Below are 72089 nucleotides of genomic sequence, written 5' to 3' on the forward strand. Positions count from 1 at the left end.
TCTGCTAGAAAATTGTTATAATAAATTTATAAATTGTATAAGAAATATGAAAATTGTCCATCTTTGGATTTAATAAAATTATAAAACAACAACAATTAGCTTTAAAGTAATAAAGAAGTTCATTCTATGCCTAGTGCATCTTGCAATGTTACACTCATATGCAGGGCACAAGGAGAAGAGCCTTTCATGAGTTCTCCTACTCTGAGACTGGTTAAAACACAGCTTCTATGACAAATCCATGCACGCTGTTTCAGGAAATTAGATAATTGCTGTTTCAATTTTTCAGAAAAATCTCCAGGGTTGTTTTGCATTATTAACTGGATAGGAGATTAGCCACTCTCTCCAATATGTAAAGCTCAAACACGCTCTCTTAATTTAAAAAAAAAAAAAAAGTAGTCTTCCATATGGTTTTTGAGTCACAGAATTGTGGCACTTTGAAAACAGATGATCCCAAGTTCTCAAAAGCTCAGAACCATGTAGCATCATGTAGCTCATCAATTAAATGCCATAGCTTTATATGACTATTCATTTACTAAACAGATAGCTGTTAATGTAGATGTGTTTATAGATGCCATAGCATGCATTGCTACACAGAGAGCAAAGATTTCAGTATCCTCCCTGTTTTCCAAGGTTAAGGTTAACATTTTTATTTATTTATTTAAATTTTGGACATAGAGGAAAATGTATTTGGTCAAGTGACCCCAGTCAATCTTGATGAGTAAGAACCTGAAGATACCATGGAAAGGAAATCAGATTGTCAATGCAAGTAAGAGTGTGGAATAAAATTGCTGGTGCAGGGTCAGGGAATATATTTAATAACTTTTTCCTCTTTCATTGTCTATTTTTTTATAACATGTTCTCTATAATCAAGATTGTGACACTCAACTTTGAGTTTGTCACATAAGACATGAATTTTATTTTCACTAATTAGAAGAAAAAGAGTCTAATAGGAAGAAACAGCAGTCACAACAAAAGATGTCAAAAGATAAATCAACTGTGTACTATAAGAAAGAAAGCTGGTATAACCATGCAAATTTCAAATAGAAAACCATTATGCAAGATTAAAAATTTCAAATTAGCAAGAAGTCATAATAAATACATATTTAAATTAACCTGTTAAATAAATGCAAACATACAAAATTCAGAATGTAGAAATAAGCAAATCTGCCATTATGTGAGATAATTATTAATATGCAGATTTTTATTGATAATGTGTAAGACAAAAGATTACACATTTAATAAGAATACAGAACATTTGACAAATAAATTAGAATCTCGATTTGGTGGATATATGTATATTCATGCTCCCAACAAGAGAGTTTCTATATTCTTCTAGATTATACATGCAATATTTGTGACAATTAGGTCACAAATCTTCAGTAAATTTAAAAGAATTAGAATCATTCAGAGTTGTTTGCTTCATGATACTGCCATTAAATTAGAAATCAATAACAAAACTGTGTAAAACTACATGTTTAGAAAATATATAAACATTGTTCTGAATAGTTCGTGTATCAGAAGAGGTCACAATAATTTAAAATAAGTATAACTATAAAACTATGAAAACACTTTCTATAAAACTGTGTGACACACACGGTTCAAATGGCACTTAGAGGAAAATTTATGGCTTTTACATCCTTAGATTAGTAAAGAAGTGAATTCATTTGCTAGGGCTACCATAGCAAAATACCACAGAATTGGTGGCTTAAACAACAGAATTTTATCTTCTCACAGTTATAGAGGCTGGAAGTCCAAGCTCAAGGTGCCTGCAGAAGTGTGTTTTCCTGAGGCCTGTCTCCTTGACTTAAATACAGCTTTCTTTTCCTTATATCTTCACATGATCTTCCTTCTCTGTGTGTGCATCTCTTGTGTGTCTTTTGTATGTCTACATTTTCTCTTCTTATTAGGACACCATTCATATTGAATTAGGACCCTTTTTGATCAACTTATTTTAACTAACTACCACTTTAAATGCCCTATCTCCAAATACAGTGACATTCTGAGTTACTGGTGATTAAGGCTTTAAAACATACATTTAGTGGTGGTGGGGGCACACAATTTAGCCCAGAACAAAAAGAAAGGCTATAAATTAATAAGCAATGTGTCATACTTAAGAAATTACAAAACAATCAATAATGCTAGCTATACAAGAAGTAGAGAAAGTAATAAAGTACAGAAAATCAATGAAATATAAATAAAAGATAAATGGGAGAATTTTTTTTAAAGACATATCTTTGAAAAGACTAAAAATAGTAAATATAAGTAAACATTTAACACAATTGTTTGAAGAACACAGATGGCATAAATAAATAACATTAAGAATAAAAAAAGGAACACAAACTATAAGGAACTTCTTTCATCTACACACCTCTGTGTTGTCCATTAATTATTATTGGTGAATTGCATCTTTGCACTTCAGTGAAATTCTGCCTTTTATTTGATAACTAGGTTAGATGTTCCTACTAGCTTATTCACTAATCACATTATTATATTACTTTGTAATTTTCTACTTAGCCATATTTTAAACTACACTATAAGAGATAAAATCAAACTGTTGGGTGTTTTTATTTTTTTGAGACTGAGTTTCGCTTTTGTTGCCCAGGCAGAAGTGCAGTGGCATAATCTCGGATCACTGCAACTTCCGCCTCTTAGGTTCCAGTGATTTTCCTGCCTCAGCCTCCCGAATAGCTGGAATTACAGGCAAGCACCACCACGCCCGGCTAATCTTGTATTTTTAGTAGAGACAGGGTTTATTGTGTGTGCATATGTGTGTGTGTGTGTGTGTATATGTTATGGCTATCAGTGCAGTATGTTTTCTGTCTTTTATAGGGTCCTCTGAAATGTCCTATTATCTTTAGCCTTGCCTCTCACTATTTGCTTGACATTTATGGATGAGTAGAAATCTCTGTTCCTTGGTAAATACATGCCCTGCCCCTTCATGGCGTGGGTCATTTGTTTCTCCTGTTGCCCACATAAATCCCAGACATGGGAAAGATGTTCTTCCATATTCTTTTTACCAGTTCAATATCACATTCTCTTTTCCTCCTTTAAAACCTGATAATAGCAACCCCGTACTTCATTGTTGATGTCAATTTATTATCGTTCTTGATGCAGCTTGTTATATGTTGAGGATTTTACCACTGAGCACATTTATGACTGTCCCCATTTTTGGTGACTTCAATTATTGAATGCTCTGAATAACCCACATAACATCCAGGGCCTAAATATTCTAAACTTCATCATGTCCAATGTTCTATTACTCCACCTTAATTTGACCATTCTCGGGGTCATAACATTGATCTTGTCATTATCATATTACTTCTGAAATATAAGTTCTAAATATTGAAATTTCTGACACCACTCTCTCTTCCCCTTTTTTATCTGCTCCAACAATCTTCCTCTCTCATTGGGAAGTTATCTCCATTGGCCTGTGCTAGTTTTTCCATCAAATATCATCTTAAAGTCATTAATTTTTTCTGTACTCATTTCAGCTTCTGTAGTGTGTTATTATGATAATGACTTTAATAGTATTATTCAATTCCTCAGCTTTTTCTTTTTCCACAGACAGTGTGTTTCATTTTGTCATCCAGGCTGGAGTTCAGTGGATGGAATGCAATTGTTGGATGGAATGCAATTGTAGCTCGCTGTAGCCTTGAGCTCTTGGGCTCAAGAGATCCTCCTGCCTCAGTCTTCTGAGTAGCTAGGACTAGAGGCTCATTCCACTGTGCTTAGCTAATTTTTTTTTTAATTTTTGTATAAACACAATCTTAACTTTTTGCCGAGGCTAGTCTCAAACTCCTGGAGTCAAGTAATCCTCCATCTTTTGCCTCCCAAAGTTCTGGGGTTATAGGCATGAGCCACTGTGTTTTTCTACCTCTGTTGCATTTACCCAGAAACACTAAATCTACTTAAAGTTCAGTACCTCCTTCTCTGTACCTGTACACAAGCAACTACCCATGACTAAAGAGACCATCAAATGGAGCTTACCAATCACAGTTTAAACCCACCGCCTCAAATATCAAATGAGCAATCAACATTGTTGGGCAATCTCATTCCACTCCTTTCTCATGTTCATTCCGAATAATTATTTCTACCTTCAAATCTCTCCTAAAATCTGAAACATCCCATCTCTTCCCACAATTAGAAGCAATTGGAAGAAATCACTTCTACCTTTTTTCTACTCTACAATCTTAACCTGCATTTCCTCTCCCATTCAGAGAATGGGAGAATGGGCCAGAGATGATTTCTTTCTATTACAAGAAATGACATTTCAACAAGTTGATCAATGTACAAACTTTTCATCTGGATTCCATTACTTCTAGCTTTCTCAAGGTGTTATTAGTTATTTCCCCTCTCACCTAAATAACGATTTTCTTCATTTTCCTTAGTTCATTCCCAGTGGTACATAAACATGCTTAAAATTTACCATTTTAAAAATAAACAATAACAAAAACTCTACGTATATGCCCATCAACTCCATTAACTCTCTCATCCCATTCCTAGTTAAACCTTTCAGAACATTGTTTATTATTATTACTCTGCTTTTCTTTCTTGTTTCTCTTCTTCTTGATCCAGCAAGTTTCCATTTAAAACGTTCTTCTTCCTGGAGATTCTCAGCAACCTTCAGGCTGCCGCATCTAAAAGCCAATTTTTATCATCACGTTTCCTCTATTCGCAGCATTTGATATACAGACCTACTGCCTACTTCTTTGGCCACATTCTCTCTTACATTTAAAGACAGTGTATACTTTAATTTTCCCCTTAATTTACTTTTTTTTCTTTGTAACTCTCTTTTGCTAGTGTTTTCTTTTCTGTTTTAATTCTGAATATGGAACTAACAATATCATATTAAAATTAGAATAGTTTATAATGATTGATCTTTAATCTTTCTTTCTTTCTTTCCATATTTTACATATTATCAATAGCAGCAATCATAACAGCAGAGCAACTTCCACAATTAGATAACATGTCCTATGTGTTAGACATTTCCAGTCCTTTATAAATATTAACACACTCATTCAATCTATATTTCAGTGATTCCCATCTTACCTCTAGCCACGGTCCACTGAAGTCAAGTATCATAAATCTCACTTACACTGCCATCTATATAGAATATTTAATTGCTTTCTCAAAATTTTGACATTGCTAAGACCCTAACCAAAATCAGACCCTCTACCATTCTTGTTCATATACCCAGATACCTAATCTGAAGAACTACGATTCAAATTTGATTCCTCTCTCTCTCTCTCTTTTTTGGATGTAAGTCTATAAAGAGTTTCATTGGATTGATTTCAAAAAATGTATTCTGAATTTCTGCATATCATTCCTTTTCCTTTTAGTCTCCCTGTTCTAAAACCCTTATCATCTCTACCCTGAACTACCTAAATTATCTCAAAACTTCCCGATTTATTTCTAACTCCTGCATAATCTATTCCATGTAGAGTATCCAGAATAAGCTTGCTCACTCTCTCTCTCTCTCTCTCTCAGAACATAAGTTATGTCACATGGTTGCACTACTAAAAAGCCACGATTGCTTCCAATCTCCCCTAGAATAACATTTAAGCCTCTTGCATGAACTATAAGGACTTTATGTGAATAGTCTCTGGATTGACTCCTTATCCTCCCCTAATAATTCTAATCATCATCTTGGAAAGCTGCAGCCACACAGGTCTTTTTCTTTTAGCTGAACACATGAAGTTTGTTCCTGCCTTAGGTCCTTTGCAATTTCTTGATAACTTTCTCCTAGAATGTTCTTTCCCATATCTTTGCTCGTCTGTCTCCTTTTCCAATTTAAGTTTAAAATGTAATGTTACTGCCTCATAGAGATTTTCCCTGACATTTCAAAGTAAATCAGCCTCTTTCCTTGTCCTGGCCATCATATTCCTCTGCTTTTTCAATCTAGTACTCACTACTACCTGATGCCATCACATTGAAAACTCTCAAAATCGCCATTAGATAAAGATTATTATGACTGTCTTTATATAGAAGTTGAAATTATATGTCCGGTTTGCTGAATAAATTATCTAAGACTAACATTTAATCAGCATGCTCTTTGTTTTCCAAAATTGTTATTGTTGCAATTTGCCACTTTGACTTCCCAAATTAGATATCTCTCTGCCTCTCTCTCTGTCTGTCTTCTATTTCCCCATCTCTCTCTCTTTATCTCTCTCTTACACACACACACACACACACGCCCAAAAATAGTTATTTTACTTTACTCAACCAGATTTAGGCAAGCCTACTTTATTTTGAGAAGTACAGTGCTCCATGTAATGCGTCATTACATCTTTGTAAACAAAAGAACCATTCAACCTTTGTTCAAGGTATAATAAATAATTCTGATTTCCAGTTACTAGTCTTTCAGTCTTCAGTTACGTATCTCTCAAATACTTAGGTTAAATCACTAAACCCACCTAATAGTACTGGGGCTAGAGTTATAAAGTTGAAATTTAGACCAAATTCCACAAATGTATGTTTACATACTTTTAAACTGCTTTGAGTGTGATCACATAGCGGACTGAGTAATCTTTTAGCTGAAAAATGCATGTTTGCGTTTATTTGTAATATTAAGAGGTGGGGATGAGAAGATAAAGGGGTGTGAAGAATTTGAAAGGCCACAGCAATTTAGCAAACAATAAGTCCTTAATCAGAAACACATGGTTTCCCATAACATGTGTAAAACATTAAAAAGAGAAAGGACGGAAAAGCATGATACTGGGTATTGTGTTACAGTATTGGAAAAAAATAATATGTATGTTTTGCTTCAATAATACTTTTAGTAAAAATAAAGGCTGTTTTTGGAATAAATAGTTTAATTATTAATTGTATTTATTTCTGGATATAGTTTGCTTTGTGTGCATTAAATACCTTGTAAAACATTCACATTTGAGTGCACAGATCACTTCTCAGTTTAGCTCATAGATTCCTCAAGTTACAAAAACGCTTTGATGCATCAGGTAGTTTAACAAAGAAGCTCGCTAATTTTTTTTTTTTTTTTTTTTTTTTTTTTTTTTTGAGACTGAGTCTTGTTCTATCACCCAGGCTGGAGTGCAGTGGCGCAAACTTGGCTCCCTGCAACCTCTGCCTCCTGGGTTCAAGCGGTTCTCATGCCTCAGCCTCCCGAGTAGCTGTGATTACAGGCGCCCACCACAACACCCGGCTAATTTTTGTATTTTTAATACAGACAGAGTTTCACCATGTTGGCCAGGCTGATCTCGAACTCCTGACCCCAAGTCATCCCCCAACCTCGGCTTCCCAAAGTGCTGGGATTACAGGTGTGAGCCACTGTGCCCGGCCCCTAATAATCTTTAGATATTTTTTAAAAACAGGAAATAATGTTTCATATACTTTAAAGATAGAGAGGTTTTTTTGTTGGGGTGGGGGTTCTTATTTGTCATTATTTTTAATTAACAGTCTTTCCTAAGAGATAAGCTCCAGAAATTTATTTTAATACCTACCATTAGATAATACAGCAGTCTTCTAAAATGGCCTGTAACAATTTACATCTACTATAATTTGTACCCTTGTTGTAATTCTTTTGGCTTTTCAATTTTTTAAATTTTTAATTAAAAAGTTAAATTTGTTTTTTAAATTTACAACTACTAATTGTTTGTATTTAAGGCATTTAACATGATGTTTTGATGTATGTAGACATTGTGGAAGGGCTAAATAAAGATACTTAAAATATGCATCACCTGACATACATATCATTTTTGTGTGTCAAGAACACTTAAGATGTACTGTTTCACACATTGTCAAGTATACAATATATTGTTATTAATGCTTGTCATTGTGATGTTCAGTAGATCTCCTAAATTTCTTCCTCCTGTCTAATTGTAATTTTGCATTCCTCTTCATCAGTGTGGGCTGGACCTAGTGACTTGCTTTTAGCAAATTGAATATAATAAATGTGATTGGATATCACTTCCAAAATTAATACAAGATGGTGACTTCTGTCTTGTTAGCAATCTTTCTTTTGCTTGTTCTCTCTGCTTGATCGTTCTGATAAAGCAAATTGTCCTATGGAGAACCCAATGGGATAAAAGAACTGAGAGTGGCCTCTGTAGCATAAGCCAGGCAGTAACTTAGGCCTTTACTCCAGCAGCCTACAAAGAACTGAATTCCAAAAATAAAGATGTAGGTCAGCTTGAAAGCAGATCTTTCTTGTTGACCCTTCAGATGACCTTGCAGCTTCAGCTGATACTTTGATGGCAGGTTTGAGAAAACCTCAAACCAGTGGACCCACCTACATTGTTCATTGATTTTATTTTACAGAAGATGGGAGATAACAAATGCATGTTGTTTCAAGTCGATAAACTTAATAGTAGATTGTTACACAATGATAAATGATACAGATAAACAACATAGCTACAAATCAAGAGATAATTTTGCTCTGCCATTTCCCTGACTAATAATATCCAATATCAAGTTTTGTCTACTTTACCCTTCTGGATATATCTCAGCCTATCCAACCACACTATTATTGCCTTTTATAAGCTCTAACAACATTGCTTTAAATACTTCAATGTTTTCTAAAAGTTATGCCTATCTCCAGACTGGTGTATTTCATTCCATCCTCTACAACAACATTGCCCAAGATAATGTTCACAGATATTTTGAGACAAAATGTTTCTTCATCAAATGAATCCAGAAAAAATTGAGTACTATGCTCCTTTATGCTCCTAGGTGAAGTTGTGATATAGTCATATATATGTTTTTTCAACAAAGAGTTCCTCAAATTCATTTGACCATAGGATCACCCTCTCACTCTTATACATACACAGTTTTTAAAAGATAAATAATAATATTCCATGGTATCAATGGTGTCCGGAAACCTCTCTTTGGCTAATACTGCTTTAAATTTCTGATTTTTTTTTTCAATGCCCATCTGATATGGTTTGGGTCTGTGTCCCCATCCAAATATCATCTTGAATTGTAATCTCCACATGTCAAGGGAGGGACTTGGTGGGAGGTGATTGGCTCATGAGGGCAGCTCCCCTACGCTGTTCTCAAATAGAGAGAGTGATTTCTCAGGAAATCTGGTTGTTTCATAAGTGTCTGGTGCTTCCTCCCTCTCTCTCTTCTTTCTGTCACCATGTGAAGAAAGTTCTTGCTTTCCCTTCACCTTCCATCATGATTGTAAGTTTCCTGAGGCCTCCCTAGCCATGCAGAACTGTAAGTCAATTAAACCTCTTTCTTTTATAAATTACCCAATCTCAGAGGTTTTTTTTAATAATAGTGTGAGAGTGGACTAAAACAACATCAAATTACATTTAAGCAACCTTATCTTGCTTACAGAATAGTACAGAGAGGAAGCAAATGAACACATAAATTAACCTGGCTCTACCTCTCTGGCCTTTCTTCCCAATCTCTTATCTGATTTACTCCTCTGCCCTGCTGCCTCTATCTTCCATTCCAGCTTTACCGAACTTTAGGTAGTATGCAAAGGGTTTTATCTGTTTCCAAACTGCTAGCCTCCATTCATGTTTTTGCGTGAGCGTAGACTGACACTCTTATTTGTATGTCTGCCTCCATTTCTTTCAATGGCCTGATGAGCTATAACCAGTTTATTTATTCACTTCAAGAGTCATTGAATCTATGAAGCGGTTATATAGTTTGAGAGCTGTGGGAAATGAAACTTGTTTAATCTCTGAGCACATTCATCAAAAGTAATACTGACTTTTATTACAAATATTTACAGAAGTTAAAGTATATTATCTTTATATATCTTTGTAGCTCTCATGATGCTACATTATGAGATTCCAAAACCAGGAATCATTCTCATTACACTAATACAATTTATTTCTCTCTGCTTCTTTCCTTTCTGTTTTCCTCCCATTTCTTTTCCCTTTCTTCTCTTTTCTTCCTCTTCCTCTCACTTCCTCTATACCCTGTCTATAGGAATAACTCTATTATTTTATTATACATAAGTGTTTGTATCTTTCTACTTATAATAAACAATGCTTTCTCAATGTCAAATCACAAGACATTTATTTCTATACCCTGACCATGTTTAAAAAATAATTGATGCTCAAATAATAACTTTCATTCATTTACTCACTTATTTGTTCAGCCAATTTTGAATTCTAAATTGAAAATATTCCTGGTTTTCTCTTCCTTCCATATACTTTGATCAATTATTTTATAACTTTATTTCTAACTACCTCAATCTACTTTCATATTTTACAGGCAGATGCAAGGATTGGTCCTTTTTAAAAGTTTTTAGTTTCCTACTATCTTTTTGTTCTTCTACATTATGATTCTCAGAATTTTCTGAAAATAACTGAGCTCTACCATGTACTCTCTTTTTAATGAAAAATTAAAAAATCAAAATCTCTGCAATCTCTTTAAGTACATTTACAAAAGTGTTAAATTTCCAATGCTTGAGTTTTACTAGTAAGGCACAACGAATAAATGCCAATTAAAGCAATTTATCTCAATTATAATTTGCTAATCATTGACCTCTATGTATAGTTGTCACAAGTAAATTATTGTTTTTGAGGAAAGATCTTGCCCCATTCCCCAGGCAGTAGTGCAGTGACATGATCACAGCTCACTGCAGCCACAAACTCCAGGTCTCAGGCAATCTCCCTCCTCAGCCTCCCAACTAATTGGGACCACATGCCATCATGCCCAGGTAATTTTTCTACTTTTTGCAGAGACAGGATCTCATCATGCTTCCAAGGCTAGTCTCAAACTCCCAAGCTCAAGTGATCCATTTGCCTCAGCCTTGCAAAGTGCTGGGATTGTAATATGAGCCACCTAACCCAGCCTTCACAAGTACATTCTTTAGCCAATATATAGGCCCAAATTTTTTAAAGAAATAATATTTCCTAGATTATAAATGTTAAAGTATATATTCAAATGGAATTTTGATGAAAAAGTCTTCATCTAGTGGAATAAATAACCATAATTATAAATATTCTTTATAGCTTTGATGGCATCAATATTCTTTTAACTATGAAATTGGTTTAATTTTTATTGTCTTGTAATATGTCCAAGATCTAGAAATAGAAATGATAACAATCATGTTATTTATAAAGTTGATTTTATATCATATTACCTGACACAATACCATATACTTTTATTAAGTTAGTTTCATTGTTCATACCTAATGCTTCACCAAAATTTTGCTTTAATAATTAAACTTACATAATAATAAATAAATTTATAAAATTATGCAAATAAAAAAATCATTGTTATGCTACTTCCATTTTAATTACATCATAGTAACCGATGCTAGAATATGTTTATAGGACAAGATTTAATATATTTTCTTCTATTTTCTGAATAAATTTTTGATTTTTTATACTTTTGTAAAAATGTTATTATTTAATTCATAACACTAACATTCCCAGACTATTGCAACAAATGCATTATACCTGAACAACTTTTATGATAACAATTCAGAAAATGTTACTGGTGTAGCCACATCAAAGGCATATCAACAAGTGAGACTCAATCAACATCTGTCCTTCACGTCTTAAGAACACATAGACTTCTTCTTTCAGTAATGGCATTTCATACTTTCATCAAGCTTTCTTCTTTTTCACCATCACAGTTGCCCATCACACTATCCCATGTCTTGACACAGGCTTGGACAGATGACCTAAGCTAATTATAAAACTTCATCCCATAAACCTCAAGAAATGAAACAGGCAGAGTCACGTAGTACAAGCAGACCAATCTAAATCCTGCCTTGGAATTTTTCTTATTGAAATTATATATTCAAAGCATTGAAGAAAACATCCTAGAAATTGTCCCGAAAAAGAATATATTTACTAACTGGTTCAAATTTAACATGAGTCAAGGTGCTACCCCAAATTGTTTATACCTTAGAGACTTTAACAGCATTCCCAGTGTGTCTTCATGTGTTCTAAAACAGTGAGTCTCTCAGTGCAGTTACAATGAGGTGTGTCTGCAGTGTATTATAAGTCAACTCATATAAACTGGCCAGGGTGGTGGCTCATGCCTGTAATCTCAACACTTTGGGAGGCCGAGGTGTGTGGATCACCTGAGGTCAGGAGTTCTTGACCAGCCTGGCCAACATGGCGAAACCTGTCTTTACTAAAAATACAAAACAATTAGCCAGACATGGAGGCAGGCGCCTATAATCCCAGCTACTAGGGAGGCTGAAGCATGAGAATCTCTTGAACCCAGAAGGTGGAGGTTGCAGTGAGCTGAGATTGCACCACTGAACTCCAGCCTGAGAGACAGAGGAATACTGAGTAACAATAACAACAACAACAAATTCATATAAACTTCATACATGGAAGAATTACAAAGTCATTCTGTTTCCAGGATAATCCAATCTATATTAGCCCTAGTTGTTGGATAAATGAAGTCAGGGTACTATGAATAGATCTAATTAAGTATAAAATAAAAACACTAAATTTTATTCTAGGTTCAGTTTATTTCTAATATATCACATTTCATCTATAAGGTCTTCAGTCACTGATTATTATAATGCTGAGAACCAACAGCCACAAGTCTCAGTGACTTAAAACAATGCAAATTTAATTGATTTCAAGTCTGCAGAGTAGCTGAGTGGTTATTCTTCTCTCAGTTGTGCTAATTCATACCTCTGTCGATGACTGTCGGTAGCTTGGGTAGTTTTGCTGATCTTGGCAAGGTTCTATCACAAGTCAAAGGCTTTGGCCGGGTGCAGTGGCTTACGTCTGTAATCCCAGCACTTTGGCACTTTGGGAGGCAGAGGCAGATGGATCACCTGAAGCCAGGTGTTCAAGAGCAGACTGGCCAACATGGTGAAACCTCGTCTCTGCCAAAAATACAAAAATTAGCCGGGCATGGTGGTGGACATTTGTAATTCCAACTACCTGGGAGGCTGAATCAAAAGAATCGCTTGAATGGGAGACGGAGGTTTCAGTGAGCCGAGATGGTGTCACTGCACTCCACTCCAGACTGGGCAACAAGAGCGAAGCTCTGTCTCAAAATAAATAAACAAACAAACAAATAAATAAATAAATGAATAAATAAGAAAGTCAGGGGCTTTGTATAGGATAACTTGGGTTTGTTTTGAATCATCTCTCAGCCTCCGGTGGACTAATCTGCATTGACTGTCATAGTGGCCAGCTTCTAAAAAAAAGAGTGAGAAAGAGAGCAGAAGTACCCACATTCTCTTCTGGACTCAGAATTGTCACAGTATCACTTATTGTGAATTTGATATACCTAAACAGATAACAAACCTTAGCTTTAAGGGGAAAACAATTGACTTCACCTTCAAAAAAATAAGTTGCAATGTGTCATTAGAAAAGGCATATATACATATATATACACACACACAAACACACACAGAGAGAGAGAGAGAGAGACAGAGAGAGAGAGAGAGAGAGAGAGAGAAAACTGGAGCCAGGTTTGCAATTGATGTACACAGATGACCTAGGTGTATGCGTGTGGTGTATATGTGCATGCGTCTTTTAATTTCCGATGTTTGCTAAATCTATTATCACATGTACTTCTCCAATAACAGAAACAGAAAGTCATTCTTACCCAGTGGTCCTGCTTTCACTTCATATTCAATCCTGGCTTCCACTCAGAAATATTATTGGAAATAAATCTTGGTCACATTACAATTTTGAATTATTTCAAATATCAATGAATTGTCATTGTAAACAAAGTTGGATACAGTTTATTCTGCTTCCAGAATAGAATTCTCATCCACTTCCAAACGAGAAAAGACAAAACTCATGGTAAAAAACCTAAATTTTATGGATAAAGTGATTATTTTTTTACAACTTTTCAGGCTGAAAGAAAAAGTTTATTACGAAGGGAAAACAAACACATCACACTATCCATCTGAATTATTATATGTTATAAAATGGCAATATAACATCAACACACATGACTGAGACAAAATTACTAAACCCAATAATTTTCTACCAGCAAATAAATATTATTTAACTGTTCAGGATGAGAAAAAGTTAATAAAGGAATTGCTAAATCAGCCTTTAACTTATCTGATGAAAATACTAGAAATATATAATAAACAAACAGTAAATTATTTACAACAGAAACTTCTAGGGAAAAGTAGAAGGAGAGAGCACAGTGTAAATCATAAAACATAAAACATATAATTAAAAACACATAAGTAATTATATTGTCTGGAAATGTCTAAATGTGCATGAAATAGAAGAAAAATGCAAACAGCTTATTATGTTAATAATAATAAATTATCATTATTTCTAATAATAATAAAATATTATTTCTAACAATGTGAAATAAGTGGCACTAAAGTATCTCAGGTTTGGAAGGAGATAGAGAGAGAATGGAGATGTGTCTGCTCAAGGTATTATTGGTGGTTAATTGAAAAGCAACTTCTCTCATCTTGAAGAGGAAGAAATAATTAAAATGTATTCTAAAGATCACTTCATATGATAGAGGGCAGTGGGACAACACCAGGAGAAAAAGGAGGCATAGTTAATATTGTGTTTCCTTAAAATAACAAATAAGCATATATTGAACTGTAAGAAATAAGGAATTTAAGCACAAATAAAATTTTAAAACAAGAGAGTCTAGACTGAATAATATCACAAAATAGAAAGCAAATTAATTACTTCAGGCCGGGTGTGGTGGCTCACGCCTGTAATCCCAGCACTTTGGGAGGCCGAGACGGGCAGATCACGAGATCAGGAGATCGAGATCATCCTGGCTAACACGGTGAAACCCCGTCTCTACTAAAAATACAAAAAATTAGCCAGGCGTGGTGGCAGACACCTGTAGTCCCAGCTACTCAGGAGGTTGAGGCAGGAGAATGGTGTGAACCTGGGAGGCGGAGTTTGCAGTGAGCTGAGATCGCGCCACTGCACTCCAGCCTGGGAGACAGAGTGAGACCGCTTCAGGAAAAAATTTAAAAAAAAAAAAAAAAAAAAAAAACAGTCTAGACTGAATAATATCACAAAATAGAAAGTAAATTAATTACTTCAGTCAAAATGACAGAGACCGAGAGAGGAAAAAGGGCACAACAAATAAGTATAAATGGGCCAAATTCTCCCACTAAAATCAATAAACTATTAGATTGAAAAACTAAAACCAAAGTGTAAACAAGGGAAAGCAGGGGAAATATAAAGTCTTAGATGACCTTGTTATTATTTAAAAAAAGAAATAATTTAGCAACTCTCTAAAGAAACTTAAAAAGAATTTTTTAAAAAAAGTGGAAAAAATATTTACAAATAGAAAAAAGTTAAAAAGCAGAAAAAAAAGGCCAGGCACAGTGGCTTATATGACTGTAATCCAGCACTTTGAGAGGTGAGGTGGGCAGATCATGAGGTCAGGAGTTCGAGACCAGTCTGACCAACGTGGTGAAACCCTGTCTGTACTAAAAATACAAAAATTAGCCAGCTATGGTGGCACACGCCTGTAGTCCCAGCTACTGGGGAGGATGAGGCAGGAGAATCACTTGAACCTGGGAGGCAGAGGTTGCAGTGAGCCGAGACTGTGCCACTGCACTCCAGCCTGGACAACAGAGCGAGACTCCATTTCAAAAAAAAAAAAAAAAAAGTAGCGGAAAAAAAAAAAAGACAAAAGGACACATGAATCCAAAAGCTCTGCCTATGAAAATGCCAACTTCAAAAAAAGTTGTTTTTTTTGTAATTTCTACCAGATAAATAAATAAATAAATAGAACACATAAACTGGAAAATGAGGAAATGAACTATAACCACAGATATATGATAACATCATATTTAACCGAATGCTACGTATTGAAAATAAAAATGAATGCTTTATTTCAATGGCATAACTAATCGTACTTGACCAATAATGTTGTAAAGAACATAAATATTTGATCCATCACATTTTATCAAATATATTTAATTCAAAGTGGTGAAAGTTTTGGTATAGAATATATAGAATTTGGCAGAGCATGATGGCTCCTGTGTAACCACATCATTTAGGGAGGCCAAGACAAGAGGATTGCTTGAGGGTTTGAGGCCAGGAGTTTAAGACCAACCTGGGCAACATAGTGAGACCCCACTTTTGCAGAAAAGTAAAAACATTAGCCATAAGGGTGCATGCTTTTATTCCTGGCTACTCAGGTGGCTGGTTGAAGATCACTTGAGCCCAGGATTTTGAGGCTGCAGTGAGTGATGACTATGCCACTGCACTCCAGCCTGGGTGCCAGAGTGAGACCTTGCTTCAAATCTATATCTATATCTATATCATAAATATATATGCAGCTTTTTAAAAATTTAATTAAAGAGTAGGAATGCATATAATAAACAAACCCAAAATGATTCTGTTAAAATTTGAGAAATAAATACATTTGAATATGAAAATATTATCAGCTAGCCAGATGTGAAAATGAAAAAATATTTCACACATAATCAATAATATAAATTATTTTAGAATGCAATAAAATGAAGATATAGACTCTATATGAAGAAAATAAGAAAATATTTCAGGACAAGGATAAAAATTTTTTTTAAAGTGAAAATACATACCATATTCATCAATAGGAAGATGTTGTATTTAAAAGTATAGAAAAGTATAAAAAGTATTAATTTAATGTAATTCCAAGTCAAAACTTCAAGTATTGTTTTGAATTGGTGTCTTGAAGTTTTTATAAAAGTATAAGGACTTTAGAAAAGTTTTTTTAAACATGTGAAAAAAAGTGCAGTGGAAATAATTTTAAAATTTTACCATAAACAACAATAATATAAATTTCCTATAATTCAAATATTATGACTACTACAGAGTTCACTATGACAGAATAAAGAACTTATAATTTATAACATTTAAAAGAAATTATGACAAAGTAGTACTTCAATATAAAAAAAGAAAGATGGTTTCTTATACTATGCTGATATCATTTACTATCTATCAAGAAGAAAATAAAATTTGGCCTATTTTACCTGCATTAAAAACTTTAATGCAATGAAATAAACATGCTGGAAACAAAATAGGCATAAATTTAAGGCACATTATTTATAAGTGAAATTGAACTGAAAGAAGACATGGAGAAACAATATTTCCATAAAAATTATAGACATGTTTGACAATATTAAATTTTAAACATATGCCAAAATACACCGTTTATCAATTCATATATTTTCAATGTATATAACATAAAACATATTTTTATCTGAGGTGATGCTTGAGTTGAAATGATAAATGAGCAAGACTTCAAGAGGCTTTTATTCACTAATTTGTTCATCTATCCATTAATTTAAAAACTTATTCATTTTAATTAAATGAAGTGAAATCACTGGATCATCTGATAGTTCTATCTTTAATTTTGAGGAGAAGCTCCATACTGTATCATTTTGTATTTCCTCCCACATTGTACAAGGATTCCAATTTTTCTACATCTTTACCAGCATGTGTCTTTTTTTTTCTTAATAATGGCCACAGTAAAGGTGTGAGGTGATATCTTATTGTGGTTTTGATTAACATTTCTCTGATAATTAATTATCTTGATCATTTCATATACTTGTTGGCCATTTGTATGTCTTCTTTGAGGAAATATCTATTTAAGTCCTTTGCCCATTTAAAATATCTGCTTATTTGTTGTTGTTGTTATTGTTAATGAGTTGAGGGAGTTCCTTATGTATTTTGGATATTAATCCCTTATAAAGTATATGATTTGCAAATACTTTCTCCCATTGTGTAGGCTGCCATTTTACTCTGCTGTTTCCTTTGCTGTCTGTACATCACAAACTACAAAATATTGGTGAAATAAATTGCTAATAACATAAATAAATGGAAAGCAATCACATGCTCATGCAATGGAAAACTTAATATTGCTAAAATGTCTATATTACCCATATCAATCTACAAAGTCAATGTAATTCTCCATAAAAATCCCAATAGCATTTTTTGCAGAAATAGAAAAAGCAATTTTAAAATTCCTCTGTAACCCCACAGAACCCTGAAGAGCCAAAACAATCATAAGAAAGAATAACAAAGCTGGAGGTGTTGTATTTCCTGTCTTCAAAACATATTACAAAGTTACAGTAATGAAAACATTATGGTACTGGAATAAAGACAGACACAGCCAATAGAACAGAATAGAGAGCCCAGAAATAAAATTACTCATGTATATGGCCAGATGATCTTTGAATGCCATGACAACACAAGGGGAAAAAGACAGTCTTTTCAACAAATACTGTTGAGGAAACTGGGTAGCCACATGCAACAGTATAAAATTAGACCCTTATCTTACACCATACACAGAAATAAACTCAAAATATATTAAATATTTAACTATATGACCAGAAACTACAAAACTCTTATAAGAAAATAGAGAGGAAAAACCTCAAAACATTGATGTTGGCAAGGATTTATTGGATTTGACACACAAAGCTCAGGCAACAAAAATATTTTAGCATTTTAAAGATATTTCCTTTCTGTCTGACTTACATGATTTATTTTTCCTCTAAAAGTTTTATTTAGTTCTTTTATTACATATTTACTTTTATTTCTATTCTGTTCCTATCTTTCTTTAAATCCTTGAGCATAATTATCATATTTATAACAGATTTTTAAAAGCTCCCTTTTCTGTTAATTCCATCACCTCTGTCATGTATTGGTCTATTTTAATTGACGGATTTTTCCTCTGGTTATAGTTATTATTTTCTGGTTCTTTATTTGCCAGGCGGCAGTTTCTTTTGGATGAAGGGCACTATAAATGTTACATTGCTCAGTGTTTGAATTCTGATGTTTGCTTTGATTTTACAAATAATTTAAATTTTTAAAAGACTGTTATGCTTTTTGTGTGTTACTATGATTCTTTCAAGATTTTTCTTTTAAGCCCATTATAGTAGCATTGATTAGTATTTACTCTAGAACTGAATAGTCCTTTTAAAGAGTCACCATTTGGGGGTCTCTACTGATAACTCTAAAGGATTATCAAGGTCCCACAGTTCTGGGTGGAAATCAAACATGTTCTTAGCTCTTTGCGAGCTCTGGGTATGTTTAATGTTTTTTTTTGTTTTGTTTTGTTTTGTTTTTTCACTTCTATACATATTTATATAGCCAAATTCTCAAGGAAAGCCCTGTGTAGATTTTTGAAGCTGCTTTTTCTATGTAGCTCCTTCTTTTACAGTACTCACGTCTACAAATTCTATCCATTTTCACCTTCTTGACCTCCAATCTTTATCAGCATGACTAATATATTTTACTTGGGATTTCCTTCCCTCTGGTGTGGTCTGGAAAGGGCTTCTAGGCAGAAAACAAGAATGATTGTAGAGATTACCATCTTTGTTTTCCTTCGTCTAAGTATCACATTTCTGTGCTACTTGATGTTCAAATGTCTGAAAATCTTGTCTGGTTTTATCGTTATTCATGGTGCATGGGTTTGTTCAATCCTGACAACTCTGTCATGGTTGGAAGGGGAATTCTCAGCATATACTTTAATATGGGGCATAATAAGAATATCATGGTCTTAATAAACAACATGAAGTTTGTAAAAGTGTTTCTCATTTTCTTTTGACTCTTACCACCTAACATGATGCCTGGCATAGAGTTGGCCCTCATTATATATTTGTCGAATGAATAAATTAAAAGTAATAAAACCCTGCTAGACTATTTAGAGAAAAAAAATCCAAAGCTTCTTATCAGAAGGACAACTTCTGCTTCAATGAACCAGTGAAGACAAAGGTACATAATGCAAGTTTGTATAGTGTTTTTTCAATGGTTGAGGGAGTTATGTGAGAATTATGTGCATTCAAATATGTAAAGATATTGGGGCTCAGATCATACCCCAAAGTATAGAGCTTGATCCGTTCAACAATTTGATCCAAAGGAAATTAAAAGGCCTTAGAAGCAATATTAGAAACAAGGACTTTCTGACCTTCATTTGTTTCTCCCTCTCCTACCCAGAAAACACAGGATTGCACTCTCTCTCTGAAGTTTCCTTCTCTGAAGCTCCTCCAGAAGCAATTACCTTTGTTCCCCACCCTGAAATTTCATTAACCAGAGAGGATTAAATTCATATCTCAGGAAGGAAAGCTGAGAAGTATCATTAAACATGGACAGACTTTGTCACTAGCTATTGTCTATTCTTCAAGTCTCATTCAGTTTTATAAATAATCCCTTACAAACTATTGTTCAGGCCCGATCAACTCTCCTAAAAATAATTTACTACCCTCAAAATTGCCTGCCTTTCCCCATCTTCCTCTCCCCTATGAAGAGGATGCTATTTAAGCTTCAGCCATCTGGCACTTTTTTGAGCCTCATATTTGATGTGTCTCCCATGCACATGTGCATGTTAATAAATTTGTATGTCTCCTCTTCTGTTAATCTATTTATTGTCAGTTTATTTCAGCAAATTCCATTAATCACACCTTCAGAGGGAAGTTTAAACTTCTTCCCTCCACAAAGATGATGTGCTTTTTGTCACTGACCCAACAGACAACATAGGCAGGTGGAAAATTTTCTCTCTGTTTTAACATGCAAAGGAATTTCAGGAAGTATTTACAATAAAATGAATACTTTTTGATAAGGAATATCAAAGATCCCATGAAATTTAAGCTGTTGCTCTAAAAGTGTACGAGTCTGTAGTCTTGGAGAAATCCTGTAATGTTCTCATCCATCATTAACAATTTTAACTTACACATTTCACCTAAAGTAAGTGGAAATGACTCAAAAGCTCTTATTGCAATATACCAAAATCATTATTGGTCCAGAGTGGCCTTCAATGAACTTTCCATGTTCTTATGCTTTAATCTGCAGGTCACTGACAATGATCTTCCTCGGTAGATGAATCCAGTCCTGTACATGAATACTATTTTGCTAAGTCTGACAATTTAACCTCAAGGAACCTGAAAACCTGCATAAGAATTGGCTTCTCTGACTGCTGGGAACGATTAGACATTTGACCATCATTATAGGAACCATTGCTAATTTGTGCTCTAATTAACTTTCCAAACCCATAATGACGGCTTGTTTTGTTCTTCTGAATCGCCATTCATTTTTTATTCTTAAAGAGTATTTGGCTATACGGTGGGGAGCTAAAACTTAATTTTACTTTGGATTAATTGGTAATAAATATGTCCTATTAAGAAAATGTTCTAAGAAAAGCAAAGGAAAGTCATGAACCTCAACTAGTAAATGACCAATAGAGGAAATTCCTATAATCACAAATGTAAATCAGTCACCAATTAGAAATTTAGTTCCCACAGTGGGCACACTATTTAAGACACTAAAGCCTTTCAGCTTTAAGACATATGGTTTCAAGTTTTGATGCAAATCTGAAGGTGAGGCATTCAATTTGAATAAAAGAAGAACAAAAGTTGTTTAAATTAGACCAATTCAAACTTGTTCTATGAAATGAATGTACCATCTTTATTGTTTCTTTTCCTATATGTTGTCCATTGCTTTTTGCATATTCTTATAGAATCACAGAACTTTGAACGTTAGAGGATCTATGCAAATTATGCATTTGACTCTTCTCACAAAGGGGGCTTCTTAAAACTATAGACTTCTGAACCTCTTTTGCAACAATTATAATTCAGTTGATGAGGAATGGTCCCAGTAATCTGAATTTAAAAAAACGACTCAGGGCCAGGTGCGGTGGCTCACGCCTATAATCCCAGCACTTTGGGAGGCTGAGGTGGGAGAATCATGAGGTCAGGAGTTCGAGACCAGCCTGACCAAAATAGTGAAACCTCATCTCTACTAAAAATACAAAAATTACCTGGGCGTGGTGGTGCACCTGTAATCCCAGCTACTCGGGAGGCTGAGGTAGGAGAATCGCTTGAACCCGGGAAGCAGAGGTGGCAGTGAGCTGAGATCACACCACTGCACTCTAGACTGGGCGACAGAGTGAAACTCTGTCTCAAAAAAAAGACTCAGATCAAAAGCACTGATAGTTTTATTGTTCATTTTATAAATAATTAAACCAAGAAAGGTAAAATAATGTGCCCAAGTTTCTACAAAAGTTGGTGCCGAAAGAAAGAAAGAAAGAAAGAAAGAAAGAAAGAAAGAAAGAAAGAAAGAAAGAAACTACCCTAGAATGCTGTTTTCTACTCCAGAAATTTTTTTAGATTTATTTTTATAACCATTTCTTCCTAAAGTGAGAACACAGTTTATACAGTATTAAATGGTAGAGGGTATCACTCAGATTATTTCTTCTTCTGTAGTGTTCTTAATGTGCCTTTCAAAAAAGTGATCCATTTCATCTAGTAGTCAATATTTTGGCCATGAAATTGTCCATAATATATGCTTATTGTCCATATAATGTCTGTTTGTAGCATAGGTAGTTTGCCCATTATTTAATATAGGCTCAGTCTTCATAATTAGTGTTGTCTCTAGAAAATAATCAGGCTCTGGTTTCATTAATTTTCTTCACGATTTGCCCAATTGCATTTATTTAAATTTCTGCTCTTCTGTTTTCATTTTCTCCCTTCAACATACTGCAGGTTTGATTTCCTCTTCTTTTCATAGCTTCTTAAAGTAGAGCTTAGATTATTATTTTGTAAGGCTTTCTGCTTTTCTAATATAAACATATAAAATACATTTCTCTCTAAAAAAAATGCTTTGAGTTGTATCCTGCAAATTTTACTCTTTGGAGTTGTTATTTTAAAATATTTCAACATACTTTGTAATTTTTTTGTGCGATTTCTTTTCTATCCCAGAAGTTATAAAGAACAGTGCTGTTTACCTTATGAATCTTTATGGACTATCCAGGTGTTCCATTATTGTTTTTAGTTTAATTTTCTATTGTTTCCCTTTTTTGAAATTTATTGAGACTTGATTTATGGTGGATAATATTATCTATGTGTGTGACTATTTTATGAGCACACAAACAATTTATGTATTTCAGTTGTTCAGTGTAGGGCTCTATAAATATATTTGATGTCAAAATCACATATTTATGAGCTTTGTGTGCCTATATTTTGTTTAGTTTCAGGTTATTTTCATAGCTCTTATAAGTCTAATGAAAAAATCTTAATATTTATTAGACTGAATATATGTTTTTCATATTTGTAGTGAATTTTGTTGAGCTAACCTGAAAATTTGCTGCTCCATTGCATTCTGTCTTACACTGCTTCTTTTCAAAAGTCATCAGTAATTTTTAGCTTTACTTCATGAGGATGATATATATTTTTTTCTCTGATTTTTTTTGAGATTTTTAAAAATTTCAGTTTCTATCAATTTGATTTTTATGAGCTTTTGTGGTGTTTTCTTTCTGTTTTTATTTAATTAGCATGCATGATAATTATTTTATCTATATATTCATAGCTTTTACTGCATTTAGAAAAAATACATTTTATTTAAGTGTTTTTTTCCATATCTCTTTTTCTTTCTTTTTTGAATTACAGTTATGCATATGTTAGACTACTTGATATCATCCTTCAAGTAACTGAGGACCTTTTCATTTTTTTTAACATTTTTTTCTCTTTTTCAATTTGGAAACATTTTATTTTCTTATCTTTGATTTACTTATCTTTTCTTTGACAATGTTTAATAAGTTGTTAAGCCCAAAATGGTAATTTAAAAATTTTAGATATTGTAGTATTCACTCTAAAATTTTTACTTGTCAATTATGTTGACAATTTTTATTGTAAATTGACAATTATAATTGTATACATTTCCTTTTATTGATCACATCTACATCCTATGCTTTCTGTTTTTCATGATCAATAAATTGATATTCTCCAAGGAGTCTGCCTCTATTTTCCTTTTTTCCCTCTTAAGGAATCATTTTCCAAAACAGCTAGTGAGGTACTCAGATTAACATTTATCTGCCAAGCATTACTATTGCTATAAGGTACCTCTTTCTTCTCTCCTGAATTGATATTCTGTTTTTTTAATTCATTTCCAAAATAAATTGTTTGTGATTTTTGTTTTCTAATTTCTAGCCAAAATGTGTGTGTAATGCAGGAAAACCCTGTTCAAATAGATGTCATGATAAAGAGACCCCGCAGGAGGAAACACTCCAAGTCACTATTTGAATGCCACCAGAGCCTCCACATAGGAGCAGGGGATGTCGCCCTGGGACATGCATCTGTATCTCATCTTTAATCTGTGGAAGTGCTTCACACCTCTCTGTGTAAACACTCCACACCAATTAAACTGTCGTGTATTTACTGTAGACTTTGCAAAACTGAGGGAAAAAGAAGAATTCTGAAAACAGGGGCAGAGAATATGATCTATCAAAGACTAGGCAGTATTTATTAGGTCCATTCAGATTGTGAGAATACAACTATACAATATGTGAACTTGCTAAATTAGCTCAATGATTTGCTCAGCCTGGTTAAAGGAATGGCTGGTCTGCAATAAGGAAACTCCTCTGGTGTGGTTTTTAACAGGCCCCACCCATCTAGTGAGACCTCAGGAAGAAAGTTTCATACGAGGGGAGCGAAGGAGGGAATTGTTCTCAGTTTTGAGCTTCACTGGGTGGGGCACAACTTAACGAAAGCAACTGTCTGTCAGCTTCTGGAAAAAAAACCAAGATTATTCTAATTATGGATTTTCCTACCTGGTGATTTGGCTGCCAGAGTGAGAGCCTAGTAAACATGTTGAACGCTCAAACACAAACCCTAGCATCCTGGAAAATCTAGGCCATGAGTCAAGGAGCTCACAAAAGTCCTAGGTCTGCTCTATATTTGGAAAAAAAGGGGTATTTTTTAGTAACAACACAAAATAACTGGTAATTGACTGCAACATGGCTGTGTAGCACCTTTTTATGGGTGTCATACCAGTCACTGCTGTGTTCAATGTGCCAACTCTGCCCATGGCTGGCTCTATATTGCTGGCACTGGATGGCAGTTAAATTGCCATATTTTGTACAGCGATTTTACATTTTGATATACAAACAAACAGGTTTTTGCTGAAAATGGGAAAAAGAAATTTTTTTTGTATTACTTTGTTTTGGGGGAAAGAATAATCATGACTTGCAATACTTCACACAATAACTACATTTCACTACTGTAATTGACATGTTGGATGCCATCTAGCTGTCTACATCTGTCTTCTGGCTTTCATCTTCTTATTGTTTATTTGTAATTCTATCATACCTATGACCTAATAGATTTGAGGTCACTTAATCATTATTTACAATGTGAAATGAAACAGCTTAGTGAAAGTTTGTTATATTCATAGGTACATACGTGTAAATGTATAAACGTGTTTGTGTGTGTATCTTTGTATGCAAACATTAATATCCTTAAAAATTGGTTTCCTCTGACTTTACAGAGAAGATATTTAAATAGAAATATAAATGTGGTAAAAATAATTTAAATAATTAAATGCAATAAGATTGAGGGGAAATTTTTAAGCTACCATCAATAACCACCACTCAATAATTAAGTCAATATTATATTAATCACATCATAAGCATATATTGAGGTACTACCATGTATTTGGTGTAATAGGGGCATACAGAGATTAAGATCCAAGCCTATAGCTCTTGTCAGTCATGAAAATTCCTATCATTTTAATTAATACCTGGATATCACTATATTTTTGACATGATTACATTCCTCTTTAGAAAGTAAGCTTGAAGACCAGGTTATTAAAAACAAAAGAAATTAGAAATGAAAAAAACTGAAGTTAAACCATGTTAGGTAACTTGCCCAGGGTCAGTCAATTCATTGTGGAGGAGACTTACCATGTGTTGTCAATAGTCAACAACATAAATAATTCACCAAGCATACAAAACGGCCTGCATTTCTTGTACAGTGTCATTGAAACTCTAATCAATTACTTCCTCTTATATTTACCCAAGAAATCATGACCTCTTTCAATGCTGGAAAAAAAACTGGACAAATTAGATTTATTAATGCATGCTGTACATTCTGGATGACTGAAAAGGGTTTTCTAGGCTAATTTTGATATTACTTAATTTAACTCTTACATACTGAACTTAGGACGTCAATCCTGGAAATAATAAACACACCAAAGCCCTTGCATCTTTACTGTTTGGTCAAGACCTGAACTCAGTCATACCTGTTGACTCTTAGACCTTCTGTGGCTTCATGGCAAACAGGGCCAATGAGACATTGACCAGTGTTGCCGATGAATTGTTGCGTGGCTAAAGGTCTATTACCAACCCACTCTACAGATCTGTTTCTTAGAGCATGAAGAGGCTAGACTAGATTATACTTAAAACTCATCAAACTTGGAATTATATAACATTGAATTTGGGTGCTCAGATGCAGACTTTATTCCTGAATTAGAATGCATCTTTTCTATCTCAAAGACATTCCGGACTGTCTTGGTTCAGTCCCATAAAGTTCACTCCCATCATTCTTAGATTTTCTGATGTAGCCATGTGCAAAAGATACTCATAAGCTCTGGTCTTCTAAACCTCAAATATCAGAAAAAAAAGGCAAGAGTGGTGAAAATTATACTTGTTGCCTGTTTTTCAAGCCACACCAAACAGGATGACTCAAACTCTGAAATCCATGAATGTAGCCGAGTACTCTTCAATGCTGATTACTAAATTCTTTCATAAAATCTTTATTCGGAGAGTTTCACTCAAGAAATGCCCCCTCAGTTTCATATAATTACAATTATTAAAGCATTTTCAAAAGTTCTTGTGAGCCAAGTGTGGTAGCTTATGCCTCTAAACCCAGCAGTTTGGGAGGCTAAGGTGGGAGGATTCCTTGAGCTAAGGAGTTGAGACCAGCCCAGGTAACATGACGAAACCCCATCTTTACAAAAAAATTATCTGGGAGTGGTGGCACACACCTGTGATCCCAGCTACCCAGGAGGCTGAGGTGGGAGGATCACTTGAGCCCAGGAGGTCAGGCTGCTGTGCACCATGATTATGCCACTGTACTCTAGCCTGGGCAACAGAGCGAGACCCTATCACACACACAAAAAGAGTGCTTGACACTACTGGTGAAATGCAGATAACACATTTTTTTTAACATGATTATATATATATGATATAAATATCTTATGTATATGTAAAGATATATATATTTTTTACATGATCTCTATATATATAGTGTGTATGTATATACTGATGTGTGTGTGTGTGTGTGTGTGTGTGTGTGTAGGTATGCATTTTATCTTTGTAAACGACTCTGACAAAGTCAAAACTGATTAAAACGTTTGGTTATTCTTGAGTTTCCTAATACAAACATCTGGCAAGATCTGAGTAAATAGGACTGTTTAACTGAACTCAAAGACATATTTCAAAAAAGTATTTGAAAGTTTATTGCTGAAAAATTTCAATGCAAAATCTCTTGTCATTTATCCTTGTTTTTCAATATATTAAAATTGTGTATAATAAAGAAAACAGTTGAGTAAATGTAATTATTCATTTAGCTGAGTTAAAACTGATTTCTAGATATTATATAATTATTAAGTGTACTGTTGGTCCACATGAACATGTGGGCTATTGAAAAATTATATGGTGCTCCTTGGTTTTGAATCTCTCTCTGCCAACTGAAATATATATAGATGCTAGATAAATTCTAACAATTAATGTTTTAATGCCTCGCTACTGTATGAGTAATTAAAAGAATTCCTATTGAATTAATCACTCACAACCCATTGACAAAGGGAAAAGAATTCTCACGTTTATTGTGTTTGATCTTAGATCATCAATAATTAAGTAGCTCATTTATGCATTCAGGAAACGTTCATATACATGTAACCATGAATATTATTACCTAGGCTCAGAATATTAACCATGCTCAGAATTTTCAATGTGACCTTATCTTTGAGTCTGTAGGCCTGGCCTTAAAATTCAACTAGTAATGTACAAGTGTATCTAGTTTGTGCTGGAGACTGGTTGCCTTCAAGTCTATTATCTTCCCCAATTTTGCACTTAGGAGCTTTTGAAAGGATAAAATTTTGTCCTATTTCTCAGTAAAAATGACATAATTTTCCACTTACCAATCATTTTCCTTCCATTAGCTAATATTACAATTGGCTCAGGGCACTCATTAGAGCCACCAAATTGTTTTGAAAAGAAAGATAACATTTCATGCAAAATTTTGTTTAAAGAATAAAATGTTGATAATAATCTTTCTAAGCCTGCTGCCTCTTCCATGATACAACTCTGTTATATCACTTCGCTCCACAATTTTTAGATGTAAAATGAAGCTTAAGACATGAATACTCACAGACTAGAAATATGTTAATGGCATCAAAATACTACCATGGTCGGCCGGGGCGGTAGCTCACGTCTGTAATTCCAGCACTTTGGGAGGCCGAGGCGGGCGGATCACGAGGTCAGGAGATCAAGACCATCCTGGCTAACACGGTGAAACCCCATCTCTACTAAAAATACAAAAACAGCCTGGCGTGGTGGCGGCGCCTGTAGTTCCAGCTACTCGGGAGGCTGAGGCAGGAGAATGGCGTGAACCGGGAGGCGGAGCTTGCAGTGAGCCGAGATCGCGCCACTGCACTACAGACTGGGCGACAAAGCGAGACTCCGTCTCAAAAAAAAAAAAAAAAAAAATACTACCATGGTCACCAAAAGGAGAGAGACATGAAGGAAGGGGAATTGGGAGCTAGCAGGGAAGAGCAAAATGAGAAGCCATGGTAATATTTAAAATCACTCATTCTTCCTTCCACTTTAATTGAGTTTTATGACTTTTGAAGCCTGTCCAAACTGATGAATTTATTATCCACTAAAATTTCAACCTCTATTTCCTATTTTGTTGTATATTTTATTTTTCTTTAAAGTGCTTTAATATTAGACATTCGAAAGCTTAGATTTTCCATTTATCTATTCTAGATCCTCTTTAACAGTAACACTTAAAACAAATTGCACATAGTAAAAAATATTTATTCAGGCATTAGTAAAGCAGATTGAAAATTTGAATAATCAGAGCATGTATTACTTACAGAAAAACAAAACTATCCTACAGTTTAGGTGTAGGACTTATTCTAATAATTAATATGAAAATAATGATTTTTTATGCTTACAAGACCAAATCTATTATCAACTCTTTTCATAATCCTCTGATTACATTTCTCTATTATCTGAGATTGTTCATCAAATTTATTTATCAAGAATACCAACCATACACTTTCTTACTCTACTCAGAGACAGTCTTCCCCTTGATGGCACATCCTCCCATAGTGTTTTGATAAGAAATTAACATATTTCTTTCTCCTGTCATTCCCGCCATAATAAGTCCAATACTATGCACTCCTTCCACACACCCTCTTCCTAGAGCCATTTCTACCTTCACATTGATGATTAGTTTCAAAGGTATTGATTTTCAAGGAATTTATGATAAAACTATATAATATTTTGCAATTAAGGAAAAAATAATACAGCAGCCTATAAAAATGTTGTTTATAATATCTGTTTTACAGCATTTTAGGAATTATTTTCTCTGTTTTCACACATGTCTGGATACATTTTTGTGGAAAATATATGGATTGTGAAAATGTATAAGTATTGCTGTAAACATGAGTCAGGAAAAATGTTTTCAGTTCATTTGGTCACTTGACCACTGCTATGGTATGAATATCTATGTGTCCCCTCTAAAATTCATATTGAAACTAAATTCCCAGTATAAAAGTATAAAGACGTGAGGCCTTTTAGGAAGTGATAAGGCCATGAGGACTTCATCCACATTACGAGATCAGTGTCTTATAAAGGGCTTGAGGGGATGAGTTTCCCCTTGTATCTCTTCTTCCACGTGATGATACAGCATTTGTCCCTTTTGGAGGACACAGCAATATGGTGCCATCTTGGAAGCAGAGACTGAGTCATCATCAGCCTCTAACCTGCAGGTCCCTTGACCTTGCAATTACAGTCTCCAGAACTGTGAGCAATGAATTTCTGTTGTTTATAAATTCTATAGTATTTTCTATAGTATATAGAAAGTCTATAGTATTTTGTCAGAGCGACATAAAGGATATAATACAATCATTTATGTTTTATGTTTTATGTCATTTATGTTATGGATTTATATGTATATCTGTATTTATTTATATACTTACTTATTTACCAAAAGAACAACAAAGATTCAATAACTACTATTCCTAGGCACTTTCTTCAGCCAAAAACTAATATATTTATTATGATTTTGTTTTGTTTTAAAATTTTTTCTGGTTTTTAGTTTCTCATTTACTATTCCCTGTTGAAGCAAAAAATGTTTATTTACAGAACCGTGAATTGCCATTATATTTCTAGATACTTAAAAGATATAATAACATAATAGAAAATCTTCAAAGTTTTTTTATTTGTATTTCTTAACATTGACAATCAAAATCTAATTCAAATTCTTCTCAGCTTTAATATCTATTATGGTAGATTGGTCTGCTTCTTTTTCTCTTTCTTTCTATACTAGGTATTGCTCTGACATAGGCTTCCATTTGGCAGAAGCTAGAAACAAAGTGAGGGGAAGCTATTAAAAGAAAATCTAGATCTGAAATAAAATATCTCTGATGGTGAGAGGGGCACAGTCAAGATCAAAAAGCAGCAGGAATAAGATGCTTAGTTCATGACATCCAAAATAGGTAGGTCTTTTCAGAGTACATGTTTCTAGTTAAAAATAAAAGACCCCATAAGGCCTAATTCTTTGCTGTCTTGCAAACCTTCACAGCATTCTACCTACTAAAAATTATGACCTTCATCCCCTTCAATTTTAATTGTTGACTATGTTATTGTTAACTTTCCCTGCCACCCAGCATTACCATAAAAGTAATTGGTGCAAGTGGATTAGCAATGAGATTTCTAAGTATTCATTCTTCATTCATTCATGCATTTATTCTTTCAAAGTTCTCTAGAGAGGTCTATTTGAATGTGAGTTTAATTACAGAAGCTGAGAATACATATAAAACCCAAAGCAAGTAGAAACAAGAAAACAGTAAAAATCAGCAGAAATAAATAAAATGAACACAAACAAAGAAAATTTATAAACCCTAAAAGTTAGTTTTTGAAAGTATCAATAAAATTGGTGAACTTTCAGTTTGAATAACCAAGAATAAAAGGAGATAATTACAAATTATTAATTTGTGTATGCTTTCATAACGTAAGAAAAGACTAAAAAAAACTAGAAATTGTTATATAATCAATATGGTAAAGGATATTTAAGAAAACCCACAGCTTATATTGTATTCAATGATGAAAGATTGACAGCATTCTCCCTAAGCTCAGGAATAAGAAAAAGATGTTAATTCTTAGAACTTCTATTCAAAATTGCACTGGGGGCTTTAGCTAAGAGATTTAGGCAAGAAAAAGAAAGAAAATCCAGACATAGTTGAAAATAACAAGTAAAATCATATTCTCTTCTCAGATAACATGATTGCATGTAGAAAATCTTAAGGCACCAGCAAAAAATTATTATAGCTACTAAATGGTTTCCGTAAATTTGGATGATATGACATTAACATGTTAACTTTAATAAAGGTAATTAATACTTGGTAAAATCTACTGTCCTTATACTAAAAACAATAATGCATACAAATTATGAAAAATCACTTAACATTAAAGATAATAAAATGCTTATGAATAAATTCAACAAAAAAAATGCAAGATTCCTATAATAAACTCTACAAGTCACATTGAAAGAAACTGAAGAAAACCTAGTTAAAAGGGTAGGCATTCTCGGAAAGAGAACACTTAATATTGTTAAGATGGAAATACTCTTAAAAGTTGACTACGATTCAAAAATAATCCTTCTCAAACTTTGGAGTGTCTTTTTTTTGAAGAAATAGACGAGTTAATTCTAAAATTCACATAGTATTGCAAAAGACCCCGAACAGCCAACGACTTTTTTTAAATAAAAGAACAAAATCAAAGTTGAAGGACTCATATTTCCCAAATCGAAAACTCACTCTAAAGCTTACAACAGGTCAGTATGGCATTAGTAAAAAAAAAAAAAAAAAATAGACATATAAAGCAATGGAACAGAATCGAGAGTATACAAATAAACCCACACATTTTTGGTCAATGGACCTTAGACAACAGTGTCTCATGGTCTTCTTTTCTTATTTCAGGCTACATTTTTCAGGCTTTGTTATATAAGTAAATTGCGTGTAACAGGAGTATGGTGTACAGATTATTACCCAGGTAATAACATAGTACATAATAGATAGTTCATTGATCCTTATGCTCCTCCCACCTTCATCTTTCAAGTAGATCCCTGTGTTGATTTTTCCGTTCTCTGTGTTCACGTACAGTCAATGTTTAGTCCCCACTTTTCAGTGAGAACATGGAGTATTTGGTTTGCTGTTCCTGTATTATTGCTCTTAGTATATTGGCCATTACCTCTACCCATGTTGCCACACAAGACATACCTTATTTCATTTTATGATTGTGTAGTATTCCATGCTACATATGTGCAACATTTTCTTTGTCCAGTGTATTGTTGATAGGCACCTAGAATGATTCCATGTCTTTGCTGTTGTGAATAGTGCTGTGATGAATATACATATGTTTGTGTCTTTTTGGTAAAACAGTGTATTTGCTTTTGAGTATATACCCAATAATGAGATTGCTGGGTTAAAGGTGATTCTATTTTAAGTTATTTGAGAAATGTCCAACCTACTTTCCACAGCACATTAACTAATTTATATTCCTATCTGCAGCATATAAGCATTCCTTTTTCTCTGCAACCTCATCAGCATCTGTTATATTTTGACTTTTTAATTATAGCCATTCTGACTGGTATGAGATGGCATCACTGTTGTGTTGATTTGCAATTCTCTAAAGATTAGTGATGGTGAGCATTTTTTTTTTAATATGCTTGTTGACTGCATGTATGTCTTCTTTTGAAAAGTGTCCCTTCATGAACTTTGCCCACTTTTTAATTGGGTTGTTTGGTTTTTGTTTGTAAATTTAAGTTGCTTATAAATTCTGGAGATTAGACCTTTGTTGGATGTGTAGTTTGCAAATATTTTCTCCCAAAATACAAAATTGGTGAACTTTTTGAACTTTCTGTAGGTTGCCTGTTGACTCTGTTGATAGTTTATTTTGCTGTGCAGAAGCTCTTTACTTTAATTCGGTCCCCTTTGTCAACTTTTGTTTTGTGGCAGTTGCATTTGGTGTCGTCATTATAAAATCTTTACCAGGACCTATGTCCAGAATAGTATTTTGTAGATTTTCTTTAAGGGTTTTTATAGTATAAGGTTTTATATATTAAGGCCTTAAATCTTCCTGAGTTGATTTTTTTTATATGGTGTAAGGTAGGCATCCAGTTTCAATCTTCTACATATGGCTAGCCCGTTATTCCAGCACCGTTTATCGAATAGAGAATTCTTTCCCTATTAGTTTATGTCAACTTTGACAGATACTAGATGGTTACAGGTGTGTAGCTTTATTTCTGGGCTTTTTATTCTGTTTCATTGAATTATATATTGTTGTTTTTGTTTTCCAGTACCATGCTTGTTTGGATTACTGTAGCTTTGAGTATAGGTTGAAGTTGGATGATGTGATGTCTCCAGCTTTGTTCTTTTTGTTTGGGATTGCTTTGATTATTTAGGTTCTTTATTGGTTTCCCTTTTTTTTTTCATTATTTTTTCTAATTTTGCCAAGAATACTGTTGGTTGTTTGATAAGAATAACATTAAATCTATAAATTGTTTTGTGAAATATGGTCATTTTAACAATATTGATTCTTTCTATCCATGAGCATGAAATGTTTTTCCATTTGTTTGTGTCATCTCTGATTTCTCGTAGCAGTCTTTTGTAATTGTCATTATAGAGGCCTTTCACCTCCTTGGTTAACTATATTCTAGGTGTTTTATTATTTTTGTGGCTATTGTGAATAGGATTGCATTCTTGATTTAGTTCTAAGCTTGGGTGTTGTTGTCGTATAGAAATGCTACTGACTTTTGTACATTGATTTTGTATCTTGAAACTGCTGAAGGGATTTACCATATCTGGGAGCTTTGGGGCAGAGAGTATGGAGTTTTTGAGGCAAAAATTAAAATTATATGATCTGCAGCAATAGTTCTACTTCCTCTCTTACTATTTGAATGCCTTTTATTTCTCTCTCTTGTCTGGTTACTCTGTGAGAACTTCCAGTACTACGTTGAATAGGAGTGGTAAGTTAGCATTCTTGTCTTTTTCTGATTTTCAAGGAAAATAGTTCCAGCTTTTGTCCATTCAGTATAATGTTGTCAGTGGGTTTGCCATAGATGGTTCTTATTATTTGTGGAATCTTTCTTCAATGCCTAGTGTGTTGAGAGTTTTTAAGATGAAGGGATTTTTTTGTTTTTTTTTTAATCGAAAGCCTTTCTTCATCTGTTAAGGTAATTATGTGGTTTTTGTTTTTAGTTCTGTTTATGTGATGAATAACATTTATTGATTTGCATATGCTGAACCAACATTGCATGCCAGGGATAAAGTCTACTTGATTGTTGTGGATTAAATTTTTTATGTGCTGCTGGGTTTGCTTTGCTAGTATTCTGTTGAGAATTTTCAAATCTATGTTAATCAAAGATATTGGCCTAAAGTTTTCTTTTTCCGCTGTGTTTCTGTTAGGTTTTAGTATCAGTATAGTGCTGGCTTCATAAAATAAGTTAGAGAAAAGTTCTCCCTCCTGAATTTTTTAGATAATTTCAGTAGGGATGCACTATCTCTTCTTTACACATCTGGTAGAATTTGACTATAAGTCCATCTGGCCCTGGGCTTTTTCAGGTTGGTAGGATTTTTTATTATTATTAATTCAATTTGGGATCTCATTATTGGTCTAGTCAGGGTTTCAATTTCTTCCTGGCTCAATCTTGGAACGTTGTACATTTCTAATAATTTATTAATTTCTTGTAGGTTTTTTACTTTTGGTGTATGGAGGTGTTCATAAAAGTCTCTGAAGGTTTGTTTTATTTCTGTGGGGTCAGTGGTAATGTCCCCCTTGTCATTTCTGATTGTTTTTATTTGGATCTTCTCTATTTTTTCATTAGTCTAACTAGTGGTCTATAAAACCCACATCTGGTTTTGCTGATCTTTTGCATGCTATTTTTCATCTCAAGTTCTCTCAGTTCAACTCTGATTTTGACTATTTCTTGTATTCTGCTAGCTTCAGGGTTGGTTTGCTCCTGTTTTCCTAGTTCCTCTAGGTGTAGTGTCAGGTTGTTAATTTGAGATTTGTCTAACTTTTTGATGTGGGTATGTAGCACCATAAACTTTGTTTTTAGCCTAGCTTTATCTGTGTCCTAGATATTCTGTATGTTGTATCTCTAAACATGGTCTTATTAACAAATAATGCTCATGTAACTAGACATCCACATGAAAAAGAATAAGGTTGTACTCTTCCTTCATGTGGTAGACAGAAATTAATTCAAAATAAATTGTAGTATGAGCTAAAAGGATATGACTCTTAAAAGCAAACATAGAAGTAAACCTTCATGACCTTGATTCAGGTAATGGTTTAGTTCATATGAATCCAAAATTATAGCAACAAAATTAAAAAAATTACAAATTTGTCCCTATCAAAATTAAAACCTTTTGGGTTTCAAAGCACACTGTCAGAAAAACAAATTGAAAAGAACACACAGGATGAGAGAAAATATTTGAAATCATCTACATTATCATGGACTATTATCAAGAAAATATAAATAATTTCTACTACACAACAATGAGAAGACAAATACCCAATTTAAAAAACAGACAATAATTTAAATAGATATTTCTTCAAAGAAGATAAACAAATGACAATAAGCACATGAAGAGATGCTTAAAATAATTAGTCATTAGGGAAACGTAAACTAAAACTACAATAAGATCCCACTTCATATCTACTGGAGTGGCTGTAATTAAAAAGTGGGACACTAACAAGTGCCACATGAATGTGGAGAGATGAGAACTCTCATATTGCTGATGGAAAGTGGTGCAATCTCTTTTGAAAATAGTTTGGCAGCTCCTCAACATACTGAACATACAGTTACTATATTACCATGCAGTTTTTCTCCTAAATAGCTACCCTAGAGAAATGAAAATGAATATTCATACAAAAACTTGTGTACAAGCGTTCATAGCAGCATTATTCACAATAGCCGAAAAGTAAAAACAACCCAAATACTCATTTAATGAATAGATAAACAAAATGTGCTATTTCTATGCAATAGAATAATACTCAGTAATAGAAAGGAGTGAAGCGCTACAAGCTACCCCATAGATCAACTGAAAACATTAAACTAAAGAAAAAAACGAATCACAAAAGGCCACATCTTACATGATCTATTTATGTTAAAAATCCAAAATTGACAAATACATCAAGTCAGAAAGTAGATTAGTGGTTATTAGGGCTTGGAGGAAAGAGGAAATGGGGAGTGACTACTAATGGAGATGAGATTTCTTTTGGGGTGATGAAAATATTGTAAAATTACATAATGGTTATTACGGAACACTGTTAATATACTAAAAGACACTAAAATGTAACTTTAAAAGAATGAATTTTATGATATTTGTGTTATATCTCAATAAAGCTATTCTAAATAGGAAAATAACCCCCTGATTATCATGTAAAATTTAATTTGATAAGAGCAAGGGCTGATGCCCCGCCCTTGTTCATTGCAGGTGGTTAGTGAAATAAATCAGGCCAATGAAGGCTGTGATTTAGACAAAATCAAATTCCTATTTCTCTGAGATCACTGTAGTTTTCAGGAAATATAATATGGGCAAGAAATTTATTGCAATTGTCTGAAGTAATTTCAACATTGCCAAGGTCCTAAGCATTGAAGTCTATCTGGGCGAATTTTCTTTAGGGAAACAGAAACTTCTCTTGCCACTGAGAAAGGGCTGATTTAAGATTAGGAAGTAAAAATTCTCAAAGTATAGATGATCCTCAAATAACACTCTATGAAAGGATCAGAAGTACCACATAAGCTCATGTATTTGTCATTGATACTTTTATAATGTTAATGTCTATATATTTTTAATATAAATTTATTCTCCCATTCCTGATTTGTGCATCATTGAAATTGACAATTGTTTTCTTCAGTTTCATGATCATTAGATGTCCTTGCACCAGATAACAATAGGGTATCCTGAGATCATCAGTTCTCTAAACTATGAGAACCGTTGTCGAAGCACCTCAATCTGATCACATCTTTGAAAAGGGGGAAAACAGTTTGCAGAGACCCTAATTCTACCCTCTGGGAACATCTCCTTCATCATACAGCTAATCTAAAACCTCTCTGCTGTTTCCCACTATCATGTGTACCTCTTGTCAGCAAGATCTGCAAATTACCCTCTAACCATTCAGTTCACATCTTGCAATGTTTAATGTCTGCCTTTTTTGTCTTTTCTATACATTAGCTCCTGCCAAATGCTTTCTTTGAAGGGAGAACAAAATAAATTCTGTCCACTATGAAAGGCCAGACATAATTCCATCCTCAAAATGTTAAAAGTGATGAAATTGCATTTTACTCCTTTTGGGTTATACTTATTGGAAAGAAGCAGAAAGTTTTCTAATCCACATAAACAATGCCATCAACCACACAGGGAAAGGAGCCTGAATAAATGCATTGGTTCTGGCATTCTTAGAGCAGAATTACACCTCCCCAAGTTCTAGCTAGGAGCAAAATAAGAATTTGTGTGGTGTAGAATGTTTTTATTCTTGGCAGCTCTTAAATGTCTGTTAAAAAAATAAAAATGGCTTTGAAGTCTTTTTGGATTCACTATCACTCTCAACAAACAATATTTTGATGAGTACAGAGTCAATGAATTATAAACAGATGGATTAAATTTCTAATAAAATACTCCCGAGTTTTAAAACTTAGATAAGAATATGCGGTTTCCTGTTATTTTGAAACTTATGGTTTCAAACTAGCAAAAAAGTTGTTGCAAATTATGAGTCTACATTAAATTTCTCTCAGGTTTTCCTATTCTTTAGTAAGCATCTCAAAGTAGAGACCTGAAGCCACTGTTTCATGTTGTACTTTTTTAAAAATTATTTTTCTTTCTATCAAAAATTTGCCAGAAGTATCCACGAGACAGGAACAGTTTTGTAAATCTGAATATAAATGTTCAAAGAGAACACCTCTAAGAAGACATCATTATTTTTCAAAGCAGTCACACCAACTATTTTCATGTTAGGGGGAAAAAAGAAAGAAAAAATCCAGAAATTACAATACTATTCTTAGACTTCAATAGGGTCACTAGGTCCTATGCTGTGCTCCAGCTATTAGCTTTCTGGCTAAGCATTTCAAACTCAAGAAGCATTATGACATCCTCTTAGGCTATCTATCTATCTATCTATTGGTCACTAATATGGCAACCTTTTCTCAGGTGATAAGAATGGAGTTAACATATTCTGCTTGCTTTATCTCTGGGTGGGAGAGAGAGATCGAAGTAGATAGAGAGAAAGGTGTATCATAAGGATAAGAATTAATGACAAAAGATGTGAGGAGAGTGAGCCGGTGTAATGAGAGAGGTAATTCAATCAGTCACTGGAGAAGTCAAAGTGAGAAAGAACAGCTGTGTAACACAAACTTGCACAAGCACTGCTATCTCATCAGGGTTTATTAGCTGCAAGGAAATAAGATGTGAGAGAAAGATTGGTTCTGTGGAAGAGAGGAAATCCTTCATTTATTATTGGAGGGATAGAGTTTCAGGGTTCTCAGCCTCCCCTTCCTTTTCCCCCTTCTCCCACCACTCAAGCAATATTACTTATGCTTGATTTCATACTTAAGACTCAGTGAGTACTTTTTTTATTGTTTGTGGATACAGCCAACCTAAACCATACATCAGAAAAACATGAAAAATATTAATGGAGGAGAAAAAAGTATATATAGAAAGTGCTGCTATAAAGATGTGACTTAAAATGTTTTCATCCAGATTGAGAATAAATGGATAATAAAAAGTGAGGACAACAGGATGTGAGAAAGCAAAACACAAGACACTTAAGTCATGTTTGCCTGTGACTGGAGTCAAGAAATGTCACGTGACTGAACTTAGGAAGAATTCAGAGGAGTTCTGTACTTTGGAATACCAGTACAATTTTGGAATTACTCTATGGTACATGTTTTGGGAAAGAAGATAAAGATATACCGAAGGCAAACTTTGCTAATACTAAAACTTGTCTAGGACCCAAAAAAAGACAGGTGACAAATCCTTGAAGAAAAACTTCACCTGTGCCAAGAGTGTACTTTAAGCTGTCTTTAACCAGCAAGCTCTTAATCACTAACAGTAATGAAATGCAAGCTGTAAGAAAAATACATGCTGTATATATAACATTTGATTATTTTTTTCTGCTGGACAACCAGAGGATATTGGAGATAAAAACCCATCATAGGTACTGTAAAATGTTCATTGCTTTTAAAACAGCAGGTGACAGTCCCATGAGGCTGAGACCAAGACAGCTTTTGAACATGCTAAGCGCAGGAGGACAGGTCCCTACCACCTTGGCCGATCCAGCTCTTGCCTCTGTAGAAAAAGAATAACAATTTCTTCTTCAACAATTGGGTTTTAGTTTGAATTAATCCCTGTAATAAAAGGCAAATTGGCAATAGAAAAACAGATGTACATAAACATGTATATTTCAGGTATAAATGGGAGACACCAGGAAATAAGTACTAATAGTTCTCAAAGAGGTGGCTTTGAAATACAGTTTTTACAGCATCTTCAACAAAGAACAGTAACATTTTAGAGAAAAGACAAAATAAAGAAAAAGAACTTCAATTCTCTAGAACCATAATTTGGAGAAAGACAAATAAATGACACGTAAAGGCTAGTTAGTAAAGTTTATTAATGTAGATTCTTCCGGTATCATCTGAAGTTGATAAGAGTCTAAAGTTGTCTTCAGTGGTTAACCTTTGTTCTCCTAGTTAGAAGAAGGGCCAGGGTATCTTTTGTCTTTTTAAATCTATTTCCTACTCTTAGCAGATAGGGGAAGGCTGAGGTTTTTCTGTATCTACTGTTTCTTAAAATGCCTTCAGCTCCACAAGTGTTCATATTTGGCAGTATATTCTAGTCTCCCATACACTCTTCCTTGCAATTTTCAGGCAGAATGCACTGAAAACGCAACATTCTAAGACAAGCAAGAACTGCCTAGAATAGCCTTGGTTTTGTACTCATCCCTCCTAAAAAAAAAAAAAAGATGTACTGTAATACATCAGCCTAGTGGCTCAAGTGTCACCTGAGGTATAAAACCCAGAGTAGAATAATTTCAGTCAGCTGTCGTAAGACACTGGGCACAGACAAGACTCTTTCCACACCGGGTTGCTTTCCTGAGCCTTGGGGCACCAGCTTGCCATGAATCCTAGTCTTGTATTGGTTCTTGCTGCGTATTTGTAATGGAGTTTCTTTGCCTAACTTTTGTGCAAGCCTTCTGTCTTACTGGATTCATACTCTGGCAGCTGGGTTTGTGCAAAACCTCCTGCCAGACTTAGACATTTAAGCAGAAATTGGCAAGGTGTTTAAAACCCTCCCCAGGGATTGGTAACCAGTGCAGGATGCTCCCCTCCTAGGAACTGATACTGGTGCATGGTATTTCTGCTTAACAATCGGGTGAGCAAATTACAGTTTAAATATTTAACATAGCTATGTAAAGCTTGTAAATAGTAGCAATAGCTAAGCTTTTGATGACAAAGTCATGGAAACGCATCAGGCAATAGACAATTGCCTACTGGGTGGCAACAGTGGTAAAGCTGCTGTACTTGATAAGGTTTACTTAAAAAGAAAACAAACAAACAAAAAACAAGACTTTGGAACGACACAGCCCAATACAAGCCCCAGGTTCACTACTGACCAGTAGCGTGATTGTGCTCAAATGTCTCTGATTCTTATGAACTAGAGTTTGCATATAAAGAACCCAGGTATGAAGATAATAAAAACATGCTTATCTATCTCATAGAGCTACTGTGACATTCTAATAGCAAATGGGAAAACATTTTCTAGGTGTGAAGTGTTACGGAATTGTAAGCTATAATTTATCACTAATTAAATATCTCCCTCCCACTTCCTGACAGTTCCAGCAGCCTCCTCGTCTATGAAGGGCAACTTCAAATCCATGGTACAAATTTGCCACATTGTATAATATTCAGTACTTAGTTGTTTAGACCTCTAAACATCCTGGGAATGACTTCCATCCTTATTAAAAGAGGACTTGTTTAACGATGAACTTGTTACTATCATAATAAATTGTGCTGTTTGTTCTGAAGATCTGTCATCACATACATCACTGTTAGAATAAAGACTCTTAAAAATGAAAACATTTATATCAAATTAACAATGTGTGGTGGAGAAACACACCACCAACAATAACAAAATGAACTGTTTTGCTCTCTTTAATGGACTTGAACTTTTTCAATATGTCAAATAACTACTATTCTTTAAGATTCAAAGGTTATTGAACTGACAGTTTGCGATTTAAACAAAATGTATTGCTAAATCAAATAAGTATTGTAAAAACTAATTATGTGTATAGAAAAAGGCCCTACAGTATAATTGTCTAGTAATACAAGGGTCATCATTTGGATAACACTGTTGAAATGACCATTAAAAATAAAATATATTCTTGTTAGTAAGTTTCAATACAATTTGTTCTGCATTTCCATCTTAACAACCATAAAAATTTACACCAATTTTTCTGTGCTAGAGTTCTTTAAAAAGCAAATTGTTTTTGAGACTAGTACTTTTCCAGTTCATTGGAAACTAAGGCTATGAACTGAAGACAATTATAATATAACTCTTAATTCTCTGGGCCTGGATGACTGACAGGTCCCAGGTGCTTTCATCTAGAGATGATATTCTCCGGGTGGCAGAGCATAGGTCCAGGGTAGATTTCACAGGCCGTTAGGTTGATGGCTCTGCAATTGCTTCCTGGTCTGTCACTTGTCTGCCTGTTGATGGGCTTCGATGGGCTCTCCTTGTCCCCTTAGGTATAATTTTATCTTGACATCTTTTTGATCCTGAGGTAATGGAGCATTTTATCAATTTCAGTGAGTAGGTTTTGATCAGATTTTTTTTTCCCCTAGAAGATCAACATTCTCAGCTGTTTGGTCAGGAAGAGCAGGAAAGAGGTAGACAGAAGGCCTCTTTTCCTCTCTCCTCTATGCTTGTTGTGTGAACTTTCATAATGGATTCCAGATGGCAGCATCCCTATATTCATCCAAAAGTAACACAGCAATGCCCAGTTAACTCTACTTAGAGTAAAAGGAACCTCATCAGAGGTCTGTTGGCAGGGGATTTGGATGTTGAGTTTCTGTAACCTTACCTATGTTGTAGTAGTGTGATTTTGGCCATTTCTGGATTTCTTACTGAGCTTTGACATAAGTCATCAAACCAGCAGGATGTATCTATCCAGTAATTTCCAGGATAAAAGGAGAATAGAATGGTAGGCTCTAGAAAATTCTGTAGTCTTCTTATTGAGTGTTTGAAGAGGTTACTTTGCTGACATTAGGTTCATCAGAAAAAGGAGGAAGGTGATGAATGATTCTTTTTTTCAAAATAAACACAATAACAAAATTGAACAAGATTTATTCCTGGACCCTCATTAGTATTAATGGAATTAGATTGATTTTGATATGACTTAGAAGATGTGGAGAAGAGCAAGGTTCATCTATTAAAAATAAAAATGTTATTTGCCCAAAATTACTAATTATAAGACTCAGCTTAAGACATCATGGTCTTTGAGATGAATTATTTCTTTAAAATCTTATACATAATAAATCTAAAGCTTTACTGTTCAATTAATATCATTTTATTAATCTTGTGTCCCTTATGCAAATATACATTTCTGACAGAAGCAACAATGCCAATGTGCAGTTGATGTTTTGAGAGAGTGCTGATTGCATAGTATTTGATTTTCTTTTACAGATGTTTTACTTTAAAGACATAATAAATGTGATTTTATGTCAAGTGTTTCCAGTTTTAAAATAATCACATGCTAATTCAATACGCACGTATGGAGTGCCTACTTGAACTCAACAAATGCGATATTTGGGGCTGGGACTACAGAGGTGAATAAAATGGTGGCCCTTGTGGGGCAGATCATCCCATGGAAATAAATCATGTAACCATGTTCTCAGTTTTGTCTTCACAGCTATGGTTACCACGACATATCTAAGTTTTCTTTTCTCTAGCTATTTGCTCTTCTGGCTGCTAGAAAATTCGAATTAGTAGTTCATTATCAGCTTCTGTTAAAAGCTATATACCTGATTTTATTATTCTTACCAACTGTTTTTGCTTCATTTTTTGTCCTCATTTCCTCATGTATTTAAATCTATTTTTCTCATAAGCCTCATGTATTTTATTTTAAAATGAGTTGTGGTATCAGTAAATGGGGAAAAAATAAACATATTACCTTTCTCTCCCAGCGAGCATAAATAAAGCTGAAAGTGTGTTGTTTTTAATAAATATTTGTTGAATGATTAGTTAATTACAAACCCATAACCCAATGTTTTTCACTGAGTATTAGGTTTCATCATTGTTGCTGTCTTGCTTTGTAGGATCAGGAAAGATATAGGATACTTTGTTCGGGAAAGAATTGTCCTGCTCCTCACGTTTCCACAGCCAGGCCTTTTAAAATAAGAGCTAGAATGGCACTAAGGAATGGTGCCTAAGAGAACATAAGGAAGAAAATTGTGGAAAGATTGTTTTGGGACCCAGGGTGTTTGTTAGGATAAATAAAATTGGTTTAGGGCCAGATTATGAAGGATCTTACATAACATACCAATTTACATTTCATTTCAAAATAACTTATTGTCTGCGCCTTTCTTGTAGAGCTCTGTCATAAAGATGGAATGTGGCCAACAGAACCTAGTACAATTCCGATGCTCAGCCCTTTTCCCACACAGTTTCTTGTACTTTCTTACCATGACTGACTATCTATTAGCAAGTGGAAACATAGTGAGAGGTTGAGATAAGACATTAAGTGTTAAGTAAAGACTTGAATACTTTTATTGCATTATATTATTAAGACCACCTTAATTGAGTGTTATTCAATTAACTCAATAACATTCAATTAAGGTGGTCTTAATAATGATATGACAAGCAGCATTTGGGAATATTTACTCTGAATGTAACAAGATGAATGACGTGCACCTCCTCTGTTTCAGCATCATCAATCTCTGCATTAGTCATGGTCTCCATAACTCCTATTATCTGTACCTTTGTGGATGAATTAACGGAGGCACTGGGCTTTATTACACCACAAACTCGTGGACTGATATGTCAGCAGGTGTTCTGATTGATGCATCCATGTATACTATTTGCCTTCTCACAAGATTGACTCTCTGCTGCTTTCAAGGGCTTATAGCATGTATTCCTGATGGAGAATCCGCCTTCAAATTGTGAACAACAATTGAATAGAAGAGATAGGAATACTGCTGTCAAACTCCTACCTAATTATTTTTCTAGAAGAGTTACAAAGAAATACAAAGAGTATTGACAGTCAAAGTGTACATAAGATTAACTAGGCACCAGAAACATTTTTAAGAATGTAAGTAAAATATGTCATTATTAATATTTAAATCTTATGAGAACTCTTTGAAGTAGGCAATATTATCAACATCATCTCTATTCATAAAAGTTTAAATGTATTGCCTAAGAGAACATAAGGGAGGACATTATGTGAAGATTTTGGGGGATATTTTTGATAGAATAAATAAAATTGGATTGGGGCCAAATCATGAAGGATCTTACATAACAGATCAATCCACATTTCATTTCAAAAATATTTACTGTCTTAGGTACTGAGGAATATAGCAGTGAAATGAGATATTATAAACACAACTTTCTTCAACTTATTTTATTGGTTTGCGTTTCAGAGGACTGAGGCCACATGAAAATCTTGCAGTTAGTAGAAAAAAGTAATTTCTACATTTGTTTATATCATTATCAGTTCAGTTATCTCACCTCAATGTCACTTTGCCTTTTTTATATTACTCTAACTTTTTTTAAATCTGGAATTAAACATTTTACTCTGTCTTTATAAAACATCCTTCCTTTTCTTGAGGTCAATTGTACAGAATTACAATCTCTTAGGTGGATGGTGAATGCTTGTGGAGTAAATTAATGAAAGTTAAAGGCAGATTTAGCCTTAGGGATTTTGCACTTGCTTCTCTCTTATCCTGAGACTCAATTCTGCCAGATATTTTCTTGGCAAATTTCCTTATAAACATTTTTTTTATATTCCTGTTCTGACCACCTTACTGAATAATGTCACCACTCCCTCCTAGACTTGTCCACCACTCTTGATATTCTTTACTCTGCTCTACTTTATCTTCTATCATTAATAATTATTCACTTATAACAAAATAATTTACTTATACATGATTTCTAACATTTTTTGTCTGTAATGCCCCCTTAAGAACATAAGTAACATAAAGATAAGAAATTTAATTTTGTTTGCTACTGTATCCAAAATACCTAGATCATGGCAGGCACTCAACATGTATTTATTGAATAAATGAATAAATGAATAAGCAGAAAGTAAATGTCAGTGGAAATAAAGAAATTGGCTTCTCCCACTTTTGTTTTGTCAGTTATAATCTCTTACAATTCCATTTCAGGTCAAAAAAAAGTCAAAAGAGTTAGGATAAATTTAAAACAAACATGGTAATTGCTTATGAAAGCCTCTTCAAATCTGGCATCTAGATCTGAATATAGACATCATAGAATGTAAATATTCATTGTAAATCATATTGCTATGGGCAATAGTTTAAGAGTTGTAGTGCAAGAGACATGTAAGTTAATTAGCTTGTATTGTCTTTGAAATTTGTTGGTAAATATTGTAAATGTGCAATGACCAGGATTTTGAGTCAGGAGTTTATTCAGGTATCTTTAAAGATCTAGGTTTGCAATTGTTAAGAGATATTTGGTTTATTAATAGGATGTACACACAATCCTCCAGAAGTGCCCACTCCCAGTGGGGAACATTTGAAATGAGATTCAGGATAATATCTCAACCCGTCATTAGGTAGGTTGCAATCCTATTCATGTCCAGAAACCATTTTGCTTCTTGCTCTCAAAAGATAAGAAGTGACAGATTGCAAATGTACTATAGAATGAATCCAACCCAAGAATTCATTTTCAGCTCAAAGCATTTCCAATGGGCTTGGCATTTCTTTATCAGAAAGAAAGTGTCAAGAACATAATACTATCTTCATATATTTTCTATTTAAAATGTACACAACTCTTTTAAAAAGGGATGAATAAATGAGTTGACTAAATTATAAAATCCAATGAATATTTCCATAGTGAAATGAGTAATTACCAGTACCTCAAGGATAGATTTCTATGCATTTCAACAAATATTTACAGTGACGAATTATATTAACTTATTAATTCAGATATTGACCATTACGATTACAGAGTCTAATCACATAACCTGAATATCTCTGGTTTGGGTTTTTACTTTTGGTTTTGACACACTATACTACTTTGAAGGCTTTCACTTGCCAATTCACTGTAAGAAGCAATAACAGGGCAATATGTACAACTTTAATATGCAATGTTTTTATTATACTTTAAGTTCTGGCATACTTGTGCAGAACGTGCAGGTTTGTTACACAGGTATATATGTTCCGTGGTCGTTTGCTGCACCCATAAACTCATCATCTACATTAGGTATTTCTCCTAATATCCCTCTCCTTGCCCCTTGACAGGCCTCAGTGTGTGATGTTCCTCTCCCTGTGCCCGTATGTGCTCATTGTTCAAGTCCCACTTGTGAGTGAGAATATGTTTTGTTTGGTTTTCTGTTCCTTTGTTAGTTTGCTGAGAATGATGGTTTCCAGCTTCATCCATGTCCCTGCAAAGGACATGAAGTCATTCTTTTTTATGTCTGCATAGTATTCCATGGTGTATATGTGTCACATTTTCTTTATCTAGTCTAACATTGATGGGCATTTGGATTAGTTTCAAGTCTTTGTTATTGTGAATAGTGCCGCAATAAACAAACGTGTGCATGTGTCTGTATCATAGAATAATTTGTAATCCTTTGGGTATATGCCCAGTAATGGGATTACTGGGTCAAATAGTATTTCTGATTCTAGATGCTTGAGGAATCACCACATTATCTTCCACAATGGTTGAACTAATTTACACTTCTGTCAACAGTGTAAAAATGTTTCTATTTCTCCATATCCTTTCCAGCATCTGCTGTTTCTTGACTTTTTAATGATCGCCATTCTAACTGGCATGAGATGGTATCTCATTGTAATTTTGATTTGCATTTCTCTCATGACCAGTGATGATGAGCTTTTTTTTGTATGTTTGTTGGCCAATAAATTGTCTTCTTTTGAAAAGTGTCTATTTATATCCTTTGCTCACTTTTTTACGGGGTTGTTTTTTTTCTTGTAAATTTGTTTAAGTTCCTTGTAGATTCTGGATATTAGCCCTTTGTCAGATAGAGAGATTGCAAACATTTTCTCCCATTCTGTAGTTTGCCTGTTCACTCTGATGATAATTTCTTCCACTGTGAAGAAGCTCTTTAATTTAATTAGATCCCATTTGTCAATTCTGGCTTTTGTTGCCATTGTTTTTGGTGTTTTAGTCATGAAGTCTTTGCCCATGCTTATGTCCTGAATGGTATTTCCTAGATTTTCTTCTAGGGTTTTTATGGTTTTAGGTCTTATGTTTGAATGTTTAATTGATCATGAGTTAATTTTTATATAAAGTGTAAGAAAGTGGTCCAGTTTCAGTTCTCTGCCTATGTCTAGTCAGTTTTCCCAACACCATTTGTTAAATAGGGAATTCTTTCCCCATTGCTTGTTTTTGTCAGGTTTATCAAAGATTAGATGGGTGTAGATATGTGCTGTTATTTCTGAGGTGTCTGTTCTGTTCCTTTTGTCTATATATCTGTTTTGGTACCAGTACCATACTGTTTTGGTTATTGTAGCATGTAGTATAGTTTCAAGTCAGGTAGTTTGATGCCTCCAGCTTTGTTCTATTTGCTTAGGATTGTCTTGAATATATGGTCTCTTTTTTGGTTCCATATGAAATTTAGAGTAGTTTTTTCCTAACTATGTGAAGAAAGTCAATGGTAGCTTGCTGGGAATAATATTGAATCTGTGAATTATTTTGGGAAGCATGGCCATTCTCATGATATTGATTCTTCCTATTCATGAACATGGAATGTTTTTCCATTTGTTTGTGTCCTTTCTTACATCCTTGGGCAGTGGTTTATAGTTCTCCTTGAAGACGTCCTTCACATCCCTCATAAGTTGTATTCCTAAGTATTTTATTCTCTTTGTAGCAATTGTGAATAGGAGTTTGCTTACGATTTGCCTATCTGTTTGTCTATTACTGGTGTATAGGAATACTTGTAATTTTTGAACATTGATTTTGTACCCTGAGACTTTGCTGAAGTTGCTTATCAGCTTAACAAGATTTGGGGCTGAGACAATGGGGTTTCCTAAATATACAATAATGTCATCTGCAAACAGAGACGACTTGACTTCTCTCTTCCTATTTGAATATCCCTTATTTCTTTCTCTTGTCTGGTTAACCCTGGCCAGAACTTCCAATACTATGTTGGATAGGAGTGGTGAGTGAGGGCACCTTTGTCTTGTTCCAGTTTTCAAAGGGAATGCTTCCAGCTTTTGCCCATTCAGTATGATATTGGCTGTGGGTTTGTCATGAATAGTTCTTACTATTTTGAGATATATTCCATCAATACCTAGCTTATTGAGTATATTTAACATGAAGGGGTGTTGAATTTTATCAAAGAACTTTTCTCCATCTATTGAGATAATCATGTGGGTCTTGTCATTGGTTCTGTTTATGTGATGGATTACATTTACTGATTTGCATATATTGAACCAGTCTTTCATCTCAGCGATGAAGCCTACTTGATTGTGGTGGATAAGCTTTTTAATGTGCTTTCAGATTAGGTTTGCAAGTATTTTATTGAGGATTTTCTCATCGATGTTTATCAGGGATATTGGCCTGAAATTTTCTTTTATTGTTGTGTCTCTGCCAGGTTTTGGTATCAGGATGATGCTGGCCTCATAAAATGAGAGAGGCAGGAGTCCCTCTTTTTCAATTGTTTGGAATAGTTTTAGAAGGAATGGTACCAGCTTGTGTACCTCTGGTAGAATTTGGCTGTGAATCCATCTGGTCCTGGGCTTTTTTTGATTGGTAGGCTATTAATTACTGCCTCACTTTCAGAACTTGTTATTTGTCTATTCAGGGATTTGACTTCTTTCTGGTTTAGCCTCGGGAAGGTATATGTATCCAGGAATTTATCCATTTCTTCTAGATTTTCTAGTTTAATTGCATAGAGGTGTTTATAGTATTCTCTGATAGTAGTTTGTATTTCTGTGGGATCATTGGTAATCTCCCCTTTATCATTTTTTATTGTGACTAATTGATTCTTCTCTCTTCTTTATTAGTCTGGATAATGGTCTATTTATTTTGTTAATCTTTTCAAAAAATCAGCTCCTGTATTTATTGATTTTTTGAAGGGCTTTTCATGTCTGTATTTCCTTCAGTTCTGCTGATCTGGGTTATATCTTGTCTTCTGCTAGCACTTGAATTTGTTTGCTCTTGCTTCTCCAGTTCTTTTAAATGTGATGTTAGAGTATTTATTTTAGATCTTTCTTGCTTTCTCCTGTGGGCATTTAGTGCTATAAATTTCCCTCTAAACACTGCTTTAGCTGTGTCCCAAAGATTCTGGTATGTTATGTCTTTGTTCTCATTGGTTTCAGGGAATTTATTCATTGCTGCCTTAATTTTGTTATTTACCCAGTAGTCATTCAGGAGTAGGTTGTTCAGTTTCCATGTAGTTGTGTAGTTTTGAGTGAGTTTCTTAATCTTGAGTTCTAATTTGATTGCACTTTGGTCTGACAGACTGTTGGTTATGATTTCCATTCCTTTGCATTTGCTGAGAAATTTTATTTCCAATTATGTGGTCGATTTTAGAATAAGTGCTATGTGCTACTGAGAAGAATGTATATTCTGTTGATTTGGGATGGAGAGTTCTGTTGATGTCTATTAGGTCTGCATGGTCCAGAGCTGACTTCAAGTCCTGAACATCCTTGTTAATGTTCTGTCTTATTGATCTAACTAACTGTCTAAGCCCTTCTTGTTGCATTGATCCCTTTACCAGTATGTAATGCTGTTCTTTGTCTTTTTTGATCTTTGTTGGTTTAATGCCTATTTTATCAGAGACTAGGATTGCAACCTCTGCTTTATTTATTAATTAATTTATTTTTTGAGATGGAGTCTCACTCTGTCTCCAGGCTGGAGTGCAGTGGCACAATCTCAGCTCACTGCAACCTCTGCCTCCTGGGTTCAAGTGAGTCTCCTGAGTAGCTGGGACTACAAGCACCCATCACCACGCCCAGCTAATTTTTTGTATTTTTAGTAGAGATGGGGTTTCACCATGTTGGCCAGGATGGTCTCAATCCCTTGTCCTCATGATCCACTCTCCTCAGCCTCCCAAAGTGCTGGGATTACAGGTGTGAGCCATTGCGCCCAGCCACCTTTTTTTTTTCTTTTTTCTTTTCATTTACTTGGTAAATCTTCCTCCATCCCTTTACTTTGAGCCTGTGTGTCTTTGCACTTGAGATGGGTCTCCTGAATACAGCAAATCGATGGGTCTTGACTTTTTATTCAATTTGCCAGTCTGTGCCTTTTCACTGGGACATTTAGCCCACTTAAATTTAATGTTAATATTGTTATATGTGAATTTCTTCCTGTCGTTATTATGCTACTTGGTTATTTTGCCTATTAGTTGATGTAGTTCCTTCATAGTGTTGATGGTCTTTACATTATGGTTTGTTTTTGCAGTGGCTGTACCAGTTTTTCCTTTCCATATTTAGTGCTCTCTTTAGGAGATCTTTTAAGGAAGGCCTGGTGGTGACAAAATCTCTCAGCATTTGCTTATGTGTAAAGGATTTTATTTCTCCTTTGCTTATGAAGCTTAGTTTGGCTGAATATGAAATTCTGGGTTGAAAATTCTTTCCTTTAATAACGTTGAATATCGGTCTCCACTCTCTTCTGGCTTGTAAGGTTTCTACAGAGAGATCCACTGTTAGTCTGATGGACTTCCCTTTGTGGATAACCCAACTTTTCTCTCTAGCTGCCCTTTACATTTTTTCCTTCATTTCAACCTTGGTGTAACTGACGATTATGTGTCTTGGGGTTGCTCTTCTCCAGGAGTATCTCTGTGGTGTTCTCTGCATTTCCTGAATTTGAATGTTGGCCTGCCTTTCTAGTTTGGGGAAGTTTTCCTGGATAGTAGCCTGAAGTGTGTTTTCTAACTTGGTTCCATTCTCCCTGTCACTTTCAGGTACACAAATCAAACATAGGTTTGGTCTTTTCACATAGTCCCATATTTCTTGGAGGCTTTGTTCATTCCTTTTCATTCTCTTTTTCTCTAATCTTGCCTTCATGCTTTACTTCATTAAGTTGATCTTCAATCTCTGATATCCTCTTTTCCACTTCATCAATTCAGCTACTGATACTTGTGTATGCTTCATGAAGTTCCCGTGCTATGATTTTCAGCTCCATCAGGTCATTTATGTTCTTCACTAAAGTGATTATTCTAGTTAGTAATTCCTCAAACCTTTTATCAAAGTTCTTAACTTCTTTGCATTGGGTTAGAACATGCTCCTTTAGCTTGGAGGAGTTTGTTATTACCTACCTTCTGAAGTCTACTTCTGTCAATTTGTTAAATTCATTCTCCATCCAATTTTGTTCCCTTGCTGGCGAGGAGTTGTAATCCTTTGGAGTCAAGGAGTTGTAATCCTTTGGAGTCAAGGAGTTGTAATCCTTTGGAGTCAAAGAGGCATTCTCGTTTTTGGAATTTGCAGCCTTTTCATGCTGGTTTTTCCTCATCTTCATGAATTTATCTACCTTTGCTCTTTGCTGTTGGTGACCTTTGGATGGAGTTTTTGTGTGGTCATTCTTTCTGTTGATGTTGATGCTATTGCTTTCACTTTTTTTTTAGTTTTCCTCCTAAGAGTCAGGTCCCTCTTCTTCAGGTCTGCTGGAGTTTTCTGGAGGTCCACTTTAGGCCCTGTTTGCCTGGGTATCACCAGCAGAGGCTGCAGAACAGCAAAGATTGCTGCCTGCTCCTTCTACTTGAAGCTTGGTCCCAGAGGTGCACCTGCCAGATGCCAGCCAGAGCTCTCCTGTATGAGGTGTCTGTCCACCCCTGCTGGGAGGTCTCTCCTAGTCAGGAGGCATGGGGATCAGGGACCCACTTGAGGAGTCAGTCTGTCCCTTAGCAGAGCTCGAGCACTGCATTGGGAGATCTGCTGCTCTCTACAGAGCCAGCAGGCAGGAACATTTAAGTCTGCTGAAGCTGCACCTTCCCCAGGTGCTCTGTCCCAGGGAGATGGAAGTTTTATTTATAAGCCCCTGACTGAGGCTGCTGACTTTCTTTCAGAGATGCCCTGCCCAGAGAGGAGGAATCTAGCTGGCTGTAGCAGCTTTGGGGTGCTTTGGTGGGCTCCTCCCAGTCTGAATTTCCTGGTGACTTTGTTTACACTGTGAAGGGAAAACTTCTTACTCAAGACTCAGTAATGGCAGATGCCCCTCCCCACACCAAGCTTGAACTTCCCAGGTTGACTTCAGAATGCTGTGCTGGCAGTGAGAATTTCAAGTCAGTGAATCTTAGCTCACTGGGCTCCATGGGGTTGGGATCTGCTGAGCAAGACCACTTGGCTCCCTGGCTTCAGTCCCCTTTCCAGGGGAGTAAATGGTTCTGTCTTGTTGGCATTCCAGGTGCCACTAGGGTATGCAAAAAACAAAAAACAAACAAACAAACAAAAAAAAAACACCTGCAGCTAGCTTGATGTCTGCCCAAAGGGCTGCCCAGTTTTGTGCTTGAAACCCAGGGCCCTTGTGGTGTAGGCAAACCAAGAGAATCTTCTGGTCTGTGGTTTTCAAAGACTGTGGGAAAAATGTAGTATCTGAGACAGATAGCATTGTCCCTCACAGCAAGGTCCCTCCTGGCTTCCCTTGGCTAGGGGAGGGAGTTCCCCAACCCCTTGTGCTTCCCGGGTGAGGTGACGTCCCACTCTGCTTCAGCTCACTTTCTGTGGGCTACACCCACTATCTAACCCCAGTGAGAGTAACTGGGTACCTCAGTTGGAAATGTAGAAATCACCCACCTTCTGCATTGGTCTCACTGGGAGCTGCAGACCGGAGCTGTTTCTATTCGGCCACCTTGCCCAGGAATCTGCAATTTTTTTTCTGAATTACTAGAGCATTTTAAGAAAAGGAGAGGATAATAGAGATGCTGAATTTATAAAAGGACACCAAAGTAAGGAAGCATTTTAAACCTCATAATGCTAAACAAGCACATCTGTACATCAATATAGTTTAATGGATATTACAGTTAATATTTTTAAAAGTTTGGCTGCTGAGCAATTCTATAAAGTTCCTACTATGCAAATATATCCATAAAGGTTAAAAGTTGACAGTTCTGATAAGGACACTTTCTATCAACATATGATTAGCAATGTATAAAGTTGAATATTCCGTACAATTTCTGGACTTTTTCCTTCAGTTAAAAATAACCATCATTTAGTTTTGTCATTATGTATTTTGCTTATTGTGAGTTCATAAGCACCACTAAATTGTGTAGTGATACATATTTGAGTCATCACTACTCTTTGATAAATTTTTTCCAATAACTGGATCTTAAGCCAGTGTGGATTATAATAATTATCCCCCACTCATGTTCCTAATGTGTTTTCACATCTAGGTAGATACATACAATCTGCAAATTCCTAGTTTGCTTGTAAGTTTACACTTTATTGGAGAAATCTTGCCAAATAATTGTACTTTTTAAATAACTTTAGTACGTTATCAGGTCCATTGTCTAGGTAATTTTATGAACCTTGTCAGCTAATACAACATCACATAACTAAGCTTGTTTTCTTTTATGAGGTAAATAATGTGCAATCCTCATATGTCACTAGAAACAGTTAATTTTTTTTCCTAAGTATTTGTCATAAAGGATTTTTTTTTTTAAATAGAGAATGGGAATAAGTTAAGTAAAGGGTAACCAGCTCCCTGGGCTTTATCTAAGTCTACCTCACTCAAATATTTGCTGGTTGTTCCTTCCAATAATAGTCTTTATTGGATTTAATGATTTATTTTACTGTTACTTCATGTGTTTCACAGATATCCTTCAGATAAAATATCCCTCCTTTCACATTTCAAAATATACAAAAATACAAAAAGTTTGTACTGTGATTCCAGACTCAACATCAGTGTACTTTGTTCGGCAAGACACTGACTTTGAACCTAATTTTCACCAAAGGAAAAAGGAAGAGAAAATGAGAGTGTAAAGTGCCATGACATTCCTGGCCCATTTACATATATTTTAGATGTCACAATTCTACAATAAGGAAATGGAACTCATCCAAGATCCATTTACTTCTGAGTGGCAGCGTTTGGCTTGGAAGTCAAAATTATCTGATCCAATGTCCATGCCTTTTACTATACTGTGCTACCTCTATAAGCATGCTCATTCCATTGGGACTCTGACGTGATTCCCTGTGATCAAATCCTCCCTTTCCACCTCAGTACCAATATCTACATCCCTGCCTTCTGCTCCTGCATAAGAGCCTTCCCTCAGATTGCTACTGTCTTTCTACCTTTTCATAATAAGGAATACAAAATGTCTACAATATGGGCTACTTGCTAGTCAGTAGATAGTGTCCTCTCTCAATGATAAAGCAAAGGAAAGATAGACATTAACACCATCTAACATGTCGTATTAGGTGGGGGAATTTTTTGACACCAGAGGTGAAAACCAGGTTTGTGCAATTTAACATACTGATACTTCATGTAAGGAGGATAATGATGAATTTTTTGTGACACCACGTGGCAGGCCAAAATCTACTCACACCACGACTACATAAACAAGTGATTCTTTTCCAGCTGGTGCCCAAAGTTATTTCAGATGAGTTCATCATCTCTTATTGAAGTCCAAATTTGAAGTCCCTGCAGAACTCATGAACTTCAGAGTCTGCACAAAGGGACTTTTCAAGTCTCGTATCTTCCTTAGACTTTCCTGCACCAGCTGTGAAAATCAATTAGCCCTGGTGAAAACTGAGCTGCTCTATGTTCCCAATAATGAAAATGGCCAACTGCACGCTAGCAATTTTCTCTGTCCTTTACAGAGACAAATGGAGACTTTGAATCTTTTTCCACTGCTCCATGGAATTGCCTTTTACTTCTATTTTGAAAGTTGCCAGACATGCCAGGAGATTAGCACAGAAGACTCTTTGGAGCAGCAGGAAAATTATACCATCGCACACCAGTGACATTTGTGACTCCCTCAGGCTGGTATGCAGCCATCAGACAGTCAAAACAAACACCTCCCAAACACATGCCAGAACTCAGCTCCCCCTCATGTCTGCTCCCTTGATAAAAACTGAAATGGCTGATGGTACCTCATCAATTTAAAGACCCAGTGAGTAGCTCAGATAATGCTCCAAGAACATAAAAATAGGAAAATGCTGGCGTAAAGATGGATAAAGAGGAGGCCACTGAGATGATGAGCTACCATAGAAAGCACAGGAAAATGCCAGAAGGACAGATTCACAAATTGCCTAGAGAGCTAGATTGCTCTTCACTTTCCCATCCTTTACGGGAAAGTGGTCACTTCCAAAGAATGAGAAAAGAAAAGAATCCCCCTCCACATACCTTGTACTGCTGCCATCATAATTTGCATCATGAACTACCTTCATAATAAAATAATAACATCTCAGTACATTCTTTAGTCAGTATAAACAGGGATTCTCAGACTTGGTTATTAACATATTGGGTGGAATCATTCTTTTTGGGGAGATGGAGAAGCTGTAATGTACATTTTAGAATGTTTAGCAGCATCTCTGGCCTCTAATCACAAGACACAAGTGACCACACCTTCTGAGTTATGACAATCAAAAATATTTCTAGGCATTGGCAAATGTACTCTGAATGGCAAAACCACCCCAGTTGAGAATCACTAAGTTAAAGTGATGCTTCCATTTAAGTCCAAAAGGAACAAAAAATTTAGAAGACTCAGAGAAATTCTTGCTATTAAAATGACTGGGTATATACCCAAACTGCCTCTGATGAGTGCTAGCTTCACATTTTTAATGCAATTAATCAAAAGGTCATTGATTTGTATTACAAGACTATGAAATACACACAGAAATAGATTAGATAAACAAGGTCTCATTTTTAAAACAATTAGGTCCAAAGATATCCTTTGGTTAGTTATTATTAAGACACTTTGTCTCACTTTATAATTGATGTTACATTCTATCACATATTGTCTCATTTGACTGGTAGGTAAGAAAATCAAACCAGCTTCCAAATTTTATTGTGGAACCATATACAGTGAATTTAAATGACTTTCTAGAGAGCAAATTTTAAGTTTACTTTGATTAAATTATTGTGTTCTCTACATGACAGTGTTTCTATGTACCCCCCAAAATAGGAGAAATTTTTTACTTTAAATAAAGTTAATTAAAACAAGTATGTTAATTACAAGTGTAAATTATAAGGGAAGAACTACCTGATGAAATTTAGATCATTTCTCTTTAGTCAAAATTGTATATTCAATTAAGTATAATCAACAACCATCATTACCAAGTCACTACATTCAAGGATGACACTAAAGGCAAAGAACCGCAGGTTTTAAATGGATTTCATGCTAATTTTAGTGGTGAGTAGCTATTAAGTAGAATGTGGTAGATTGAAACACTGCAGTTTATCCCAATTCCTCCCATCCCTATTTGAATGATCCATTGACCTTGCAACCTTTTTAGCAAGTGGAGAAGTGTATTTTTCCAGTCTCTGAATCTAATTGCCCTCATCTGAAACATGGGGAAAATAGTAATACCCATTACCTAAAAGGATTATATGGAGGAAATTTGGTTCAGGGAGTTGTAACTTGTCTAGAATCCCGTAGCTGATAATTTAGTAAGTTAGATTTGAAACTCAGGCCTTAATCATTCCATAGGTCAAGTTCTCACTCACTATTTTCACAACTGTGCTTCAATTGATTCTGTTGAATTTTTCCATCCATCCAATAGTTAATGCCCTTATGCATGAATGGATGCTTTCAAAATTTTTTCCAAATGCATAGGTTTCATATATTATTCATGCAGAATTGAAGAAACCATGCAAATTTCAAGCTCTTGTGAAGTTGACACACCTTATTTACTTCCACTTCTCCACCTTCTACCTTGTTCACACTACCTACCTAAACCTTATTTTTGTTTTTTCTATTTTTAACACATTGACAAAGTTTTCATTTTATAATCTTAACATACTATTTTTTATTTCAATAGGTTTTTGGGGAGCAGTTGGTGTTTAATTAAATAAATAAGTTCTTTATGGATGATTTCTGAGATTTTCATGCACCCATTATCCAAGCAGTACACACTGTACCCAGTGGTAATTTTTAACCTCTCAGCCCCCTTCTACTCTTTTCCCCAAGTCCCCAAAGTCAATTGTATCATTCTTATGCCTTCGCATTCTCATATCTTAGCTCCCACTTATGAGTGAGAACATACAATGTTTGTCTTTTTATTCCTGAGTTACTTCACTTAGAATAATGGCAATGAATGCCATCCAGGTTGCTGTGAATGCCATATTTTCATTTCTTTTTATGACTGAGAAGTATTCTATGCTCTCTCGCTCTCTCTCTCTCTGTGTGTGTGTATATACAAATACATATATATCACATTTTTTATCCACTTCTTGATTGATGGGCATTTGAGCTGGTTCTATATTTTTGCAATTGCAAATTGTGCTGCTATAAACATGCGTGTTCAAGAACCTTTTTCATATAATGAATTATTTTATTCTGGGTAGATACCCTGAAGTAAGATTGCTGGATCAAATGGTAGATCTACTTTTACTTCTTTAGGGAATGTGCACACTGTTTCCATAGCAGTTGTAATACTTCAGATTCCTACTAACAATTTAAAAGTGTTTCCTTTTCACCACATCAATACTAGCATCTATTATTTTTTGATTTTTTGATTATGATCATTCTTGCAGGAGTGAGGTGGTATCACATTGTGCTTTAGATTTGCATTTTCCTGATAATCAGTGACGTTGAGCATTGTTTCATGTTTGTTAGTCATTTGTATATCATCTTTTGATAATTGTCTGTTCATGCCCTTAGCCCACATGTTGATAGGATTGTTCATTTTGTTCTTGCTGATTTTGGGTTCCTTGTAGATTCTGGATATTAATCCATTGTTGGATGTATAGATCACAAAGATTTTCTCTCACTTTGTGGGTTGTTGGTTTACTCTGCTAATTATCATTATTCTTATTTTTTGCTGTGCAGAAACTTTTTAGTTTAATTAAGTTCCATCTATTTATCTTTGTTTTTGTTGCACTTGCTTTTGGTTTCTTGGTCATGAAGTCTTTTCCTAGGCCAATGTCTAGAAGGCATTTCCCAAAGTTTTCTTCTAGAATTTTTACAGTTTCAGGTCTTAGATTTAAGCCTTTGATCCATCTTGAGTTGCTTTTTGCATAGGGTGAGAGATAAGGATCCAGATTCATTCTTCTATATGTGGCTCAACAATTATCCCAGAACCATTTGTTGGATAGGGTGTCTTTTCCCCAATTTATGTTTTTGTCTGCTTTGTTGAATATCAGTTGGCTGTAAGTATTTGGGTTTATTTAGGGGTTCTCTATTCAGTTCCAATGGTGCCTATTTTTATACCAGTGCCATGCTTTTTTGGTGACTGTGGCTTTATAGTATAATTTGAAGTCAGCTAATGTAATGCCTTAAGATTTTTTCTTTTTGCTTTATCTTTCTTTTTTCTTTTTGCTTTATCTTTTTTTTTTTTTTTGTATTTTATATTTTTTCTTTTTGCTTTATCTTTATCAGAAAGGAAGCTATGTGGCTTCCTTTCTGGTTCCATATAAACTTTAGGATTGTTTTTTCTAGTTTTGTGAAGAATGACGGTGGTATAAGTTCTTGAAGCTTTGTGGATGAGTCTTTAGGGTTTTCTAGGTATACAATCTGGTCATCAGCAAACAGTAACTGTTTTCTCATTAGCTATTTGGATGGCCTTCATTTTTTTATTGTCTGATTTCTCTAGCTAGGACTTCAGTCCTGTGTTGAATAGAAGTGGTGTAAGTGATCATCCTTGTCTTGTTCCTGTTCTCAGGGGGAATGCTTTCAAATTTTCCCAATTCAGTATAATGCTGGCTGTGGGTTCGTTGTACATGGCTTTTTATTATCTTATGGTATATCCCTTCTATGCTGATTTTTCTGAGTGTTTTAATCATAAAGTGATGCTTGATTTTGAGAAATGGTTTTTCTGCATCTACTGAGATGATCACGGGCTTAAAAAAATCTGTTTATGTGATGTATCACATCTATTGACTTGATTGACTTGAGAATGTTAAACCATCCCTGTATCCCTGGTATGAAATCTCTATGATTATGGTGGATTATCTTTTTCATATGCTGTTGGATTCAGTTAGCTAATATTTTGTTCTGGATTTTTGCATCTATATTCATCAGAGATACTAGTCTGTAGTTTCCTTTTTTCATTATTTTTTTTTCCTGGTTTTGGTATTAGAGTAATAACAGCTTCATAGAATGATTTTGAGAGGATTCCTTCATTCTCTATCTTGTGGAATGGTATCAGTAGGATTGGTATCAATTCTTTAAATATCTGATAGAATTCAGCTGTGGATCTTTCTGGTCCTGGATTTTTTTTTGTTGGTAACTTTTTTATTACTATTTCAATCTTGCTGCTTGTTATTGGTCTGTTTACAGTTTCCACTTCTTCCTGGTTTAATCTAGGAGTGTTGTATATATTTAATAATTTATATTCTTCTCTAGGTTTTCTAGTTTATATGTGTAAAGATGTTCATAGTAGCCTGGTATGATCTTTTGTATTTCTATGGTGTCAGTTCCAATATTCCAATTTTGTTACTAATTGTGCTTATTTGGATCTTCTCAGATCTTCTTTTCTTGATTAATCTCTCTAATGGTCTATCAATTTTACTTGTTTTTTCAAAGAACCACCTTTGTGTTTCATTTATCTTTTGTATTATTGCTGTTGTTTGTTTGTTTTGGTTTGATTTAGTTCTGATTTGATCTTGGTTATTTCTTTTCTTCTGCTGGGTTTGGGTTTGGTTTATTCTTGTTTCTCCATTTCCATAAGATGTGACCTTAGATTGTCTATTCATGCTCTTTCAGACATCTGATGTAGGTATTTAATGCTATGAGCTTTACTCTTAGTGCCACTTTTGCTGTATCCCAGAGTTTTTGAGAGGTTGTGTGATTATTATCATTCAGTTCAAAGAAATTTTAAATTTTCATATTGATTTCATTATTGACCCAAAGATCATTCAGGAGCAGGTTATTTAATGTCCATGTATATGGATAGTTTTGATGGTTCCTTTTGGAATTGATTTCCAATTTTATTCCACTGTGATCTGAGAGAATATTTGATATAACTTTGATTGCCTTAAGTTTTTTGAGATACGTTTTGCAGCCTATTATATTGTCTATCTTGGAGAATGTTCTATGTGCTGATGAATAGAATGTATATTCCATGGTTGTTGGGTAGAATGTTCTGTAAATATCTGTTAAGTCCATTTGTTGTATAGTTTAGGTCCATTGTTTCTTTGTTGACTTTGTATCTTGATGACTTGTCTAGTGCTGTCAGTGGAGTATTAAAGTCTCCCACTATTACTGTGTTGCTGTCTATCTCAGTTTTGGGGTCTAGCAGTAATTGTTTTCTAAATTTGGGCACTCTAGTGTTAGGTGCATACATATTTAAGATTGTGATATTTCCTGTTGGATTAGTCCTTTTGTCATTATATAATGTCCCTCTTTGCCTTTTTTAACAGCTTTGGCTTTAAAGTTTGTTTTGTATGATATAAAAATAGCTACTCCTGCTTGGCTTTTGGTGTCTATTTGCATAGAATATATTTTTCCACCCCTTTACCTTAAGTTTATGTGAGTCTTTATGTGTCAAGTGAGTCTCCTGAAGAAAGCAGATACTAGGTTGATGAGTTCTTATCCATTCTGCCATTCTGTATCTTTTAGGTGAAGCATTTAGGCTATTTACATTCAATGTTAGTATTGAGTTGTGAGGTACTATTCTATTCATCAGGCTATTGGTTTTCTGAATACGTTGTTTTTTTATTTTTTATTTTTTCATTGTGTTATTGTTTTATAGGTCCTGTGAGATTTACGCTTTAAGCAGATTCTATTTTTGTGCATTTTGAAGATTTGTTTTAAGATTTAGAGCTTCTTTTAGCAGTTTTTGTAGTGTTGGCTTGGTAATGGCAAATTCTCTCAGTATTTGTTTGTCTGAAAAATACTTTATCTTTCCTTCACTTATGAAGTTTAGTTTTGCTGGATACAAAATTCTTGTGTGATAATTGTTTTGTTTAAGGAGGCTAAAAGTAGGACCTCAACTCCTTCTAGCTTGTAGGGTTTCTGCTGAGAAATCTGCCTAACCCGTTAGGTTTTCCTTTATAGGTTACTTGATATTTTGGGCTTACAGCTCTTAAGATTATTTTCTTCATCTTGGCTTTAGATGACATGATGACTATATGCCTAGGCAATGATGTTTCTGTGGTGAATTTTTCAGGTGTTCTTCGAGCTTTGTGTATTTGAATGTCTAGATGTCTAACAATCCCAGGGAAGTTTTTCTTGATTATTCCCACAATTATGTTTTGCAAACTTTTAGATTTCTCTACTTGCTTAGGAACAGCAATTATTCCTAGGTTTGGTTGTTTACCATAATCCCATAATTCTTGGGGGTTTTGCTTATATTTTTTTTAATTCTTTTTTCTTTGTTTTTGTCAGATTGGGCTAATTTGAGAGGCTTGTCTTTGAGCTCTGAAATTCTCTCTTCTGTTTGTTTGATTCTATTGCTGAGACTTTCCAGTGCATTTGGCATTTCTCTAAGTGTGTCCTTGATCTCCAGAAGTTGTAATTTTTTTTATTTATGCTATCTATTTCACTAGAGATTTTTCCATTCATATCCTGTATTTTTTTTTTTTTAATTTCTTTAAGTTGGACTTCACCTTTCTCTGGTGTCTCCTTGATTGACTTAATAATCGATCTTCTGAATTCATTTTCTCACAATTCAGAGATTTTGTCTTGGTTTGGATCCATTGCTGGTGAACTAGTGCAATCTTTTAAGGGTATTAAAGAATGCCATTTTATAATATTACCAGAATTGTTTTCCTGGTTCCTTCTCATCTGGGTAGATTATGTCAGAGGGAAGATCTAGGACTCAAGGGCTGCTGTTCAGATTGTTTTGTCCCACTCAGGTGCTCCCTTGATGTGGTGCTCTCCCATTTCTCCTAGGGATGGGGCTTTCTGAGAGATAAACTGCAGTGATTGTTATTTCTTTTTGGGTTCTATCCACCCAGCAAAGCTACCAGGTGCCAAGCTGGTACTAGGGTTGATGCAAAGAGACCTGTGATGTGATCCATCTTCATGTCTTTCAGACGTGATTACCAGCACCTTCTCCAGTGGAGGCATCAGGGGAGTGAAGTGGACTCTGGGAAGGTCCTTGGTTGTATTTTTGTTCAGGGCACTGATTTTGTGTTGGTTGGCCTCCAGCCAGGAGGTGGCGCTTTCAAGAGTACATTTGCTGTGGTTGTATAGGGATGATTAACTCTATGGGCAGGGTCATAGAGCTCCCAAGGGATTATGTTCTTTGTCTTTGGCTACCAGGGTGGGTAGAAAAGATCATCAGGTGGGGGCAGGGTTAGGCATATCTGAGGTCAGACTCTCCTTGATCAGGACTTTCTGCGGCTGCTGTCAGGGATGGAGGTGTGGTTGCCAGGCTAATGGCATTATATTCCTGAGGGATTATGGTTGACTCTGCTGTGCCACACCTTTCACCAGGGAAGTAGGGGAAAGCTGTCAGCTACAGGCCTCACCCAGGGCCTGTGCAGCCTACAGACCAAAAGGCTAGTCTCACTCCCACCTTGCCCCATTGACAGCATCAAGTTTATTTCCTGGCAGCCTGTGAGCAGGGCAAGCAAGCGGGTTCACAGTTCTCGACTGTCTCATGGAGCCTGCAACAGTGATCTAGTTCCTTCAAACGCTCTGTGGATTGTCTAGGCTTTCCTGTATGTTCCTGCAATAGTTCTTGGAGCAAAAGTTCACAATGTGGCTCTCCACACACTGCTCTGTCCATCCCAGTGGTTGCCACAAGTTAGTCCTGCCTCCTATCTGCCATTTTCCCAGCTAGTTTCCATAACTTTTAGAACTATAAGGGAACTTTAGAGACAATGCAGAACAAGTCAACCCATGATCAGATTAGGAAGCAGAATCCTAGAGACTATATTTTACATGAAATATATCATATAATTATGTGCACATTTTTGGTGTCTACATACACAAACACACAGGGAGACTTTACTTTAAAAAGAGAGAAAGGGACAGAGAGAGAGACAGACAGAAAGGCATGCCTTTATTTATGCCTAGGGACAGGGTGAGAGAACACAGACACCAGACCTTTATTTCAAAAATGAAAGAGTACCTACTGGTATCATTCCCTCCTCTGTCCCTGATACATATATTTTGTATATATATATTTTGTATAAATTATTTAATTTATATATTATAACTACTTGTGAGAGAGAGGTTCATTAAAGAATAGTATCATGGTACAGGACTACAACTCCAAGTCTTATATTATCTGCTCTGTATGCTTTAAGTAAATAAAAACATCTAGACATGTTACTATTTTTATTAGTTTTAATTGGCACGTAGTAATCATACATATTTATAGGGTAGATTGTGATATTTTGATATAATATACAAATGATACTGTGTGATATACAATGCATAATGATCAAATTAGGGTAAGCATATCCATAACACTTACAGTATTTACCACTTTTTTGGTGTTGGGAATAATCAAAATCTTCACTTTTAGCTATTCGAAAATACATAGTAAATTATTGTTAACTAGAGTCACCCTACAGTGCTACAGAACACTAGAACTTATTCCTACTATCTAGCTGTAATATTGTATCTGTTAACCGAGCTCTCTATATCTCCCTTCCCCCTATACATCCTAGCCTTTAGTAACCACTACTCTATTCTCCACTTCTATGAGATCTACTTCTTTAGATTCCACATATGAGTGAGAATAAGGGCTATTTGTCTTAACCACGCCTGGCATGCTTCATTTAGTACATGTCCTCCAGGCTCATCCATATGGCCATGAATGACAGGGTTTTTTTTTTTCAGGGTTGAATAGTATTTCGCTGTATATTTCTACCACATTGTCTTTACTTATTCATCTGTTGATGGAAATTTCGATTGATTTCATATCTTGGCTAAAATGAATAGTGCTGAAATAAATATGGGAATGTAGATATCTTTTGCATATTTATTTCCTTTCCATTGGATATTTGCCCAGTAGTGGGATTACTGTATTCTACAGTAGTTTTGTTTGTAATTTTGTTTGTTTATTGTTTTGAGACAGAGTCTTGCTTGTTGTCCAGGCTGGAGTGTGGTGACACAACTTTGGCTCACTGTAAACTTCACCTCCAGAGTTCAAGACATTCTCGTGCCTTAGCCTCCTGAGTAGCTGGGATTATAGGCGTCTGTCACCATACCAAGCTAATTTTTGTATTTTTAGTAGAGACAGGTTTTCACCTTGTTTTGGCCAGGCTGGTCTCAAACTCCTGACCTCAAGTGATGCCATGCCTGTGGCCTCACAAAGTGCTGGAATTACAGGTGTAAGCCACTGTGCCCAGCCTGTTTTTAACTTTTTGAGCAGCCTCCTTATGGTTTTCCATAGTGACTATATTACTTTACATTTCCAGCAACAATGTATAAGAGTTCCTTTATCTCCTTATCCTCAACAGCATTATTTTTTGTCATTTTGATATTAGCCATTCCAACTGAAGTTGAAAAATATTTCATGGTTTTCATTTGCATTTCTCTTATAGTTAGGGATAGTAAGCATGTTTTCTTTTGATAATTGTAGACATTTGTGTCTTCTTTTGAGAAATCTCTATTTAGATGATTTGCCTATTATTTAATCAGGTTTTTTTGTTTTTGTTTTTGTTTTGTTTTGCTATTGAGTTGTTTCAGTTCCTAACATATTCTGGATATTAATATCTTACCAGATGAATAGTTTGCAAATATTTTCACCATTTTGCAGGGTGTCTCTTCACTGTGTTGATTGCTTTTTCTTATATAGAAGCTTTTTAGTTTGATTTAATGTAATTTGTCTATTTTTGCTTTCGTAACCTGTGCTTTTAAGGACTTATCCAGAAAATCTTCACCGAGACCAATGTCTTGAAATATTTACCCTATGTTTTTCTAGTAGTTTTATATTTTACTTACTACATTTAAGGTTTTAATCAATTTTGAGTTGATTTTTATACACAATAAAAGATATGGGTATAGTCTCATTTCTGCATGTGGATTCTTCATGTTTTTTTGGGATCATTTATTGAAGAGACTGCCTTTAGTAGCTTGGATCCCAGGGAGCAGGGGAGCCCAGTGTGAGTTCCTTCTCTGGAAAAGTGCAGTTGCATAGATTCCAGGTCAGTCTTTATACTGGGTTTAGAACCCACAAGGACTGTGGCGCTCTCCTGTACGTAGGACTACGGGCATCCATCTTGGCAATGGTGACTGCTGGGCATCTCCCACTTACCTTTTCCCAGCAATGAGGAGTCTGTCTTCATTTGAAGTCAATCCTAGTCAGGTATTTTTCTTACCTCTCTATGCTGCAATTTCAAGGTTCCATGGTTCAGAGGGTTTTCATGTCTTCCTTGCTCAATTCCAGTGTTTTCTCATACAGTACAGTTTCTAATACAGCCATTATTTGTTTCTTGTGTTGGTCTTTTTTATGAAGGAGGTGAACATTGGGCACCTCTAGTTAGTCTTCTTGATGATAAGGCAGGTGATCTATAAAGTCATGATAAGGTATCTGCACAATTATAAGCCTGGCCCAGTACCCCACAAAAAGGTACAGAAGGTAAGTCACAAAGAAGCATTTAATAATGGTTAATATTTACATGAAAAAATATCACGTGATGTATTATCAGTTTAGCACCTAATTGAGAGTTCTAATATAAAGTCTCCACGTTCATTCTTATTTAAGACATTGCTTCTGATTTCATAATGTTTCATAATTGCTAATGCAGGATTATCTCCTAAATACCTCAATAATTCATAATTTGTATGTTCTATCAGTGACTGAGAGTGGTAATACTGCCATACACCAGCATCTGTACTTGAGATTCAAGGTTTTATTTAAACCAACAACTTAACATATTTTGCAACAGAAGTGTAACATTAATGATTTGTGAATTTGCAAATTGACTTTTCCTGCTGAGAGCAGTAACTAGTTTTACAGCATATGCTATAACAGGGTCACATACAAGCATGTAAATATAAAATATGGCCTGGTCTTGATGACATAATATCTTTCCCTGACACAAGTTATTTTGTTTTTATCCTCCCATAAACATTCTATTGTAGTAAATTAAGAAAAAATGAATTAAACATTTTATAAACTTCATCTCCTATGGATAGACTGTGTCAAACCCAAGATAATATGTTTCTTTTAAAGCACTTGACAAGCAAAGATTTCTAAGAATTCAAAACCACACCAATTGTTGATCATTTTAATGAGAACTAAAAACATTTCAGACTACGTGTTACAAGAATTGTTTTAACCACAATTATTTTGAGGAGGACGTGAGAAAACTATTGTGAGGCCCAGCAGGTCAGAAGATTCCATAAAATAGTTACTATCTGGTAACTTTCCAGGTAGATAGAACTTCGTTCAGCATCTTCTGAAATATTTTTCTCAGGGTTGGGGCATAAGGGGTGTGAGGATGTGCATATGTGAAAGAGGGAGAAAGATATGGAAGTACACGTATTTCCAAGTTTGCTAGAAATTAATACAACTAGTATGCTGTGTTGTTTTGCTTTGTTTCTTGCATGTAAACATGCGGGCAATTTATAAAACAACTATTGGTCTTTTCAATCTTTTTTTTTCTTTTCAGTTTGAACTTCCTCCCAACATTACAAGCATTATTTTAAAGAATGCTATTAATCTCTGACCTCATCACGCCTCCTTTCTGAAAGATCTATCATTTATGATTTCATTTGGATGAAATCATACATGCCATCTTCCATATACTTTCCTGTTAAAAAGACACTATTTCATTGAGTATACACAGGAATGCCATGTTAATCATTAATAAATGATCAGTTCTGAGGCTTGTACCTCATTAGTAAACAAATTTTTTTTTCATGCCTCTAATGAGAGACTAGACAAAGAGGAGTATTTCTGCTCACTTATGTTTCTGATTTGACTCCATTTGTCCAGTTTGTTATGGCCTCATTGCCTTGTGATGAAATGTTAGCATCTAGCAGAGAACTTCATGAAAGGAATGGTATTTTGAAAAAGGGTTTTTCCCCTTATGAAGTGAATAATGACAGTATCCTTCCATCACTCTTATTCTGAAGTTATGCTTTCTGAATCCAACAATAAAAAATCTGTGAATTATTAAAGAAGAAAAATGCATAATTGGCAGTGTATCATATGGTAGTTTCTCAACCTTGGGTCCAGTTTAAAATATTTCTCAAGATCCAACTCTTTTCTATACTACTATTTCAAATTATATTTCATTAAACTGACATTAAAAAATAAACACACTTATTTAAAAATACATTTTTTTTTGCATCTGTATATATAGAAAATCAGCAATGCCATAAACCTAGCAGGAAATGCAATGAAGACCATGCTACCAAGTTTATCAAAACTTTAATATAAAAACCAAAAGATAAACCATGAAATGCAAGTATTATTTATTAAGCTAAGTTTCACTGTAATAATTATTTTACATGCAAAGTCTAATTTAGTTGCTATAATAATCCATCAAAATAAATATTAGCCATATTTTAACCAATGGGTTAACTGCAATCCAGAGAAGTAAAATGACTTATCAAAGGCCATTTAGCTTGCATGTGGAACAGCCAGGATACAAACTTGTGTTCACTGGATAAGAAGTCACAGATTCTGATTTCATAATAATCCTAAAACACTCTTTGACTGCTTTCCTGTCAATGAAGGTATTGTCATTATTCACTGATCTGTCATTAAGATAGCAGAATGTTCTAGATTATTTGACATGTCCTCATGCCACTATCTTGTTCCTTGTTCCTGAGATCTTTCCCAGGATATTCAACAATTGGAACTTTTTTTTTTTAATCTGAAATATGATTTGATTTTATATGCTTTTCTGCTTGAAATTTTAAAAGTATACGTATTTCAGACATGGAAATACATTGTTACTCAATCGATGTGAGAATGCTAATTGAAGGCTAAAAACAAAATTTCTATAAGTGAAAATGGATGGGATTGACTGAAGCCAGGAAGCTGCTTAGAGGAAGAATTCTAGGTAAAAGGCAGGATCCTGTGAATAGCAGCAGATGGAGAATTTGGAAGCCTCAGGAGGGCTGGCTGCCCTATGGGAAGCATTGCACTAGAATGCTCCCAACTCTAGGAATTTAAGTTATGCCTGATAAAATATGAGAGGGATTTCAGATTTCAACCTAAACCTTATTCTGGGAATCTCCTCCCTCAGTGCAGAATCCTTGGAGACAGCAAATGTCAATTAAATTTCTGAAGATCCTCCAAACTGATTACAAAATAAAGAGACCAAAAACCAAAATTTTAATAACATCTTTATATTATACTTCCATGTATTTTGTAGGTATTTTATAAACCAGTAAATGTATTAAAATGTTCAGTAGGAATCATAACAGAAAGCAATCTGAAAAGTAGTTCTCCTATACTGCCTGTGGTGAAATCATTGTAAGTGTACATTTCCCTTAGAAACTTCATTACAAATGCATTTAGAGTGAGTTTCTGAGAAATTCGTGCCACATTATAGCAAGTTATATTTCAGCCCTTCTGTGTAGGACTTATGAGGTCATGTGGGGTGAGGTGAAGTTTCTTTTATATCCCTCAAATGAGTATAGTTTTGTACATAATTACCAGCCTATGCAAATATTCATAATTAATTAAAAACAAAATCAATTAGTTTCTTTGTCAAAATACAAACATAACGAGCTCCTGTATTCAGATCATGAGAAGTACTTCAATGTCGCAGATCAGCGTCTTTAAAAGAGTGTTCCAATAACTCTGTATTAAAATGACCTTGGATGTTGTTGTAAATGTAACTCTTTGAGCTTCATCCCAGATCTGCTGAGTCACTTTCACTTGAGTTGGATTCTACTTTTTATGGTCAATAGTTAATTTATACTTATCCTGAAACTTATGAATCTTTCCAAAAATATATGATAAGAATGAAATGTACTTACTGTTTCTGTCATTTCTTTTCCAAGATTACTTGAAGGGAATATGAATAATAACAGGCAAACTAGTTTTGGTGCTTTGATACAGCTCTCTTTAATGCATCCCTCTCACACCCCTGACCTGAATGGCAACAGTGATTTCAATAGAAAATAAGCATATAATATATCTGAAAAGGGATTGGTCATGGGCTTTCAATATCTGCCCATTTCTGCAAGAGCCACTTCTGAATCACTTCTCTGCCACTATCCAGTGTAAAAGTCTCTAACAGTAAGTCCCCAAAGTAGGACCATAAATAAAACAAACTAAAAGATCCAAGAACTGGCAACTTGTCAAAAATGTGCTTTTTTTTTTTTTTTTTCTTCCTACTGAAATCCTAAAGAGAGAAGAGCAGTTTACATGGGATTCAAACAGCTGTATCATTCTTGAAGTTACACCTCTGAACTATATCTGATTTTCACATATTTGGGCTTTTTAAAGACAGTATAATGGTAAGTCATCCTCATATGGTACACACATTTTAAAAATATGTATTTCGTTGGCTTTAAATCTTTTGACAGAAAGAAAAAAGTCAAATGATTTTCATATTCAGCAGTGGTATGATCTCTATGACAGCGTATTTTTTTTTAGAAAACAGAATGCAGTTTTGTTGCAATTTTCTATCAGACAAGCAGCTTATAGTACACATCAAGTTACAGAACTACTCGGTAGCTCCTAAACACTAATGACGTTGAAATCTTAACCTCTATTTTATAGTAATGAAGAAATTAGAAAAGTCAAAGTTCAGCTGAGTTCTGCTGACGTTGAATTCTCCAGGCACCCAGAGCTTCCTGAGGTTCTAAAAATCTCTCTTTAGTTCATCAGGTAGTGACTTTTTGCCCACCGTCTTGAGATCTGGCGGTTTGGCTTTTTCTGGCTTCTCCCACACACAAATAGTTGAATTTGTATTACTGGTCTTTTGTCATAATCTTTCTTCTCCTCCACCCATTCAATCAGTGATATTCATTGCTTTAATAGGTAAGTGAGATGAAGAAAAAAAGAGAAAATAGAAGGATCCTTGATCCCTAATGATGATAGAGTAATCACACCAATCTGGCAACACCTTACTGCAGACTTGTTTTATGAGAGAACTCACTTCTGTACAATGACATTTATTTAGATATCTCTTTACATGTAGCCAAATCCAATTTTAATTGGATACATTCACCAATGCTTTATGTAATTAATTATTCACTGCACCCTTTTTCTTATCCCAAGTCATATTTCTTCTTCTTCTTCTTCTTTTTTTTTTTTTTTTTTTTTTTTTTGAGACAAAGTCTCTCTCTGTCGCCGAGGCTGGAGTGCAGTGGCAGGATCTCAGTTCACTGCAAGCTCCGCCTCCCGGGTTCACGCCATTCTCCTGCCTCAGCCTCCCGAGTAGCTGGGACTACAGGGGCCCGCCACCACGCCCGGCTAATATTTTTTGTACTTTTAGTAGAGACGGGGTTTCACCATGTTAGCCAGGATGGTGTCGATCTCCTGACTTTGTGATCCACCCGCCTCAGCCTCCCAAAGTACTGGGATTACAGGTGTGAGCCACCGCGCCCGGGCCCAACTCATATTTCATGAAAGGTCCTACTTAACTGAAGAAGCATGTCTTAAGTGTAATACTTAATTTATAAATCTATTTCAGTGATATTCCCACTCCCATGACAATATGGTCTCATGTCAAAGGAAACTGGCTGGACAGGTATAACATCAGACATTAAAAAAAAATACACACCCAGCCAAGCATATGGAGAGGTAAAACCTTAAATTTTTATTACTTAACTACATCCAGTTGCTTTACATGAAAATTATGGCTCTACATGACTCACATTCTCTGAGTCTTGTCCAGTCCTATAGATGCTTTCAGCAAAGTATATGTGAGTCTTTTTGATTATGGTGTTTAATTTCTGGAACTCCTAACACCTTTCAGTAATGTGCACTTAAATTTGGCATTGAAAGTGTTTCTTTTTTTTTTCTCATTTATCAGGTTTTCAAATGCCTGGTTAAGGGAAGCATCAAAAACAGCATGAAGAACTAAGGTGGGAAATTCTACCATAAAATTTAGTTTACTTCCTAATATTCATCCCAATGATTTAATCTGTTAGCTCTAAGGAAATGCAACTTAGCAAACTAAAGCAAATTTATCACTTCTGAAAACTGCTGGAAAACCCCCAAGACAGAACGATTACCCCCAAAATTGAATTTAAATAAAAGTAATTAGTTTTATCTTGTGTTTTAATTCATTTACCTCTGCATAGAAATCCTCCTGGAGTTTTGAAACTCATCTGTGATTATCCCTGGAGCTGATCCAATAATGTGAGAATAAATACACCATTAGCCAATTATACATAATGACTACAAGACATGCCAATAGTGGAGCAGTTCAGGTGATTTATAAGGCTCACTTCAAACAGCCTATTCACAATTCACTTATTTTATAAAAAAGACATTAAAAGTTAAGTAAGACTTTAGATCTGCTTACATTCATCTCTTAAGGATATGAATAAACAGAACTAGGCAATTCATTTCAATTTTTTTCAGTTTGTCACATGAAAATTCCTGAATGTAGGACATGACATATTTTTTTAGAAGTCAGCAGAGTAAAATTCAGACATTTAGTTTTTTTGGCTTTATTTAAGTTGATCTGCTGATCTAGTTCTATGTGCTGACATAACATACAAGCTACTGAATTAAAAGACAAATTCTGGATTTAATATCTATCAAAAATTTGAGAAGCTGATATCTATGTGTGCATATATGTGTATATATGTGTTTGTATATATGTGTATGTATGTATATATACATGTATGTGATTTATGTATATATTAGATATATATCATATATATCCATATATACACATACACATATAATACATATACAATATATACATATATACATATATATACAATATATACATATTATATACACGTATATATTAGATATATATCATATATATGTATATACACATATATGT

This window comes from Chlorocebus sabaeus, chromosome 24 (genome assembly GCF_047675955.1).
Source record: "Chlorocebus sabaeus isolate Y175 chromosome 24, mChlSab1.0.hap1, whole genome shotgun sequence".
NCBI classification, from domain to species: domain Eukaryota; kingdom Metazoa; phylum Chordata; class Mammalia; order Primates; family Cercopithecidae; genus Chlorocebus; species Chlorocebus sabaeus.